The sequence below is a fragment of the Camellia sinensis genome, chromosome 5 (assembly GCF_055761805.1).
Source record: "Camellia sinensis isolate YWXY chromosome 5, ASM5576180v1, whole genome shotgun sequence".
Classification (NCBI taxonomy): Eukaryota; Viridiplantae; Streptophyta; class Magnoliopsida; order Ericales; family Theaceae; genus Camellia; species Camellia sinensis.
Window position 1 is genome coordinate 199156492 of NC_138965.1, and position 72089 is coordinate 199228580.

At 37.5% G+C, this 72089-nt stretch overlaps 3 protein-coding genes across 11 annotated transcripts in view; 1 reads left to right on the plus strand and 2 right to left on the minus strand.

Annotated features, from left to right (window-relative positions):
- The window catches only part of LOC114261718 (chromatin modification-like protein), a 5236-nt gene extending 549 nt beyond the window's left edge, over window positions 1–4687 (minus strand). The window contains exons 1-5 of one of the 5 annotated variants that reach the window (XM_028202021.2): window positions 4282–4687; window positions 4089–4161; window positions 1710–1761; window positions 1535–1604; window positions 572–672 (exon numbers count right to left, since the gene is read on the minus strand). In XM_028202021.2, coding sequence (XP_028057822.2) covers window positions 586–672; window positions 1535–1604; window positions 1710–1761; window positions 4089–4161; window positions 4282–4398 — 399 coding nt within the window. In that variant the 5' untranslated portion in view covers window positions 4399–4687 and the 3' untranslated portion in view covers window positions 572–585. The other 4 variants (XM_028202018.2, XM_028202020.2, XM_082871104.1 and 1 more) reach the window with 4 other exon arrangements.
- An 18910-nt stretch (window positions 4688–23597) lies between these two features.
- Window positions 23598–30101, plus strand: LOC114261717 (triose phosphate/phosphate translocator, chloroplastic). 2 transcript variants are annotated; one of them, XM_028202017.2, is made up of 12 exons: window positions 23598–24363; window positions 24439–24510; window positions 25223–25288; window positions 25412–25490; window positions 25581–25701; window positions 26438–26533; window positions 26850–26962; window positions 28480–28557; window positions 28670–28786; window positions 28969–29068; window positions 29231–29331; window positions 29723–30101. In XM_028202017.2, the coding sequence occupies exons 1-12, from the start codon at window positions 24056–24058 to the stop codon at window positions 29747–29749; spliced, it is 1278 nt and encodes a 425-aa protein (XP_028057818.1). In that variant the 5' UTR covers window positions 23598–24055; the 3' UTR covers window positions 29750–30101. The 2 variants fall into 2 exon arrangements, with proteins under 2 accessions (XP_028057818.1, XP_028057817.1); XM_028202016.2 differs by having other exon boundaries at window positions 23656–24363; window positions 29720–30101.
- Window positions 30102–31165: 1064 nt separating this feature from the next.
- Window positions 31166–43670, minus strand: LOC114261716 (Tetratricopeptide repeat (TPR)-like superfamily protein). 4 transcript variants are annotated; one of them, XM_028202012.2, is made up of 7 exons: window positions 42871–43670; window positions 34140–34362; window positions 33570–34052; window positions 32772–32978; window positions 32473–32610; window positions 32179–32367; window positions 31166–31515 (listed from the first exon to the last, which is right to left on the minus strand). In XM_028202012.2, exons 1-6 carry the CDS (start codon window positions 43491–43493, stop codon window positions 32182–32184), a joined length of 1860 nt encoding a protein of 619 aa, XP_028057813.2. In that variant the 5' UTR covers window positions 43494–43670; the 3' UTR covers window positions 31166–31515; window positions 32179–32181. The 4 variants fall into 4 exon arrangements, with proteins under 4 accessions (XP_028057813.2, XP_028057816.2, XP_028057815.2 ...); XM_028202015.2 differs by having other exon boundaries at window positions 31166–31581; window positions 42871–43637; XM_028202014.2 differs by having other exon boundaries at window positions 31166–31506; window positions 42871–43627.
- Between the last annotated feature and the right edge of the window lie 28419 nt (window positions 43671–72089).

Here is a 72089-nt window from a genome sequence, read left to right on the forward strand (position 1 = left end):
GATTTAAGAAAAAAAAAATTCACAGCGTTATCATACAACGCTTATCTAATGACTATGCAAAGAACAGACTTTGGATATATGATAAAAACATGATCCTAGACAAAACAAACTCTATTTGCATGTATTTGTGATCAGGCTTCATTGAATTAACCATACAAAATATCAGTTGCCTCTATAAGTCTTGGAAACAGAAAACTCGTCTGAAAGAACCCTCGATAAAGAAGCAACAGATGATCTTGATTCGAGAATATGATATTGTCATCATTAAATGTGTTGTAATAATCCCTATCAATTCACTAGATTTTGTTCCTTCATGTTTCTTTCATTCATAAAAAATGAAAAAGAAAAAAAAGAACAAGTCAATTTTCTTTAAAAAGAAAAGTATTATTATGCTCTCAGAAATTTTGAAAGACATGTTGACATCCAACAGTATTTGCATCTTACTTTGTACACACAATTCTTAAATAACCAACATTTTTAAAAACGACAAAAATATCTTACGAACATGATGATCACACCATCAATATAGAACAAACAAAAAACAACTTCAAAGGAAAACATGTATGTATACCCAAATTTTGTCGCTCAAGATTCTTCCTTTACAAAATAGCTTTGCGGCAGGCAAAAATCCTCCTCCTGATTCAGGATTTCCACATCCTCGTCGTCTGATTTCTGAAATTTAGCAAAATAAGAGAATGTTAAGTACACTGCAAGTCTTCACTATCAAAACGAAAAGATGGAGTGCCTTTTAAAACAATCTACAGAGGAAACACATGCACAAAAAGTAAAAATTTGCTGTTTTTTCTTTCTTTTCTGATGATAGTAAACTTTTGACAGCTCTTGAAACACATCCCGAATCACAAACACAAAACATATAGTACATGGCATAGCCAGATAAAATATCGAGATTAAATCTTCCAACATCTCCTACTGTAAGTTGAAACAATTCATTTGTCCTAGCAGTGCGCCATTGGATATCTGACCAGACCAGACCAATCAGCACCCATCTCAATTTATCATTAATTGGAGGCATGGAAAAACCTTTGGGCTTTTTCCAAATTGAGTCTCCTATCCGTCTTAACATCCTAACCTAAATTTTCTTTTGACAAGTATGCCATTATGATACAAACAGTCCATGAACTGAAACATTCATAGTTATGCGAAAACATGTGTCTGTTGTCCTCAAATATTATTCATCAATAATGGGTCCCTCATTAGCTCTCTGAAAATTGAAATCATCCAATGTGGTTTACAAAGCATTTGAAATGAGTTTATTAATAAGTATTGAACAATCATATTATGGGTTTTAAGGGATGAATTCACCAATAGTATTTCGGTGATGATCGATTCATGATGATGTTTCCATGATACACCATCAACGTTTGAGATCATATGCTATGTAGAACAAGGACTTTAACAATCTCCATTTTATAGCACGCAATGGCTTTTCATTATAATCACATCTATATTTGTGAACAAAAAGTCATCATTTAGAAGATAACATGAAATGTCATCAAAATGTCATTATACTTGCCAGCATTTCCAAGTCGTAGAAACGATCCAGTAGCTGCAGAACATCCGTAGGAGAAAAGGGTCGACCAAAGCTGCAAGAATAACTTACCTAAGTGTAAGAATATGCAGGATAATTACCAGATCTTTACTTGAAGATCTAGGAGAAGAAATTAAGAAAAAGAAAAGGTAGAACAAACCTTCTTCGCAGATGTTCCATTAGACCATAAATGACAAAGTGACGATGCATGCCTGCAGAAAAGCATTTAGTCAAATGAGTCATTTGGATATTGATGAAACTGAGAGACAAACTAAAAGCTAGTCTATCATTGAAAGATACCTCCAAATTGTCTTGAAAATTTTATTGCTTTTTTAATTTCCATTCATATGACATTTTTTGTTTTTTTCTTTTTCTTTTTGTTCTTTTTTTTCCAAACCTACATTAGCATGAAACGAATCAATAAATAGTTCATGTAACATTGGGTAGGTTCAGGTATGGAATAACACATGGTAAAATGGGAACCAAAGCCGTGATTTCCTCCGAACTTGGACCTATATTTGAGTTCCTTTAGAATCAAATTACAAATGAAGCGGTCTATGATCACCTATAACAAGCTATAAACATGAACCAGAGTTCTCAAGCCTATTTTTAAATTGAAAGGTCCTCTAAAATAATGTTTCAGGTTATTTTATGCCACTTTCAAAGAATAACCAAACCTACATGCCTTGCTTGCACATTCTGAAACTTCTGCAGAAATGGAAAGTTAAATCAGCGATAAAGTAACATAGATCATGAAAGGTAACTTAGCACCCTCCTAAACCTCTAGAAGTGCCATCCACCAAAGTTGAGGGAGCCCACAAGGACCTTCTTGCCCCTACTTCCTGATTAATACATTCCTTAAACAAAACCCTCCAAATGCCAAATGAATGCAGTTGAATACAAGGCATTATTAAGCCTCCACCACCCAATGCTTATCATTACTGGCTACCATCGCCGATGATCTCCTTCGCCAACCACCTTCTTTGGCCACCACCTCTTGTTCAAAACCACCTTATAGGGCCAACCAACCCCCATCTCCAACCATAAGCAATCACTTTCAGCTATCACTTCATGTGGCCAAGAACCTCCTCCGGCTACTGCTAACCACCTCCCACCAATGAAAACCACCTTTGGCCACCACCTCCCGTGATCGACAACCACCTCCGGCCACCATCTCCAACCGTTTGACAATCACTTCTTTTCACTTGTTTTTAAAATACTTGTGTACCAAACTTGATTTTTGTTTCTATTTTTACCCAAATTAAACATAAATATGTTTTGTGTTTTCTGTAACTAAAAACAATAAACTATAAACATTCCATATTATTATCTTAATAATAACCCATAAATTTCACATGCATGATTAATTGCTTATCAACTTTTAATTAAAACTACCAAAAAAATGCTTACCAATAAAAAAATGAACAGTAATTATTGAATCATATATCCTTAGTTCCTTACAACAATTAAATGCCCATCTCTTTTATTGATTCCATTTACAAAACCATCATCTAAATTTACACAAAAATTGCCCTTAACATTAACACTCATTTTTAGGGATATAAGAAAAACTGAAAAAATCGATCAAATTGAATGAGCCTCCGTCTTTAGGCCAAGTTTGGGAAGACTAAAAAAGTGCACTTTTTGTCTTTTTGGACTAAAAAATTGAGGTTGAAAATATAGATGTTTGGGTTAACTTTTTGACTTTTTATTGAAAAATGTGTAATAAAAAATTGTAAAAATTGATTTGTAGGGAAAAATTTGAATTGGGAGTTGTGCAGCCGTAATTGTTGACTTTTGGTGAATAGTGTTAACTTTTTAACTTTTTGAATAACTTTTTGGCTTTTTGGCTTTTTTGGATCTTCCCAAACAAGAATTGATCTATGCAATTTTTTAATTTGATTTTTTTGGTTTTTAATTCGGTATCGATTTAAGCACACCGAACTAAACCGACACCGACCGTTTCAACATATATTGTATTTATAATATATGTATATATATATATAATTTAATAATATAATAATGTTAGTAAGTATAATAAATTATTAATCTCAATTAATTAACCATATCATCCCTATAACTTGAGTTAGAATACCCTTATTATATATAATCTTAACTTTAACTTACTATATATTTGTTATTATTTTTTTGTTAATTTATAAATTATAAAATATTTATTAAATGGATGGATAATATATGTTTGAAATGGTTGACAAATGGCTAATTCAATGTTTTCACATAAATGAGTGACTATACTAAAAAATGGCTTAAATTTGAAAGATCCTTCACTGATTAAACCGAACCGTGTCAATTGATGAGGTTCAGTGCAGTTTGATAGGAGAAGTAGTCTGATGCTCAAAATAATAAAATTGACATTATCAATTGGGTGAAATTTTTTACCTAAATACTGATCATACCGAATCGATAACATCCCTTCATTTTCATTGTCAAACACAAATCAAGTTTCACAAACATTTCCCAAGCTTTGACGAGAGAGAGAGAGAGAGGCAAAACATCAAAATGAAATTTCTAAACTTGCCTTTCAATTTGGAAGGAGGATAAATTGCAAGAGCTTCTAACAATTTAAGCTCCAATTCGACCTGTGATTGCTCCTATTTACACAAAAATCAAGAAATGAAACAAAAAATTAAAAATTTAAATAATGCAAAATATAAATTCATCCATGTATACACACATATATAGAGAGAGAGACATAGAGAGAGAGGGGTGACCTTGCGGAGAGAAGAAGCAGAGGACGGTGGGGCCTTGCATGGTGAATGTACGGACATGCCATCTTGTTCCTCTTCTCTACTTCCGCCGCCTCCGCCACCACCGCCGCCGCCGGCCATTGGCCGCAGATATATATTATGTACGTATAATTTATGCCTATATATAAAAAAAATAAAGATTTTTTGATCTGGAAATGGTTTCTAATTGTGTATGAGTGTATGAATAGACATCAAACTAGATCGAAATTGAGAACAGTTTAGATGTAGTGGTGGTGAGCTAGGGTTTGAAAGTTTCAAGCGTTTGATCGAAAAGGGAACTGAAACAAAAGTGGTTATGCTGTTGGGCCTGTTGGGCCGTTGAGCTCTACGACTTCGTGGAGGCAAGATTGGGCTCATAGCCTGCTTCCGAGCGGGCCTACTTGATGTACATATCTTCTATACATAAAACTAAGGGTAAATTACATTGACACCCTCGAGATTTATATTTACTACAGTTCTCCCTCACCTTTTGAAAATTACGTACCCCACCCTGAGATTTAAAATTTTATTATAGATTGCTCTCTTAGTTAGTTGACTGTTAAGTCAACTAACAGATTTTACTGATGTCAGCAATTTAATTTTTTTAAATAGCAATTTTTCCCTCACTGGGTAAATTACATTGACACCCCTCACATTTTAAAAATTACAATCCCCTCCCTAAGGTTTAAAGTAGCATTACCAATTGCCCCCTCGATTAGTATTAGTTGTAAAAAAAAATTATTTAAAAAAAATTTGTTAGTCAAATTTTTAAATTTTCGTTTAAAAATCAACATAAACTCAATTTTTGAATTTACGTTTTTTCTCAAATTTACAAACCGAGACAACCATTTATAAACCAAAAATATTATTAAACAAGTTTTTATGACATTTTTTTAAATTTTTGTATATATAAATTGAAAATTGAAAATGAAATAGTTACCAAACAAGCCTCAGATGGTAAAAATGTCGTAAAATTAACAAATAATTAAATAAGTTACCAATGTAAAAAATGACTTATCAAAAAATTCTTAGGCTATCTATGGTTTGATTTTTAGAAAAAAATTTTAAAATTAAAAATTAATTTGGTTAAGAAATAAAAAATAAAAAATAATTATCATTTTTATATAATTTTTCTCTTTCGAGTGGTTAGAAATAAATTTTTACAAATTCAATATATTTCTTCATATTTATTTTTATTAAATTAGTTTTTTTTTTTAATGTCAGGGGAGATCCGTATTAAATTGAAACTTCAGGAGGTGCCAATGTAATTTACCCTTCAAAGTATATATAAAGGTTAAGGATAAATATGTCATTTTAACTTAAAAGTTAACACCGTCAAATAATTACACTGACAAAAGGGGTCAATGTAATTTTTCAAATGTAAAAAGAGAATTGTAATAAATATAAACCTCAGGGAGTGTCAGTATAATTTACCTTAAAACTAATAAATGATAAAGAAATTAATTTTATGTTGTGCGGGCCAGTTAAGAGCATCCTTAGAAATTATTTATATTTTATCCTAAAATATTATTAAAAAATTCATTTCTTATTTTATAAATCACTTTTTCATTTACTTCCCCCGACAGACTCCTTATTATTTCTCTATTCTATTAACAAATTCTATATTTTTTTTCTATTCTATTAAAATATAATTTTTCATTATAAATTTTTAAAAAAATAAAAATCATAAATGTGTACTACAGTACAGTCCCCAAACAAAGCAAAGCAAATATATATATATATATATATATATAATGATGCTATAGTGACTTCCTACAAATAGGGAACACTGCAGCAATTCTTATTTTAGGGGAGTGTTTAAGGGAGCTGCTGGAAGTGTATAAGGGTCATCAAACCCCTTAAAATTGGTAAGGAGAGGATATAAGGGTTCTATTAGAGATGCTCTAAGTGATAAAAGTCTTATTTTATAAATTCAAAGTTATGGGTTAAAGTCTTGTACATATTTTTCTATTTAATTTTTATTTTAAATAGAAAAATAAGAGACACGTGGTATAAAAAGAAGTAAGCAAAAGTACACCAAATCCATCCCTAGAAAATTAGGTAAAGTAATAATCATACAAAAAATTTAATAATCCTTGTCCTATTATAATTTTTTTATCACATTTTATTTATTACAAGAAAAATGTTTGACAGTACTATTTGAGCACCCTCAATGCACCCTTAATGACATTGAATAGGCCGTATAAACCGGTGAATCCACACTTCTCATCCTTCCTCTCTTTATCTCTCTCTGTTCTCTCTCTCCTCAGGGTCAAAATGATAGGGGTGAACATGGTCCGGATTGGACCAGATTAGAGTAAAATCAGGGTCAATCTGTTATCTACGAATCCTGAAAAATTGGAATTAATCCAATCTGTTTAAATCGTGAAACCAATCCGAACCAATCCATTTAAACACGGATTGAATCGGTTTAGGACCACAGATTTACATAATTAAATAATAAAAAAATATATATAACACTTTAATTTCATAAAAATATAAATATAGCATCATATTAGTTTCACAATAGCAACATGTTTTTTCGTAATAGCGACAAACTGCTCTAAAATTTAAACAACCATAAGAAAACTAGTTCCACTATAAGTATTTAGACCATTACAAATTAACACTAACTAGCAAACAAAAGTAATAAAAGAAGATACTATGCAAGTTTAGGTTTGGATTTAAATTTTATATGAAATAAGAGAAGATATTATGTAGGAGGGTGTATAATAAAAATATAGACTATTTGTATACGGTCCAGATCGGTTCCAATCCAGAACCGTGGGATTCAATCCGAAACCAATCCGTGAACTACGGATTTTTAATTTTTCAATCCGGAACCAAACCACGAATTCAAAAAATCAATCCAAATCTACTAGATTGGATTGAACTGGACTGGATCAGATTACGAATTTTACGAATTCCTTACTCAACTCTACAAAATGATAGCCTTATATTGAGGATATAACATAGTTAGTTAGTGCAATGACGTCCACATGAACTAATATTTAATAATTATAGATGTGTCAAATGGTAAAAAATATTTTAGGACTTATTTGATCATTTTTATGTTTATAGTTTTCAATTGATACTTACCTAAATTATAAAAATTATAAATAAAAAATTAGTCTAGTAATTATTTTTATATTCAAATAAGTTATAAAGTTAGGCCTTGTTTGTGATAAATTATAAAAATTAAAAGCCTATACTATTAAAGGATAGTTTGTGGAAGAAGTCGCTAGGACAAAATAACCTTTGAATTCAACTATCTAAAAAGTTAAAAATCAAAGGATAAAATTGTCATTTTAACTTTACTACAATATTTTATTACACATTTTTTTATAAAAAGTTAAAAAATTATTCCAAATATATATATTTTTTTCTCTACTTTTTTCTTTTTTTTTTTATCAAAAAATCAAAAAATACCCTTATATAACCTATGTCAAACAACTACTTAATTTCATTAGTTTAGAGAGAGGAAAAAAAAATCATTTCTCCCACCTTGTGTTGCCACCCAACACTTATTATCGTTCTCTCAGCCAGCCACCACTCACGTTTGGCCGCCATTGTAGATAAGCTCTCCATCAATCATTTCCAACGTCCACCAATCGTGGTTGCCAACCACTTCTCATTGCCAAGAACAATTTTTGACTATCATCTCCAACAATCAATAATATTACCTCTTATAATTAACAATGACCTCTGATTGTTACTAATTACTTCCTATCAAGATCGATAAAAAAACTTCGGCCACCAACTACTTCTCTTATTTATTTTCAAAACAAGTTTAAAAAGGTGCATTCCAATTTTGTTTTATTTTTTTATAATCTTATAAATAAAAATAATAAAATATAAACGTTATAAAATAATATCTTAATATTATTACAAATTTTTTTACATAAAATAATATAACAATAATATTTTTATAATTATAAACCAAATCGATGTGATTGTTGTTTCCAATAAATGAATTTACATATGTTACACATTATTGTAAAGTTTATATATATTTTTTGTTTGCCAAAGCATTATCACTAAATTAATTATTTTGTATTAATACTTTTGCTTACCAGTTGACCACGTAACACATCATGCACCTATATTATAATAATAACAATAATATAAAATAATTAAGCATGCCTCGTGTTTTGTTCATTTGGAGAATGTCTTTCTCAATGTTAGAAAACAACAAAAAGCCTTTATGATGTGTTTAGTTAGGGAATTTGGGGAGGGATTTGGAAAGAGAAAGGGAAAAGGTGCGTGAAATTAGGTGAAATATATGTATATTTTATTCACATTTCACCTAACTTTTCTCTTTTCCTTTCCAAATCCCTTCTCAAATCCTCCAACCAAACACAGCGTTAAAGTTTGGTGATCAAGCCAATGATCCAACTAACTCACATGAGAGAACTCCATTATTGGAATATTTTACTCAAATTCATCATCTTTTATGTATTATTTTTCCATACGATATAGTGAATCTCATTTTTTTTTTTTAATTATAGTAAGTCATAAATATATATATATATATATATATATAAATTTTATGATATAAATGCAAGTAAAAAAAAAATAAATCAAGTGATACATAATATTTCTTGATAAATAACTAAAAAAATTAAAACAACAATAATGTAAGACTGTTTTCAAATAGTGAGCACCTAAGTGCGTACACCATAATTGAATTCGAGTAATATTATAATGACCATTTGTTTTAATTATCTAATGTGTCAATCTATTTGTTAGTGTAACATTAAACATGTATGTGAGTGGTGAGACACATTACACTAATGTTGTGTTAATAAATAAAATGATAAGTATAATATAATATAATATCATATGATATGATAAATATAATGTTATTATATATATGAAAAAAAAGGTGAAGTTCCATCTTTAGTTCTATCAAATAAAATGATAAGTATAAGATAATATAATAATATGATAAATTTTTTGAAAACTGACTTTTTTGGTTTGAGTTTTCTGGATTAAATTTTTTGAAGACTGATTTTTTTGGTTTTCGTGTTTTTTTTGTTTTTAGTGAATATTTTTTAAATTTTAAACATTTTTTTTTACTTTTTTAGATGCACCTTACTTAGATGTATCTAAAAAGTAAAAAATTAGTGAAAAAATATTTTAAAAAATTAATAAATACATAAAAATACAAAAAATGTACTAACTGTGCAGCATGTGAGTTGGCAGAAGGCAGCTGGCAGCATTGGAGACTGAGCAGAGCTGTCGGTTGCTTTCGGCTGATTGATTGAATTTAGTACAAAAAATGTACTAAATTCTTGTATTGGAGACTGAGCAGAGCTGTCGGTTGCTTTCGGCTGATTGATTGAATTTAGTACAAAAAATGTACTAAATTCTTGTATTTTTTTTTTGTATTTTTGGTATTTAGTGAATTTTTAAAAGATTTTTTCTACAATTTTTTTACTTTTTAGGTATATTTATGTTAGGTGTGTCTAAAAGTAAAAAAAAAAAAAAAAACTTAAAATATTAAAAAAATTCAGTAAAAACAAAAAAACACGAAAAATAAGAAAGTAGAATTTTCTGAAAAGTATTTTTTGAAAAGTGAAAACAAGCAAGGTATTATTATACATATGGAAAAAAATAAGGTGAGTGTGCGAGTGATTTTCCGATCACACTGCCAACTTAGTATTCAGCTGGAGGGTACTGGCAGAATAGATGACACCTGGCTGACCTACAACAGAAAGAGAAGATTCCGGCGGTGGTTCGTCCACCCGGGGGCACTCCGACGATCAAGTCAGTATATCTCTCAAAGATAATTAATAGTGCTCAACTCAATGTTCAGAATATAAATTGCGTACTTTAGACCCATCGGGGGTGCCTTTCTTTTATAATTAACTTAATCCTAATCCCCATAGAAGCCTAGCTCCATTGGACTTCTGCTCAGTGCTGATCCTGGACTCTCTAAGAGATAAAAATAAACTCCCTAAGAGTGTTATTCTTATCCATACTAAAGTCCTTCATCATTCTAGGACTCTTGTCCCCTTATCCGCTTATCTCGGATTCCGATATCTTCGGAGATAACCTCAGCCTAATCGAGATAACATCGGCGCCATAATATGGACACGTGGTACCTTGGCTTACACGTCGGCGTCACCTTGGCCACGTATTGGGACTCAGAAAATATATCCCCACAACTGCCCCCTAGGTTCTTTTACCTCGGCATTCTGAGGTGATGGAACCTATATCGGTACTTCCTGCCAGTACATCGGCTTAAGCCGAGATCATCATTATAGGCCGACATGTCTCTTTAAGGTTAAAAGTTTCCAAGATCTCCTTCACGCGTATGAGCTGTCATGCATCACAATTCAACCGTTTCAGCCACGCGTCATTCTCTTACTAGATCGTACTTGGTACGTGCTTCTAAATCGTCTCGCGTATGCGTGCGCCGTCTGACGCACACATTGTTTTAGGCACATTAATTCTGTCTTGCCGCCGTTTCAAGTTTTAACAAAACTTTCTCCCTCTCTTCGTCGCTTCACTTTTTGTTCAATCCTCTAGCTTTTTCTCTCTCTAGCTCTTAGCTTTCCAAACCCTCCATTGTTCACGCTTTCTTAGCTCTGCAACTTGCTCCGTTTACCACTTCCGACGAGATTTTCACCGATCCTCCACCTTTACAACCGTTGTCAGACTTCGGCAATCCCCATTCCAGCTTCCATTTTCCTAGTAAGCCGCTGTTTCTTCTTGTTTTATTTCTTGTTGCTCTCTAAGAAGTTTTACTTCATTATTTGGTCGCCATTGCTGTTTTACTAAGTTTTTGATTTATGAATCATGTATCTGAATGTGTTTATTTCACAACCTTGCTCTTTGCCCATGTCTTGAATACACGCACTATTCACAACTTTTTTGCACCTTTGCCATTGTTCTTGACTTCATACCCTTTGTACTTTCGATGTTCTTGATAGTCCATCTTTGTTCTTGAATCTGAATCGTATTCTTGTTTTTGTTTGCCGTGTTTTTCCAGATTCTCGCCTTCAATCCTTGCTTCCATAGATCTAGGTTTGGGATTTGTCTGTAGAACCCACAAATTTTTAGAAAAAACTGAAGTTAACCCACAAATTTCTAGGTTTGGGATTCCTATACATTCTTACCCCAGTATTTACTTAAGTTTTTGCCGAGGTCCCAATAACCCTCTAGAACACTTTCTTTTGAAATCCATCTTCTTCTAGTTAACCCGACATCATGGGTATGTGGAAACATAGGGTCGACACCCCGACCAAGTTAGATCACTTTAGGCGTGAGTTTGACATCCCTGCCGACGTCCATCTGAGGTTGGCTGGGGAGGAAGACTTTATCATGCCCACAGCTGATTCCATGCCCATTCCTGTTGTACTTTTCATCGAGTGCGGACTTCGGCTCCCACTCAATATCTTTTTTTGTGAGATCATTCACTACTATAAATTGAACCTAATGCAGTTTGCCATCAACTCCTACCGAGTTATTAATGGCATCATAGCCTTAGCCAAATAAGAAAACGCTAGGGTTACCTTAGCCGATATCCAGTTTTGCTATACCATGTGTGGTCTCAAAAAAGATGCAGGCTATATTTACTACCTAAAGCCGAGGTCCACAAAATACAAAATCGTTGCCGACCTCCCTGACTCCAACAAGGGAGTTGAAGACGATTACTTCATTACCTCGGGGAACTGGGAGTTCGCTCCAGATGAGGACCTCCATCTTTACCCTCTTCCTCGAACCGTTTTTGTAGAGGGCAATGGTAAGAGCCCTGTGTTCATACTAACTCTATTTTTTTATTTTTTTTATTTATTTTTAAGTCTTCAATAATTTATTTGTTTCTAACGTCTGTTTTTCTTGCAGCTCTTCCTCAGCTACCAAAGGGCTTCCGTCAGTCTTTCTTTCCCAGCAAAGACTTGAGGAAACTTTTAGATCTACCAGCCCACAAACGAAAGGCCCCTCTTCTGCTTAATTTCATTCCAACATATAAGTCAGCTCTTCCCGACGTCCCCAAGAAGAAGAAGAAGAAGAGTCTATCTCCTCCTTCTGCCACAACTCCTCAGACAACCTCTACATCTCGGCAAGATCAAGGATCGACCTCTGATCCAGCCGAGCAGCCGTCAACCTCGGTTCCTTATCTGATCCCAATATCCCAGCGCCAACGTTGGCGACGAACTGTTTTTCCTGTCGGGATAGGTCGCCAGAAAGCAGTTGCCAAAGATCTCTTGGCCAACATCCCATCAACCATTGACGCTCTACCAGCGCAATCTCAACCCCCTGCGAAACCGAAAATAATAAAGAAGGCTCAACCAAAAGCAAAAGTGACTCAGGTTGACACTGAAAATACTTGGCCAATTTTGAAATTGGCTGAGAGTGAGAAGACCACATCTGCTGCCGAAAAGAGGTCAGTCGAGGCCCAACCATCTGAATCCCCAAAATCAACAAAGTCGAGGTCATCTGCTGCAACCACATCGGGGTCTCGAATGCACAATGCCCCTTGGTCCCCCTAAATCACATTGGAGGATAAGCCAGTTAGGGCTAACGATAGTGCCGATGACATAAACATCGGCGTTGCCCTTAGTACCGCTCTCCTCCTTCCTGGCGATCTTGACCGGAACGCCGAGCTGAGCGAATATGAAAACTATGCCCTGATGTTCCAGCGCTCTATCCAAGTAAGTGTCTTTATTTGGTCATTTTTCTTTCTTTCTTGTACTTAGAAAATTTTATGATAACTTTTGTCTTGTTTGCTTTCAGGCCATCCAGCATGCTTATTCCTTCTCAATACAATCCTTTGAAAACCGAAAAGAACTGGCCGATAAGAAGAGAGAAGTTGCCAGTCTTCAAAAGGCCAACAAAAGCTTACAATAAAAAATGAAGAAGTTGGAAGGCCAGGCCGAGGCTGCCTTCAAGGCCCAAACTAATGCCGAAGAAAAGGAAGAATCTGTTGAGGCCATCAAGAAGGTTCTTGAGGCCGAGAAGAAAGAGGCCGAAGAAAAGACGGCCCAGGCCCAAAAAGAACTGCAAGATGCCCTGGCCACAAAAGAAGCCGAAGTCAAGGCCGCCGATGAGAAGGGCTATAACGAAGGGGTGGCCGATGTCACGGTAGAATATGAAAAGTAAGCGAAGCAGGCATGCAACAAGGGTTTCACCCTTGGTTGGATGTCTCTTCTAAAAAGGCTTGAAGTCCCAGAGGACTCTCCCCTTAGGAACGCCGACGCTATTCCTCTTCCGTTCCGTCAAACTCCAAGTAAATCCGCCGACGAATCTAAGTCCGAGGATGAGACTTTGGTGAGGAAACCAAAGGAGACTGCTGGGATCAAGTCCCCTTCTTTGAATGAGCAGGTCCTGGACTTGACTCAAGATGAGGTGCCCAAGAAAGCTACCCTTGAACAGGCATCATTGGACGTGCCTCTTGCCGACAAGAGCCTTGATCAAACTCTTCAAGAAATTGATGCTAAGCTTGCGGTCGAGAAGGCGGCCGAGATGTCCTCCCAATAGTCTTCCAAGGTCCAGACCCAGCTTGCTAAGGAGCCTGAAGAATTTTAATTTTGGTGACTTTTTCCTTTGTTTTTTGCCTTTTTGTATTTCTTTATTTTTGGGACAATGTAAACTCTTCGTATGGCCGATGTACCTTCTTATGAACACAACTTCCTTCTTTTTTGAATGCTTGTATGTTTATCTTCCCTTTATTGCTCTTGTATGACTTTCATACTTAGAATAATTTGCATATCTTTAGTATATACTTCAATCTTGTGCAACCTTCTCGGGGTGACACACCTCGATTTACCTCGGCAAGTACCCAAGTATCTTTCTTGGCGCGACCTTGGTTTCAACTTGTAAATTTTTCATAAAATTTCAACAAGTGTTTTACCTTAGTCTAATTTCAACTTGTAAACTTGTTAAGTTTCAACAAGTGTTAAGTATAATCTCGGTTTAACTTCAACTTGTAAACTTTTCTCAAGTTTTAACAAGTGTTAAACACCATCTCGGTTTAACTTCAACTTGTAAACTTTTCTCAAGTTTCAACAAGTGTTAAACATCATTTCGATTTAACTTGAACTTGTAAACTTGTTAAGTTTCAACAAGTGTTAAACATCATTTTGGTTTAACTTCAACTTGTAAATTTTTTAAGTTTCAACAAGTGTTAAACATCATCTCGGTTTAACTTCAACTTGTATACTTTTTTTTCAAGTTTCAATAAGTGTTAAACATTATCTCGGTTTAACTTCAACTTGTAAACTTCCTTAAGTTTCAACAAGTGTTAAACATCATTTCGGTTTAACCTCAACTTGTAAACTTTTCTTAAGTTTCAACAAGTGTTAAGCATCATTTCTGTTTAACTTCAACTTGTAAACTTTTTTCAAGTTTCAACAAGTGTTAAACATCATTTCGGTTTAACTTCAACTTGTAAACTTTTCTCAGGTTTCAACAAGTGTTAAACATCATCTCGGTTTAACTTCAACTTGTAAACTTTTCTCAAGTTTTAACAAGTGTTAAACATCATTTCGGTTTAACTTCAACTTGTAAACTTGTTAAATTTCAACAAGTGTTAAATATCATTTCGGTTTAACTTCAACTTGTAAACTTTTCTCAAGTTTCAACAAGTGTTAAACATCATCTCGGTTTAACTTCAATTTGTAAACTTTTCTCAAGTTTCAACAAGTGTTAAACATCATTTCGGTTTAACTTTAACTTGTAAACTTTATGATGTTTCAACAAGTGTTAAACATCATCTCGGTTTAACTTCAACTTGTAAACTTTTCTCAAGTTTCAACAAGTGTTAAAACCATTTTTCTTCTCTCTGCCCCCTAATGTGAACCTAAGTTCCACTTGGGTTCTCATTATATATGTATTCCAGAAACATCGGCGAGAATCTTATCAGTCATAAATGTAGAAGAATTCTGCTAAAATTTTATTCATTACGTCGGCAAAAAACAAGGGAAATCTAATGATAGAAAAATTTCAGCTTACAAGTATTCCAGGGTCTTGGCAACTCTTTGCCCTCATTATCTTCAAGCCGATATGCCCCATTGCCCAATATCGAAGTAATTCTGTAGGGTCCTTCCCAATTTGGGCCAAGCTTGTCCTCCTTGGGATCCTTCTTGTTGCCGACGACTTTTCTCAAGACTAGGTCGCCGACTTGGAACTCCCTGGGGTTAACCCTTTTATTGTAAGCCCTAGCAAGCTGCTGCTGGTATGCTGCTGCTGGTATGCTGCTAGTTGAATTGCAACTTTCTCCTTTCTTTCTTCTAAAAGATCCAGATCTCGGGCTAAGAGTACATCATTAGTCTCATTCTCTACTCCCTGGGTTCTGATCCCTGGAATGCCGACCTCCAGTGGAATGACAACTTCTGCGCCATAAGCCATGGCAAAAGGGGATTCCCCTGTTAATCTTCTCGGCGTAGTCCGATATGCTCAAAGTACACTTGGGAATTCATCCACCCATTTTCCTTTCGCTGCTTGTAGCCTCTTTTTTATCCCATCTATGATAGCTTTGTTGGATGCTTCTGCTTGTCCATTGCTTTGAGGAAAGCTTGGAGTTGAAAAGTGGTTCTTGATCTTGAACTTTGCACAAAAGCTTTTGATTAGTTTACTGTCAAACTATGTTCCGTTGTCAGCAACTATTGCTCTTGGAATCCCAAATCTAGTAATGATATTTCTCCATATGAAGTTCTTCACGTCCACATCTCAAATTTTGGCTAGGGGCTCAGCTTCTATCCATTTGGTGAAGTAATCTGTTGCTACCAGCAAGTACTTCCTTTATCCAGTTGCTTGGTAGTGGCCCAACGAGATCCATGCCCCATTGGGCAAACGGCCAAGGACTGGATACCGGGTTCAGGTCTGTTGCTGGGTGGTGTATCAGGGGTGCAAACCTTTGGTATTTTTCACACTTTTTCACATAGGCTTCTGCATCTCTCTGCATATAGGGCCACTAATACCCCTGTGTAATGGTCCTATGGGTAAGTGATCTGCCTCCAGCATGGCTTCCACAAATTCCTTCATGTATTTCATATAAAAAATCTTCAATTTGTGAAGGATGTACACACCTCAAAAGGGGTCCAGTGAAGGATCTTCTGTAGAGATGTCCTTCTGCTGTCAGACTGAATCTTGCCGACTTCAATCTAATCTTGTTGCGCTTCTTTGTGGTCATCTAGCAGCTTCCATTTCTTTAAGAATGCTACAATTGCATCCATCTAGCTTGGTCCCATATCCACACACATTGCTTCGTGTTCTGCGATCGGTGGTTCAATGCTCGAGCCCGACAAGTATTCGACCATTATCGTCCTTGCTTTTCCTGGTTGTATTGTACTAGCCAGATTGGCCAGTGCATCGATGTAGCTGTTATCATCTCGGCTAAGCTGATGTAGTCGGCAATTCTAAAACAAGGCCACTAACCTGTTGACTTCCTTTGCGTAGGCTGACATCCTTTCATCTCGGGCTGCAAACTCGCCCGTTGTCTGGTTGACTATGAGCTGGGAGTCACAGAAGACTATCACTTCATCTACTTTTGCTGCTACCGCTAGCTTTAGTCCTGCAATCAATGCTTCATATTCTGCTTCATTGTTTGAGGCCTTGAACCCCAATCGAATGGACTGTTCCAATATCTCTCCATCTGGAGATACCAGTACTACTCCTGCCCGCGCTCCTTGCCGGTTTGAGCTCCCATCGACAAACAGTCGAAAGGAGTCGCCGATATAAATGCTACAGGGTCTAAGTTTTTCCTTCTTCCTTTGTTCTGTTGCATTCGATTGGGCTTCTCCTTGCTTGCTTAGACATCGTTCACCTCGGCTCAATGGAGTTCGATGTACGATGGATTCTGGTGTGAACTCGGCCACGAAGTCAGCCAAAACTTGGCCTTTGATTGCTGTTCTAGGTTTGTACTCCAAGTCATATTGTCCTAAGGTCACTGTCCATCTGGCTATTCTTCCTGTCAGGTCTCCTTGTTGCTGCAAGAACTTCAAGGGGTGTTCAGTTAGCACTACAATTTTATGAGCCTGGAAGTAATGGTTCAGTTTCTTTGAAGCCATTACTAAAGCCAGTGTTAATTTTTCTAAGGATAGATACCTTGTTTCTGCATCAGCCAGGGTTTTGCTTACATAGTAGACAGCCCTTTGCTCTCATTTTTCTTCTCGGATTACCACTGCGCTTACTGCGTGTTCTAAAACTGCTAAGTACAAAAACAACTCCTCCCCAGGTTCTGAATTTGAAAGGACTGGAGTTGTGGTCAAATACTTCTTCAAGTCGGCCAGGGCGACCTCGCATTCTTCTGTCCATAAAAAATCTGTGGCTTTCTTCACTAAGTTAAAGAAAGGTTTGCACTTATCTGAGTTTCTACTTATGAACCTATTCAGGGCTGCGGCCCTTCCAGTCAACATTTGTACTTGTTTCGTCGACGTCGGGCTCTTCAATTCCAGGATGGCCTTAATCTGATTTGGGTTGGTCTCAATGCCCCTTCTAGTCACCAGGTATTCAAAAAATTTACCAGATCCCACTCCAAATGCACACTTCGTTGCATTGAGTCGGAGCCGATATGTTTTGAGGATGTCAAAGACTGCTTTCAGGTCGGCCAGATGACCTTTAGGTTCCTTGGTCTTCACGACCATGTCATCAATGTAAACTTCCACCGTTCTGCCAATCAGGTGTTTGAGCATCTTGGTTACCAGTCTTTGGTAAGTTGCTCCTGCGTTTTTCAACCCAAAAGGTATCATTCTGTAGCAGTAAAGACCTTTTGGGGTGATAAACGCAGTCTTCTCCTCATCTGGGAGATACATGGCTATCTGGTGATATCCCCTGTAGGCATCCAGGAAGCTTATCCTTCCATGCCCTGAAGTGGCATCTACCAGCTGGTCAATCTTAGGTAGAGGGAAACTGTCTTTGGGACAAGTTTTGTTTAAGTTGGTAAAGTCCACGCAGACCCTCCATTTGCCATTCTTTTTCTTCACCACCACTGTATTTGATAGCCATGTCGGGTAGTTTACCTCTCGAATGGCTCTGGCCTCCAGAAGTTTGTCTACTTCCTCTTCCACTGCTTCGGTGTGCATCAACGTTGGCCTTCTTGCTTGTTGGATTACAGGTTTGGCCGACCTGTCAACGTTCAGTCTATAGCAAGTGACCTCGGGGTCAATGCCAGGCATCTCGTAAGGCGTCCAAGCAAACACCTCAATATTTGCTCTAAAAAAAGCTTCCAACTCTTTTTCCTCTTCTTTAGCTAAGCTTGTGCCGAGAAGAAAGAAGCGTTCTCCATCTCCTTCCTGGACGAGGATTTTCTTCAGTGCTTCTTCACTCTTCTCGGCTGGCTCCTTACCGACATCCTCTAAAACCTCCACGTCTTCGTCTTCGATCTCTGACTTCGCTGGTTCTCTTATGCTGTAGGTGGATTTCATTGCTTCCATGGAGCAATTCTTTGCCTGCAGCTGATCTCCTTTGACCTCCTCAATCCCATGTTCTGTTGGGAACCGTAATAATTGATGCAGTGTTGAGGGGACAGCCCCCATTGCATGCAACCATGGTCTTCCCATGATGATATTGTAAGGGGAGGGTGTGTCAATTACGGTGAACTCTGTCTTTATCTTCTTGGTGCCAGCCTGCACCTCCAAGCTCGTCATTCCCAGTGGCCATGTTGGCATTCCATTGAACCCAACCATTGAGCTATTGGATTGCTCCATATCGTCTGGGTGAAGGCCAAGCTCCTTGTAACATCTGACGTATATGATGTTGCAAGAGTTGCCTTGGTCGATTAAGATGCGCTTCATTTGGCATTCCCTAACCTGGAGGGATACTACCAAGGCATCGTTATGTGGATGCTACACCATCTTAAGGTCGGCTTCAGTAAAGGACACCACTGGTCCTTGGCACTCTTTTGCCCGATGTCTCTTCTCCCCGACTTGGTAGACATGCTGTAGGTGTTTTACCTTCTGGGTCTTCCCCCAAATCTCGTTTTCGTTGACCTTCGAGTGAATTACATTAATTACCTGAGGTCCTCCTACTTGAGGTTGCTGTGCTGGGGGAGGTGGAGCTGCTGTCGCCTGAGGCAATCTTGTCTGTTCTTCCCTTGTCTTGGCCTCATCGACAAGGTCTCTCAGGTGGCCTTGCCTCACCAGGTCTTCTAAGTGTGTTTTCAAGGCTCTACAACCCTGAGTCATGTGCCCATCTTCATGGTGGTAAGCACAGTGTCTGCCAAGGTTTCTTCCCATAAACTCTCCTAGTGCCCTTACCGGTGCTCTGAAATAGGGTTGGTTCTGAATTCTGTCCAGGACTTTGAGAATTGGGATTCGGAACACAATCGTAACTGCCTATGTAGCCCTTAGTCCTATCTCTTGCTTGCTGGATCCATTGTTTCCTCGGCTTTGCTTCGGCGAGCCGTTTCTTTTTTCTTGCTTTGCCTCCTTAGTCCCCGATGTATCTTCCTCGGCTCTGGCATACTTTTCGATTCTCACCATGAGCTCTTCCATACTTTTTGGCAATGTCTTTTCCAAAGATTTTCGTAGTGGACAGTCGTCTTTTAGGCCGTTCTTGAAAGATACGACCGCCACCTCTTGATTACACTCCGGTATTTGATTGAACACCTTATAGTACCTTTTTGCATAGGCCCTAAGGCCTTCATCCTTACTGATTTTCAGAGCCATCAATGCATCCACTCTTAATGGCTGCAGCTTATTTGTCACGAACCTGGCCACAAACATCTCGGCCAGGCCTTCACAGGTCTTCACACTTCCCTTCGGTAGTTTGTGAAACCAATCTAATGCAATCTTTCTGAACGATGAGGGGAACACTTTGTAGAGTAACAGCTCGTTCCCACTATATAATGCCATTGAGTTCAAGTATAATCCAACGTGAAAGTTGGGGTCTGACTTATCATCGTATATTTGGAACCTCGGCATACTGAATCTCTTCGGAGCCTCAAATTTGTCTAACTCCACTGAGAATGGTGTTCTCAGCTTATTAGGGGAAGTTACCTCAGCATCGGCATTCTGCTGCTTCCTCTTGAGGTAATCTCTCAAGTCTTCTTTGCTCCACCCAGGAGCTCGGCTATCTCCCGACTTCAATCTTTTCGGCATACTACTCTCGACTTCATGGTGGGTTCTTTTCGATCTTTCTCCGTGAGTTGTGTCGAAGTAGAGCGCCTGCCCCTGAACATGTCAATGTTCATTTGCGTCTGCCACCTTGGTGCGATGCGTCCTCCGCGACTTTTCTCTCCTCGACTCTCCTCGTCTGACTTCCCTTGAAGGCCGGTGAGAGTGTTTTTCGCTCTTGGTGTGCTGGGGGACTTCTGGGATTGGTTTCTGCCCTTCCTTCTGGGCATTGGCCGCTGGAATCGACGTGTCCTGCAGCGGGTATGGTGGCTGTATGACATTATTTTGCATCATAAAATTGACGACCGATTGCAGGTCTGCTAATTTATTTGTCATCTCTTTCACCTCTCCGTCCCTCCGCAGGCATCTATCCTTCCATACCTAGAGGTCGTCCTCGTTGTAGTATCCGTTTCGTTCTGGCTTCTTTGGTACGTCGCCATTCTGGCCGACGTCTTTCTTACTGTGATTCTGGTCACGAGTTTCTGTGTTGTGGTTGTCTCCTTCGACATCAAGGTCGATAGGTTTGCCACTCCTAGCACGAGTGTCGTTCCCAATCTTTTCCTTCTGTCCGTCGTTGGCCATCTATTCTCCTTTCATTCCTACAGACGGCGCCAAATTGTGTGAGTGATTTTCCGATCACACTGCTAACTTAGTATTCAGCTGGAGAATATTGGCAGAGTAGATGACACCTGGATGACCTGCAATAGAAAGAGAAGATTCCGGTGGTGGTTCGTCCACCTAGGGGCACTCCGACGATCAAATCAATATATCTCTCAAAGATAATCAATAGTGCTCAACTCACTGTTCAGAATATAAATTGCGTACTTTAGACCCATCGGAGGTGCCTTTCTTTTATAGTTAACTTAATCCTAGTCCCCATAAAAGCCTAGCTCCATTGGACTTCTGCTCAGCGTTTATCCTGAACTCTCCAAGAGATAAAGATAAACTTCCTAAGAGTGTTATCCTTATCCATGCCAAAGTCCTTCATCATTCTAAGACTCTTGTCCCTTATCCGCTTATCTCGGATTCCAATATCTTCGGAGATAACCTCGGCCTAACCGAGATCGCCTCGGCGCCATAATCTGGACACGTGGTACCTCGACTTACACGTCGGCGCCACCTTAGCCACATGTTGAGACTCAGAAAATATATCCCCGCAATGAGATTCCATCTTTAGTTCTTCTATGATATCATTGGCTACAATCCAACCTAAAAAGCTTGGTGGAGTCCTAAAGGAATAAGAAGCATATATAAACAATGTGAATATGCCATAAAGGGGTCAATCATCAAATGTATGTTTTAACTAAAGCCATGAGATATTGGAGACTTTCTTGGAATTGCATTTGTCATTTGGGATTCTGGTTCCATAAACCTCAGGTTGGATCAGCTTTTTTTACTAAAATTTTTCATTTAGATTTTAACTTTTTAAAGGATAAATTATACTTTTAACCCTATAATTTAGTGTATATTTTATTTTGGTTTCTATTGTTTTAAATTGAACAATTTGAGTTTTATACTTTAAATTTAGTTTCAATTTGGTCATTATGTTCAAATTAGAAGTTAAAATTTATAATTTTGGAATGCTTGTCAGGTTCTTAAGGTGTATACGTGATAAAAATTAACGTAAATTTAAACATAACTATCAAATTGAAACTGAACTTAAAGTGTAGAGATTAAATTATTCAAATGAAAATAATTAAAATTAAAGTAAAATTTGGACTAAATTATAGAGGTGAAAAATATAATTTATCCTTTTTTTTTTAGCTAACTTTTAATTTTGAGTTTTGAAGTCAAAAACTCACATTAAAAAATCCTATGAAAAAGTGTAAACATTTTAGGATTAATTAAGAACAAGTCAAATTTGATCTTGAAGGCTTATTAGCCGCCTCCTTCTTCTTCTTTAAATTGCTTTCCACAAAAACATGTTACAAAACAGTTTTCATAGTTTTATTTGAAAAACAGTTGTCATATTAAACATCATATAAAAGTCGCATTGCATCATGGCATCATGGACCATGCTTATATGAAAGAAATTGTACTTTAGCCCTCTGGAGACTTCAAAAACTATTCAGCAAGGAATATTTTTTTAATATAGCCTTTGTTTGACAATGGAAATTCCATAATAAGGTCTGGACTTAAAAATGTCAAAACATCCAATCCAACACTCAATTAACCAAATATTATACAAAATAATAAAGGGTGGATTACATTTTACTCCTTCAACTATTTGGCATGAGATTGGGACTAATTTAACGACAAAAAGATAAAATAAATTAAAAAGTTAATAAAATAAAATATCATATCTAAATCATAATTATTTAACTCTTTTTCTAACAAAAGTTTAAAAAATCAAAAAGTTCAACCTAAACAAACTTTTAGTTCCAGACTAAAATAATCAAAAATTAAAAAATCAATTCATTTTAAGATCATTGTCATTTTATCCTCTCTAACAAAAAATAATTATGTTGTACTCCCTAGTCTTCTAATTTGTCTTGATTTCAACATTCGGTAAACATTTTGCTTCGAAAAATATAACCACAAAGTGGCATGAATTATATATGCCAATTTTATGACATTTATTCAAGTATATAAACTTTTTCAGCTCACTACTTTCCTCCTTTGGATCACTACTACCCCACTCATTCTTCTGTACATAACTGCTACATACCAGTCTACCATACTCCCTCTCCTTTGCCGTCCAACACCATCCGTTCCGTATAAGTGGTTAAATCACTTAAAATAAAAATAAATGCAATAAAAAGGTGTATGAGATTTTTTACATTTGTCATAATTGAAATTATATAAAGGAAAAAAAATCAAAAAATTAAAGAAAAAAATTGAAAAATCAAATTTTAACTATCTTTTCAAAATATTCCAAAATTATCAAGGGAAATTTTATTATACATACCATATGTACTCTTAATTATATCACTTTTTTCTTTATTATTTAATTATGACTCATGAGATGTTCATTTATATCTCATGTGGTATTTGATTATAATTTTTTTAATTACAACTCAAAAAATATAAAATTATTTAATTATGAGATATATATAGTGTTTATTGTGTATCATAGCTTTTCCTAATTATCAAATATAAAAATAAATCATTCGCACATAATTGAAGTGACGGCCCAAGTCACAACTCTTCCAAAGCATCAAAAAACTAAAAACAAAAAAATTTGGAGGCACTTTTTAGAGGGAAAAGCTATAAGACAAACGAATCAAACCACCTCTCTCTCTCTCTCTCTCTCTCTCTCGCTCTCTATAATTGAGCTTCCTCAAAATTCGATCTACTCCTCCAAAAATCAACCTACGAAACTACTAATCATTGTTCTCAGTGTTTTCACTGTGTTCTAATCGAAGCTCTGTTCTCTATATATGTGATTTTCCACTCTTTGAAGTTTCAGTTTCAGTCATATTCAACTTCTTCACACTGATTTTTTTTTTCTCTGGTGTTGTTCTGTGCATAATTATAAACTATTCTCTCTCTCTCTCTCTCTCTCTCTCTCTCTCTCTCTGGTAACTCCGCTTTATCTTTTGATTCCTCGATTTCACCGCAAAAAAACAAACAAACAATGTTTTTGGTTGTTTCTGTGCTTACAATCAATTCCAGTTCAAGTTCTTCCAATTGAATTATTATATACGCATAATACATTGATTGATACACGAGTTGGGTTTTATTTTCTTTCCTTTGTTATGGCTTCAATCGCTAGTTCAACTCAGCTTTTACTCAACCGATCGCCATTTTCGCCTCTACACTCTTCTCCAAGTAAGGTTTTGCCTAATTTGGTTCTACTCAAGAGTCGATCAGTTGTTTTCAGAGCCTCACGCCTCGAATTTTCGCCTTTGCCGGAGAATCGGTTCTCTCCGGTTGAATTTTCCGGGAAGACTTTAAGGTTGCCCGGTTGGAGCCAATTGTTGAGGCGGCACCATTCAGTTGAATTTCCGGTTGCAAAAGCTGCGGCTGCCGATGCAGATGGTGGTGAAATTGAAATTTCAGATGGGTCAGGACTTGTTAATCCTCTAAATTTATTTAAAATTAGTTATTGTTTAGCTGATATTCATATTTGTAATTGTAGGTTATCTAAGCCTTCAAAGAGCTTTGCCGAGAAATTTCCAGCTCTGATTACGGGGTTCTTTTTCTTTATGTGGTAAGCTATGATGTATGTTTGGTTTATTATGTTAGCGACAAATTGATAATTAAAAGATCATGTTAAGATCAACTTCCAACTGGGTTCTAAATTTGAGTTATGATGATGATTTTGGAATCACTTGAACAAATTGGAATTGGTTGTTAAGAACATGTTGCCAATTAATATGCAGCTAATTGAAATTCGTGAAGTATATAATATACAAGAAGGTCTATCGTAAACCAATAAAAAAATATGGACTCTACAAGAAGGTCTATTAGCATTGCAGTAATTATGGGAAATAATATTTAAGACCAAAACAACTTACAAATCAATGGGAATCTTTTTGGGTGCAAGTTCTCCCATTGATTTGTAAATTGTTTTTCCATTAAAAAAGATTCCCACTGATTTGTAGTTCTCTGCCCCATTTGCCACTGATACGTTATTCCCCTGTGTTATTGTTATACATTTTACTGGTGCAATTGCTAGAAGTTCAAATGGACACTGAGGCATGTGTGTGAGTGAATACAGACACTAATCCCCATTAGTATAACGAATTATTTCTGTGTTGTGATTGATTTATAACTCCAGGTGAAGCAAATGCGATACTTCGCCTTCTTACCCCTACTCTCTTTGTTGTGTGGGCTGTAAATTTTTTTAGTAAATAGTTCTTGACACTAATTGCTGCATACGAAATTCATTTGCTGATTATCTAGTTTATTGTTCTACGCAGGTACTTCCTAAATGTCATTTTCAATATTCTGAACAAGAAGGTTTATAATTATTTTCCATATCCATAGTAAGTTACCTTTGCTAAATGAGTTAGGGCCTTATAAATAGTGAAGTTAGATTGTGTTATTAAGCTCTCTTTGCAGCTCTCAAACGTTGTGATAATTAAAAGATCATTTTTCCCCTTTTGCAGCTTTGTCTCAGTTATACATCTCCTAGTTGGTGTGGTCTATTGTCTTGTCAGTTGGGCTGTTGGTCTGCCAAAACGAGCAGTGAGTTTCATCTTCTGCATTTTTTATTAGTTCTTCATATGTTAAATTTTGGCTTGCATTATTTACTTGATTTCTAATCTGTCTACACAGCCAATCGACAAAGAACTCTTGACAGTCCTCACTCCAGTAGCATTCTGTCACGCCCTTGGACATGTCATGTCCAATGTATCATTTGCAGCCGTAGCTGTGTCTTTTACACATACCATTAAAGGTATAGGACCCCTGCAAAGAGAAGCTATGTTAAGCTAGTATCTTGATATTCTAGATTTATGTCACTAATTATATCAAATTTATATACATATCAGACGCACATCAGTCTCTTCTCATGGTCTTATAAAAATCATATTTTAATTTGAAGTTTTTATGATAATAGATGGGTTATAGATGTTCTGGAGTTTGGTCCTTTTGATGACGAGCAACCTATTTACATAAGATCGATCAGACATTAATTTAGGCTGTGAGTTATTGTGCGTATTACCCCCTTCTGTGGCTGTAATAGGTAATGGTAGTTGAAGATGATACTTCTGATCTTTCCTAGTGGATGAATTATCTTTTGTATGGAAGTGTTTTCTGTAAAATAAGGCCTGCCCTTGGATATATATATATATATATAGATATTCTAAACCGATGGGCACTAAAACGCATTACTCTTTTGCATTGAATAATAAACACTATTGAAGAGCTTTGCCTATATTTTATTATGCACGTAATAGCAGTAAGAATGATAGCATCTAGCTATTTCAATTTGTATTTTCAGTTTAAATGTATTTTGTGGCTCCGTAAACCCTGGTGTTTAAGCCTTTTTTTTTTTTTTTCCCTCTTAACATCTGCTTGGAAAATATTTGATGAATAGACTAACTCTTAGTTGTCATAAAACTGAGTTTATGATGTTCCTGTTTTATACTTATTATTGTAAACCTAATTACATTTGTGATGTTCTTCTACAGCACTCGAGCCATTCTTCAATGCTGCTGCTTCTCAATTTATTTTGGGCCACCAGATTCCCTTGCCCTTATGGCTGTCATTAGCCCCTGTTGTTTTTGGTAATTGTTCAACTTTGTTCCTATCTATTAGTTCATTTGTCTTCATGTTGAATCAAAATTACCACTTCTCCAAACCTGATTTGCTGGGTGTATTATTTTTAATAAAAAGTGATACTGTCATAAAAATAATCAAGTAACCTATAGCAGCATAAATTACACACGTATCTGTACATGTAATTAGATTTTTTATCCAGCATTTGAATAAAATTTGTTTACAAACGGTTATATGATTATGTCAAGATCTAAGAGCTTGATCAAATAAATTGAGTCCAACATATTCTTTTGCTGATGATAATCCTCTCAAATTCTATATTAGGTGTATCAATGGCATCACTGACGGAACTTTCTTTCAACTGGACTGGTTTCATTAGTGCGATGATTTCAAATATTGCATTCACTTACAGGAGTATCTATTCAAAGAAAGCAATGGTAATGTCTTTCACATGTAATTATTCTTAGTATTCTAAATTGTGGTTTGAATTTTATGGGATGGAATGATGTGGAAGAACACAATTAAGGTCCCCTGCTCGACCTTTAATGATGCTTGATTATCTCTTATGTTGCTTTCGACTTTTCTACATGCATGAAGTAATGGTGTTGAACACGTTGACACTTGTGTAAGACTTAAAAGAGTACAGGATTTGTGTCCAATGTGCCTAGTTGGACATGCACTCAGTATCTCTGCAATTCATGTTTACCATACATGAGATGAAAATCTATTGTTGCATTACTTTTCTGAAAAGATTGCTTCATCATGAGTTAAGTGCCCATATTAGGTCATATAAAAGACACTGTTTACCCTAGGAAATAAAAAATATTAAAATTAGTTGAATCTACACTTAGAAAGGTCTTGCACCCAACACATATACTTGAGTCCATGAAACAACTCTTAGCCATCATCTGCCATGTATTTAAATCTGATGGATCAACATTATTTCTTTTGGTAATCAAAATCAGACCTAGGAGGAGTTTGGCTGCAAGTCAAACCATGTACTGGAGTTCTCATTTTGAAAACAAGATTCATAAGAATGAAATATTTGGACATGCCTCGGGAATTATACCAGTCAACTGAATTTTATAATGATACGAGCATATGCATTATGATTTTGTTTGTTTGTAGTTGATTCTGAAAGTCTTGTATATTACTTTAAACAAGTTTTTATGAGGATTCAATTAACAACCCCCCACCGCTCTTTTTCTTTTCTTTATTTTAATTTTTTTTTGGCAGCCATTGATAAGGCTTTTTTGAAGGGAATTAGTTGATAACAATGATGCCCCCTTGTGAACACATGGCGGAATGCTATACCTATTAAACAAGTTATCACTTAAACTTAAGTTATCACTTAAACTTTATGATTTGATGCCCTTTAATTGATTCTGCTGTTTGTCTTCTAAATTGATTTAATGCCATAAAAGGATTCCAATAAATGAGAGAATCTCTTTTCTATAGGGTGACGAGGCTTTATTACCTGATATGCAAACAATAGCTACATCACTCTCAATTTCTATCTAGAAAATGCACTAATTCGATACCCCGGAATGTCTAAATACCCCTTTTGGAGTTTACCTAAAAATTGTGTGCTGTCATGTGTGGTTAATTAGTTATCAAGTAAACTATATTATAACCTTGCTGCATTATTTGACCTAATTTTATGTAATTAAACAATTTGATATAAGTTTTTCTAGTTACTGGTTGAGACAGTCCTAGTTGACAGTGATCGATGCCGATACAATATTGTGCTGTATTTTTGCTCTATGGCCTCTCATATATGAAAACACTTGCATCAATTTTATTCTCATGCAGATAATTTACGCACACCTCTCTCTCTCTCTCCTGCATTTTGCTAAATATTATCTACATAATCTTTACTCGCAACAGACTCTTTCTCTCTCTCTCTCTCCTGCATTTTGCTTAATATTATCTACATAATCTTTACTCCCAACAGACAGGAATGGACAGTACGAATGTGTATGCTTATATCTCAATAATAGCTCTCCTGGTTTGCATCCCACCAGCACTAATTGTAAGTTTGCTTGATCACAGATGTTATTTGAATTTTTGGCACTGGGGTTTGTTTGAATTTCTTGAAAATCAACCCATTCGATGGTTTAGTGTCTGTGCACATGTGCTTTCAGATTGAGGGGCCCCAGCTGATGCAACATGGATTTGCGGATGCAATTGCGAAAGTGGGTCTTCCAAAATTCTTGTCAGATCTGTTTTGGATAGGAATGTTTTATCATCTTTACAACCAGGTATGTCGCTTTCGTATATTCGTCAATATGAGACATGCCTCAATGTTGAGTTGTCATGTTTCTGAGTGCATTCAACCTATGTTTTCACAACATGTACAAGAGGATCAAATACACATATATTGAGCTTTTTATATAAAGGATTGTAGTGTAACATCTTTTAACTTTGGACCTTACATTGACAGGTTGCTACTAACACACTGGAACGAGTTGCACCGCTTACACATGCAGTCGGGAATGTGTTGAAGCGAGTGTTTGTGATTGGGTTCTCTATCGTGGTATTCGGTAATTACTTAATACTTGTCCTCGTAAGCTTTAACTACAACATGTGTTAAAACAAAAACACACAAACAAAATCAGTGGAGAAAAGGCTTTCTACGACATATTCAGGTTCTATTTACATTTTCAAACTTTATGTTCTTGATTCTGAATTGTTGTGTCTGGCAGGTAATAGGATCTCCACACAGACTGGGATCGGTACTGTAATCGCTATCGTAGGCGTTGCCATCTACTCCCTAATTAAGGCAAACATGGAAGAGAAGAAACGGGTAAAATTTTATTATCTGTTGTCAGTTAAACCTCATCACTTGTCAGTTAAACGGTAGTTTCGTGTTTAATCAAAGTCATTATTCATGCGATACTTTTTTTTGTTTGTTTTTTTTTGCGAAAAGAACTTTTTTCGTTTAGCAAAGGATAGTACGAGGAGGATACCTATGTCTTTTACTCATGCATTACTTGTGTTTGTAGAAGCTACTCTGTTATGCATCATTATACAACTGCGATTAAAAACCAAGTTCAAATTAGTCAATTACTTTATATATTCAAAAAAGCAAGTTCAAATCAACTAGTAACCCCCTCCCTTATTTTATTATTTTTATTCGTATATTTATTCAGCTCCATTTTGGCAAATGGACTTACAAATTTTCTCCATTTCAGAAGGCTGCTGCTCAATCTCCTCCTGCATGATAGAGGTCTACCGTTGAAAATCAACTGACAATGCAGAACCCCTGCATTTATTGATGGGGATAATAAATATTTTTGAAAAATGTTGAATACAGATCCGAGGATTGGATTTCTTCAGAGTTAGTGCCTCCTTCGAAGTACATGGTCTAACTTCATCAAGTTCAGAGAATGTTTCAGTACTAAAAAGATTGCCCGATCAAGTTTATGGAAGTTATTCCAAATTTTGGGGAAAAAAAATTTGGGAGTCTTGTACTAGTGGAAACTGTAAAAAATCCCACAGTTGCCTAATGAGTTTGCACCATTGAACAACCAAAATTATTAACACAATGCATTAGACATATTATGTTTGCCAACATTTTGGAGAAAGGGTATTTTGGCAATCCGTATGCTGACTAGGGACCAAGATAAAGTCAAACTAATTACACTTAGCTTAAAGACACGGAAACAACTGCATGAACAAAATTTTATATTGGTTCTCATCTATAGATGCAAACCTTGCTATGCATGTACCAAGCATATTTTAATCCAATGAGCTAAAACGAATGAGTACCAGTATCAGATTTGCCGGACCCTATGGTCTTCAAAAATTGCTGCTATATAATGTAAAGATCTGGCTTCTCTCTAGTTGAAGAGGATTTTCGTGTGATCGTGTTGGATTTGTGGTATCCTGTCCTACTTCAGTGAAAACATTAAATCAAATTGATTTAGTTATTGTGACAACATAATTCCACATATTTGTTTTCAAAAACTTTCAAAGTATATTGCAAAATCATATACATAACAAATTTGATAAAATTGTGACTACTATTTCACAAGTTAAATTGATTTTTTTTTCATAAGTGATTTATACACATGTACTACAAGATGAATTACTCAAATCACCAATCTGAGATTCGTTGTGAGTTTTACTACATGATGAATTACTCAAATCACCAAATTGAGATCCGTAGTGAGTTTTACAGGCCCAACACGACTGAACTGAAGAGAAGCCAGTTCCATAATGCAATGGCTATCTTCATATTCTTGGCAACTCATAAAAACTATCTATACATGGCTTGGTCAACATAAGCTTAAACTCAGTAAGCAACAAAGACACCAAGCTAATATGCAGCATAAAAATGCAAAAGACAATCAATTTCATGTTGTTAGTGCCATTCTCAAATACTAAAATCCAACATATTACATCACAGTAGGATCTTCTGATACAGATGTTCTTCAAATACTTCAATCTAAGGACTATACAAAACTTGCTATTGCTTTTCATAAATAAGTCTAGTAAAACATTAATCTTCTTGAAGCTGGAGTACCTTTCCTTTCCTTTTAGGTATTGTTTTCATATATTTTTCCAGCCATCAATCAGCATTTATGAACTCATAAACATAAAATCCACAATATATAGCAAAATAAAACATCCACCCAAACAAAAACAATACTAATATTAACAATGGTGATAGCTCAGTGAACATCTTCGATTATCTAGATGATCCAACAATTATTTAACGACATTCAAAAATCTAGCCTCGATTTTGACTGCCTCACGATAAAGAACCCCAAAAAAGAAGATAAAAAAAACAACTATTTGGCCACAGAAGTGGCATGCGATCCTAATGTTCGTCGTGCCAGTGCTCAAAATTGGGCAGTCTGATAATTTACAAACAGGGGTGAATGTCCACCAAATGACTAGATAGGAAGAAAGAATTAGAGAAATTGGCAAACCAGATTTCACCAGTGCTGAGATGCCCCAGTGCAAGTCACCTGAGCTGCAACGACTAGCAAAAAGGCCTCATCAGAACCGTCTAAACTTCGACATCAAGATGGAATCATTCAAATGAGACCTACTGACAAAATTAAAAGGTTTATGTATCCACTATTTAGTAATGCATCTTTTGAACAGAACACTGTTTCGACAGAAAACATTTTCTGATGTTTGGTTCCCACTTTGAAATGTGCTAGTGGAGGTGGTGGTTGGGTGGCGGCGGTGGTGACAAGGTGGGGGCGGGGGGGTGTGTAGGTCGTCATGGTGGTGATCATGGCAGGGTGGAGGTTGGGGTGGTTATGGCGGTGCAAGTGCTAAGACTTCAGTCCGGAAAACATTTTCCACCACTCAAAACTGGATAACATTTTCCGTCAAAATAAGCTTACTTTCCGTTGACTTTTGTTTTACATCATACCAAGTGCCAAAAAATGTGGAAAAAGTTTTTTGCCCAAGCAAATGGAGTGTAAATGTAATTAAATGATGGTTGATAATCAAATTCCTTTGCTATGTTTCCAGACAGACACCAAAATCAAGCTAAACAAATGGAGCGTAAATGAAGAAAATGATGGTTGATAATAAAATTCCTTCGCTATGGTTTCCAAACAGACCAAATAAAGCTTGAATTTGAAACCATTTTAAATGACGCATGTATTTCCTCCTGTGTATCAGAAGTTACCTATCATGTGTAAGCAGTGCTGTACTCGAGATTAAACAGCAAGTCCCGGCGATTCTCCAAACCCATTCCGATTTTGTACTTTCTAGCCAGGGACTCGACCTGGTCATCACTCTCGTAGTCCATCTCTCGTATACATCGCCTTCTGACCTTTTTCAGCATTTCCCTTGATGGTTCAAATCCTGAATTTACCTGCCCATAAGGTTGTCACACAATATATTAGCTTGGTTGCATAAACCAGTTGACTATGCAGAAACTAAAGCCAGCTATCTAAAAACACGGGAAGAACACAGTTACCATCTCATTGATAACAGAGAGAGCAGCTTTTTGGTCTCGCTTAATGAGGTGAGCGTTGACAAGCAGAGAGTACGTTGTCGAGTTTGGTTTCACGCCCTTACTTATTAAGTGGTCAAACACACTCGAAGCTTCAGATGTCTGCCACAGAAAAAAGACCATCACTAGTGCTAAAAAAGGTCATCATATCAAACACCTAGTTTATAAGGCATGTTTGGAAGAGGGTTTTCTTCCATTGTTTTCTGTGTGAGTGCGTGTGTGCGTGTGTGCATGTGTGTGGGCAGGGGGGAATAGGTGTCCACCTTGTTGAGCTTTACAAACGCACACATCAGAGCATTGTATGAATGGATGTTGGGGATCAACCCAAATGCGCCACCAATTGCTTCAAAAGTCTGGTAGGCCCGATCAACATCCCATGTATTTGCACAACCTAAAATTATACAATTTAGTGCAGCAACAGATTTGTAAGGAGGATCAGCTTGGCTCAAATTCTCCAGTTGATAGTAGACCTGAGTAACATTTCAACAGTGCAATCCATGACAAGCTAAAAAAAATTTTAAATAATAGTAAAGTTGCATAACCAAGCAACAACACAAGAAAACAACAGAAACACTATCATTCCCAAGGTCTGAAACAGTCATCTCATCTCGTTGAATAACACAATACAAAATGCGTGCACACAAAAAGAAAAGCAAAGAAAAGAAATTAAAATTAAAATGGTATATGATTTATACATACCAGTGCTCATGTATACGGTAGGCAATTTTTCGACTATTTCTTAGCAACATGTGTTGTATCCATTCTTCAAAAAACTAGTAAATATTGTTTGGTTCTTGTTTTCCACATGCAAAAGAAGAATAAAAAGAAGGCAGGAAAGGGCATAGAGAGGCTTTGTGCATTTCAAAATCTCTTTAGATTAATCAAAAGAACAAATAAAATGAACACTGATCAATTTACTTTTAGCATCACTTTGAAACAAATTCAAGAGGTAATACGAGAAATGCTGAATCAACAAAACAGGACATTGCAACAATATAGAAACTCAAAAGATGAGTCAGTATACACGAAGTTATATGGTGTTTGAGGAATAAAAGACGTACTGAATCTAAAGTCACAAAGCCATCCTTGGAGCATGCCATAACCAGTGGATACAAAGAGGTAAATGGAGACAGTAGATCCTCTTCAGCTTCCTTAGTAGAATTTCCACAAGCAGTCTCAAACTCATGCAGAGTACTAAAGGCCTTCTGTAGATTCCCCAAGGAAGCATGGGCATATATCTTAGCGAGGTAAGATTCCGGGTTTGGAACCTTTTTTTGGCGCAACGAACGCTTAAGGATTGCCCATGATCCATCAAGGAGTTTAGCATTGTACGTCCTGCCAGCAGTTCCTAGTGCAGACACGACTAGTCCTTCATCTACAGAGAGCAGAACAGGTGGCCTTGCATTCTCACCTCGTGCAATCCATTTGGCCATGAATTCCAGGGCATAATAAGCTAACTCACTACTATCCTCTTCCATTGCAACATCTGCAATATAGTTGCACAGGTTCCAGGGTGGACAGAGGGCTTTGTTCTGATCCATTTTCTGATAATGCCCAAAATGTCATGTATTTAGAAAATGCACCAACTACGATAGAAGATTTAACAATTAACTAAAAGAAGATGTGTATACCTTGCACCTCTCAATAATCGAAACCAATGTATCCAGCCTCCCCTTGTTAACACAGCTTCGCACACATTCGGTAAACACATTCACTGATAGGATATACCCAGATTTTAAAGTCAAATCTATATATTTTAGGGCAGCGTCAATCTGGTCTGTCAATAACAGCATGCCAATAACCAAGTCATATGACTCATCATCAGGCAGAGATTCTTTACCAGTCTGCAGCATCCTGATGACAACAAAGTAAACATACATCCATCAGATAGTAAATGTATGAACGGAAAAGGATATTGGTTCCCAGCATAGGAGTAGGAGAAAACCTTCAGTACTAATATAGACAGCCATCGGAGGTTTATACAAATCAAGAAAATGCCAAATGGGGAACAAACTGCCTCTTCCATACTCACCCTCCTAAGAGGAAATATGTAACATAGCGCCTAGGTGTTCAAAGAAAAATTGGATGCATTGATAGCTCAACTACAATAACTTCTGAAATTTAAGGATGAGGAAAGGCAAATTTAACAAGTAGACAAATCATGTGCCCAAAACTTGTATCTAAGTTCACAACATAAATGATAGTTACCTACTTCCGTGGCTGTAACATTGCTGTAATACTCCAAACAATATGAGAACTCCCCATTAGCTATCTGCCCCTAGCCCCCCAAAAGCATAGGGCAGAGAGCCTATTAGGGAGTGAGTGATGGAAGGCAATAGTTGAAGGGTTTCAATTTCTGTGATTTGCACCAAGTTCAGTTTAGTTTTGCAAACATCTGATCACATGGACTTAATCTGAGCTTCAAGTCCTGATTTTGTAGACAAAAGTATCCACACTTAAAAAGAGGTTTATACTGCTGTGACCAGAATAACAGCATAGATATTGAATAGACACAGTTGAAGTGTAAAAGTTAGCAAAAATTTGATTAGGGCTAGAGAGAAAGAGATAAGGAACATAGAGAAGACTGTATATCTTATTCAACGTATGTTTCTTGGTTCCTTTTATAAACCTAAAACATCAGGAAATGTATAGAATACAATATGACCATAGTACCCTCACTTAACACAAAAAATAACATATACTATATATTCTAACACTCCCTCTCAAGTTGGAGCATAGAGATCGAGCATGCCCAACTTGGCAGAGAGAAGCTAAAACGAAGAACGATCAAGTGGTTTGGTGAAGATATCACCCAATTGATCATCAGAGCAAACATATAGTGTCACAAGTTGCTAACACAATAACAAATCCCGTATAAAATGACAGTCAACTTCAATATGCTTTGTACACTCATGAAACACGGGGTTATTGGCAATGAAAATAGCAACTTGATTATCACCGTTCATGCTCATAGGAGTAGGAACACAAATACCAAAATAATGCAGAACATAATAAACCCATAACATCTCAGAGCAGTATGCGCCATAGCACGATACTCAACCTTAGCACTTGAACCAGCAACAACTGGCTATTTCTTGCTACACCAAGTAACAATGTTACCTCCAACAAAGGTGCAACATCCAGATGTTGAATGACGGTCAATCCGATTGCCGCCCAATCAGTATCACTAAAGCCAATGACAGTCAAGGAAAAAGGACAATAAAGTAAACCGCGACCTGGAGCACGTTTGAAATAACGCAAGATTCCACACAGCATCAAAATGGGGTTCACAAGGAACATGTATAAATTGGCTAACAACACTCCGGGCATAATTGACATCCGGACAAGCAACGGTAAGATAAATAAACTTCCCAACTAAACGATGATACTGACCAATTTAAGAAAATAGCTCTCCAGTCTCACCATCAAGTTTAACCGAGGAGTCCATAGGAATATCATTGGGATGAGTGCCCAGAAAGACCAGTTTCAGCAAGAAGATCAAGAACATACTTACGTTGAGAAAGAAACAAACCCCAAGAGGAGCGAGTAATCTCAATCTCAAGCTTAATAAAATACCGCATATTACCCAAGTCCTTTGTGTGAAATTGCTTACCCAAATAAAGCTTTAGATCAACAATACCGGCAGAGTCACTGCCAGAGATGATGATGTCATCCACATAAACAATGAGAAAAATAACCCCAGTAGATAAGTGGCGAACAAAAACAGAGTGATCAGAAGTGGAACGGCAGAACCCATTTGCAAGCACAACGGTATTGAAACGATCAAACCAAGCATGATGAGATTGTTTGAGACCATACAAAGCCTTCCATAACCGACAAACCATATGCTCATGACCAGGAACAACATAGCCAAGGGCTAATCCATATAGACCTCCTCGTTGAGATCGCTATGAAGAAAGGCATTCTTTATGTTAAGCTAATATAAAGGCCAAGACTGACTAACGACAACAGAGAGGAGAATCCAAACAAAATTCAGGCGAGCTATAGGGGAAAAGGTCTCTAGATAATCAACGCCATAGGTTTGAGTATAACCTTTGGCCACGATACGGGCTTTAAGCCGCTCAACAATACCATCAGGAAGATACTTAACAGTAGAAATCCAACGATAGCTAACAACAGGTTTCCCCGAAGGAAGAGGTGCAAGTTCCCAAGCCTAATTCTGATGAAGAGCACTCATCTTTTCATCCATAGCATGTTTCCAACCAGACATCGACATAGCTTGCTGATAAGAAGATGGAATAGAAAGACAAGACATGCTATATGCAAAGAAGTGAAAACTAGGGAAAGACAAGCAAAAGAAACAAAATTAGAAATAAGATGCTGAGTGCAAGTATGTTTATCTCGGTGCAATGCAATAGGTAAATCATCACCAGATGGCATAGTTAGAGAAGGGGCAGGAACCTTAAACACAGAAGATGAAATAGCCAGGCCATAACAAACCACGCGACGGGCTTGGGAACACTGATAAACCTGTAAAGGAGATGACGGAGAAGAATCCAAACCAAAGAAAGATGACGGGGGAACAAAGGGCATCGAAAGAGTAAAAGTTGGAACGGATGTCTTTCCCTCACGATAAGAGATAAGATCCGCTAACAACTGCTGACCAAATGAGGAGAAAAAAGATGTGGACTCAAAAAAGGTAACATCGGCACTAATAAAGAACCGACAAGACTCGGGATGATAACACCAATAACCTTTTTGTGTATGGAAATAGCCGACAAATATACATTTGTGAGCACGGGGAGATAATTTATCCAACCTCGGATCAATGACATGGACAAAGGCCACAACCAAAAACACGAGGAAGAAGAGGAAACGGAGAACAATTGGGGTATAATTAAGAGAAAGGAGACTGATTACGTAAAACAACGGAGGGCATACGGTTTAAAAAGGAAACATGTAGTCAACACAGCATCACCCCAAAATTGTTTAGGAACATGCATGTTAAACATTAAGGTCCAAGCAACATCTAGCAAATGTCAGTGTTTCCGCTCAGCAAAACCATTTTGCTGCGATGAATGAGCACAACTAGCTTGATGGATAATACCAGAAGCATCACAAAAATCATTCATAATAGATTGCACATATTCTAAGGCATTATCAGACCGAAATATCCTAATGTGTTTTCCAAACTAAGTAAAAATTTCATTATAAAGCTTAGAAATTATTTGGAGCAAGTCAGAACGCTGCCGTAATAAAAACAACCAAGTCATCCGAGAATAATCATCCACAAAAATAACAAAAAAAAAAGCCATTAATAGTAGGAGTGCGAGAGGGACCCCATATGTTGGCATGGACTAAATCAAAAGACAATGACACACGACTAATACTACAACTAGAGAAAGAACTACGGTGATGCTTGCTAAGTTGACATGCTTCACATTCAAGTTGAGACAAATGGCTTAAACCCGCAATAGCTAACTTAAGCTTGGCTAAGGATAAATGACCCAGACGGAAATGCCATTGCAAGGGAGACACGGTAGCACTCAAAACAGCAGAACCAGAAGAAGGAGAACCAGCAGTGTCAAAAAAATATAAGTCATCCTTCTCATGCCCCAAACCAATCATCTTCTTGGTCTGGAGGTCCTGTAAAACACAAGAAGAGAGAGAAAGGGTTACAGAACATTGTAGAACTTTAGTTAATTGACAAACATAAAGCAAATTAAAAGGAAAGGACGGGACATAGAGACTAGAGGGTAAGGAGAGAGATGGAGTGGGCTGAAGAGTGCCCTGGCCACGGACAGGTCAAGAGGATCCATTAGCGAGTAAAATATTACGGGTAATAGGACGAAAAGTATGAAAAATAGAGGAATTACCAAAAATATTAGAATTAGCGCCGAAATCTAAAAACCAACGTTGAGGGGATTAAGCCATACATGCAATTTTACCTGAGCTAGTTAATGTAGCAGTAAAAGATGAAGGAAAAGTACTACAAAGAGAATATACTATCTCAGTAAGCTCGCTAATCTGGGTGGTGAGTGCATCATGAGAATCAACTGGGGAAGCACCTGGTCCAAAGGGAACTGAAGTCGACTGAGAGGATGGAACATCCATAACCTAATACACATAATCAGGTTTACCATACTTCTGCCAACACCAAGGTTCAAAATGACCCAAGACACAACAATGAGCACATTTCTGATCACCACGAGATAAAGCACCAATACCACGTCCACAACCACCACGAAAACCATGAGAATAACAACCACCACGAGAACCACGGGAACCAGTATGGGATCCACGAGAACTAATGCTGCCAGGAAAATTACCTCGATGAGGCCCTCAATCACTACTGCTAGAGATCAAGGCAGAAAAGGACAAGGGCTGAGAGGAACCAGATGTGAAAGAAACCTATCCCAAAGAAGAACACAACAATCAAGAATAGGCATTAGCAGTAGAAGGTAAAGTCTTACTGGCGAGAATCTGATCTTTGGAACCCCGTAGATCAGAATCTATGCCCATAAGTAAGGATACAATCATAAACTCCTCCCAATACTTCTTTTGTTGAGCCAAATCAGTAGTAAAAGGTCGGAGCTACAATAATTGATCCCGCAAAGTCTTCAGGCCACTATAATAGTCAGGAAGAGAACGACCAAACTGGCAGGTAGCAAAAATCCGTTCATATAACTCATAAACTCAATAGACATTACTCTTATTAGAAAATGACTCAGCAAAGGAGTCCCAAATGGCCTTAGAGGTGTCACAAAATTCAACGGTAGTAGCAACATTAGGCTCCAAACTATGCCAAAGCCATTCTATAACACAAGAATCTTCACTCAACCAATCATCATAACCTTTATCATCCTCAGCAGGTGGAAGGTTAGTAAGAAAACACGACTTCTTCTTCCCACGCAAGAAATCTTAACAGCATAAGCCTAAGCTAGATAATTCAGACCATTCAATTTCTTAGTGGTAATAGACTTGGGAACTCATCATCCTTAGTTATGGAAGATTTAACATCATGTTTTGGCTCAACCATGAGAAGGAGAACCACCAGCAGATGCAAAAGGAAAAAAACAAAACACAAGGACAATCAACCAACAAGAACAGAGTGGAGTAAGGAAATTACCAACCAACAGTAACCAGCAAGCAGCCAACCAGCCCAAAGGAAGAGCCAAAATGATTAACCAAGGCCAAAACAAAGGTGCCGAACAACGCAAATCCACCAGATATCGTCAAAAATTGACCCAGCAACAACACGAAGCAAAAACAATCTCAAAGATGTCCTAGGGCTATTTCGGCTCCCAAGGAAGAGGTTTCAACAAGCAAATAACTCTGAGTAAGGAGCTTTATCGCAAATCAGAAATATGACACCATTAGTTCGAAAATCTTGCTAAAATAGAAAACTCACATCAGATGGTTTCAAAAAAAATCCACAAAAATCACCATTGAGATCAGAAGAGGAAGACAACCAAGAATGGATCACTTCGTCTGTACAGTGTGTGACGTCATGCTGACGTCATCATATGGAAGATGACGTCAGCACATCGTTGTCAACTTAAAGGAATAGTGAGTGACTGAAGAACACTTTGATAAGGTTGAATCAAAACTTTGATACCAAGTTGAAGTGTAAAAGTATGCAAAACTTGATTAGGGCTAGAGAGAAAGAGAGAAGGAACAAAGAAAAGACGGTACATCTTATTAAACGTATGTTTCTTGGTTCTTTTTATAAACCTAAAACATCAGCAAATATATAGAATACAATATGACCATAGTACCCTCACTCAACACAAAAAATAACATTTACTATATATTCTAACAAACATAATGGTCTGTGGTAACTTAAGGGGTTCAACAAGGAAAGGGGCCAATTTGTGAAAGAAGAGCATGATAGACATGATGACCACTCCAGCTAAAGTCACAACTAGGAATTCAAAAAAGAAAAAGGCAAGGATGTAGCTTAAAATCGAAGCACTAGGTAACTTCTCATGAAACTACACATTTCTAACTTTATACTTTCGAATGTCAGGTCTTGTCAATTATCGTTGTATTCTCTCCATATGGCTCCCATTTGGTAGCCATTTCTTGACTGCCTTAACAGAATACAGTTCGATGCATCTCCATCTTCAGATATATCATATATCTATTTAGACTATTTTTATTTGACAAGTTGCAGATGTCGAATAACCTAAAAGAAGTTCCATTCTTCATTTTGCCTTTCCCTCCAACATCCCCCTCATAGATCATCAGTTGAATACACAGTGTGCTTACTCCAGGATTCCACTATAGTCTTGACCACTGATCTTTGACATAGTTTCATTATTTCATTTTCACCTAAAATTATATTCCTGACCAAGCCAGTCAAAACAATACAACCCTAGGCAAAAGCCTATTCTAGTTGAAAAATTCACTAAAGTTTCACCGCTCAGTAGTAAATTTTTTTTTTTTTTTTTTTTTTTTTTTTTTTGATCTGGCTCACTAGTAAGTTAGAATCCTGTCATACAAATAATATCCTGTTCTTACTAAAACATGTACAACTACAAGATTATAGCGTGTAAAAAACTCATAAGTGTCATCCCAAGCACCACTACCCCACAAAACCAAAAAAATAATAATAATGGCAAATAAATAAAAACAAAAATCCATTCTTTTCTAATCCTTTTCGTCAATCACCTCAATACTCAAATTGCTTCAATAATTATTCTACCAATAGTGAAACCAAATTGATTTTCAAATATCCTAGCACCATAGTTTAGAGTTTAGACTTATTTAACATATATATGTATTTTTGAAAATGATTATCAGATGTAGCTTGTATTATTATGATTTGTTTGTTTTCTTCTATCTAATTTTACTTATTTTGCACAACTGGGTATTTTTATTCTATTCTCTATTGTTGCACTTAGTGTAGGGGTGTTTATATACTGAGTTGCACAAACAAAAGCAGAAGCAGGGGTGGGGTGGGAGCACAAGAGCGAGGATACATAGAAGAATCTAAGGTTGGGAGTACTTATAGAAGTATTCATATATTACATATATATATAATATATTGTCAGGATATTTTCTTTGGTTTTAGTTGTAATATATACATTAAAATATGAATAAGTACTAGAGATTGGTGTCAACTGCAAACTTTTTTTTCTCTGCAAATATAAATAACTATTATGTGACTACTACGAAGTACTAGAACAAATTTCAGTTAATTTTCCTATAATCTGATGGATGCAAAGATTTTCTCTTGATTGATGTCTTCTATTTATTTGGGATTCACATATTCAAGAGGTTCCATCCCAATTGGGAACATTGTTCCAACTCAATTTTTACTCTGAACCACGGGGTCACAGTTCTGGAGCAGATTTGTGAACCCCAGTAAGAGAGGCTGTTGCCAAGCTATACTTAAGGTCCATGTCCACTCTCACTTTAGTGGTCCCATGCTACACATGACTGGATATGATATTAGACATATGGGTTCATGCAAATATGCAAGGACTAAGTGTCATACGTTTTTCATTAGTAAATACCTATGTATGATATACACAGAAGGCGTTTCTTTTAGGTTGATTGATAAACCATATGGTGGTTGCTCTCTCTCTTCCATGGTTCCACTGTCATGGCTGCTTCTCCTTCTTCTCATCTCAAGTTCTCTTCTTTTCTTTTTCAATTTGTTCCTTTATTCTTGTGGTGATTGGAGTTTTGACACTTCTTGATGAGGCTTGTTGCGACTTTCAAGATACATTATTTGTGAGATCAGACGGTCCTTATTCAGCATCTCTTCATGTCACCCAACTCAACCCAATCCCTAACTCTCCATACTTCTTCTTCTCTTTTTGTCAATCCTTTTTAGACCAAAAGCACCAAACTATAAAAATACTAAATACATTCACATTTTCTTTTCTTTTCTTTTTAAAATTTACCCACCTAATTAAATCCTGAGATCTTAAAGTCCAAACCATGCTTCCTTCCTTCTTTCTTACAGTCATTGTTCAATTTTAATAGCAACATTTTATCACTTTGGTGACACTTTTTGCACACTAAACTTGAATTGACCTCTGTAATATTTTCTTATTACCTTTGCTTGAATGGACTAAGCCTAATCTTTTAATTTGAGGTACTTGCATTTTTTTGATGAGTTCTTCTAATTATCTCACTTGAGGTTCTCCATGGTTGGGGTAACCTTACATTATTATCCTGCAAATGCAAGGCAATTGGAAACCATTTCTCTAGGAGCAAATTCAAGGTTTCACACCACTGCAAGTCAAAGTACATAAAGGCCAAGCTTAATTTTTAAAAACCCTATTTTTCATTGAAAAATCAAATTCAGGAAGCTCATAAAGCTCACCAAACTAACTAAAGTATCGAATACATTACCATCCAAAATCGACTATGATCATTGAAGCTTACCGTTCAAGCAACTTCTCGGCGGCCTCGGTCTCTCTTGCCTGATACATCGCCTTCAACACTAAATTAAACGAAGCAGTATTGGGCGTAATCGAATAGTCCTCCATTTGGGCCACCAGATCCAACAACTCCCCAGCCGAAGCTCCCATCATAACATTAGCCCTAAGATATTGATTATACAAATTCACATCAGGCTTGTTAGGCTTCCCATTCTTATCAAGCGATCTGATCCAGAACTCGAACAGCTGCTTCATATCAGCCCACCGCTGCGAAGTCATCCAATCCGCGAACACATTCAAGAGCGACGGAACATCTAGGGTTTGCGAGAGGGCTTGGATGCGAGTCGATTGCGTCTGGTTCAAGAACCCTAGCGGTATAAGGGACTGAGCCAGACCAGTCGAGCTCGCGATTGGATTCCGCCAGTTCTCGTTGTAGAGTGGACTGCCTGAGGCCGGGTTCGGAGGCAGTGGTGTCGCCGCCGCAGACGGCGGTGCTGGTGCTGGTGGTGCTTCGGCAAGTTGGGGCTCCTGAGAGAGAAATGCGAAGGTTGTTATCGATTTGAATGAGTCGTGGTTTATGGATTTGAGGAACGTTCGTGATCTTGTTAGTATCGCCATTGACGCCATTGATTATTGGTCTGTCTAGCACAGAGATTTCATGGGGAGGGAGAGAGAGAGAGAGAGAGAGTAGGGGGTTTCAGTGAAGTGAGCAACTAGGGTTTTGGAGGTTCAACTGTTTTGCTTTGAAACTAGGTTGGGTTGGGTTGGGTTGAGGGGTAATGTGGTAATTTTGATGGTTTAGAGGGTACAACTGAAATTATCTGGACATAGAAGTAGTATCATGGGGAGCCGCTATTTGCACACACCATTTACTCTTTTTACATACATTTAATGAATTTTTTTTTATTACATTTCAATCCTAAAATGAAACTACCAAAATAACCTTCCTCTTCTCTCCCAACCCGTCTCTTTCAGTCCAAAAACCTAACCCTAACCCTAACCCTAACCATCAGTCACCACCATCCTCCATTGCCGCCGCCTCTCTTTTCCTCCATCACTGCCGTTACCTCTTCTTCCACCACTGCAACTCCCTTTCATCTGCGAACCCATTGCCTTCCCGCTTCTCTTCCCCACCACGTCGGGCATCGTGGAATCGCCTCATTTTCTTACCATTCGGACTACCAGTGTCGAAGGAATCGCCTCCGTTCGGAAATCAACCATCGAACCAATGAATTTGGTTCGACTATCACCATCCGAACAAAACACATTGGTTCGACCATCAACATCCGAACCCCCTTTCGTCTGCGAGTCGTCGTCACCTTCCTTTTCGCGACTGAGAAGAGAGAGAGAGGGGGGGTCGCGGTACGTCGCCGGTGCTGCGTCGCCGCCGGCAAGGTGGTTGCTGTCTAGGGTTAGGGTTAGGGTTAGGATTTGGGTTTGATCGTTGCTTGGGTGTGGAAGAAGGTGTGTGAATTGGGAGTGTGTGTATTGTGTGTATTGAGTAAATTTTTTTTTTTTTTTTTTGATGTGGGAATTAAGAAAGATGTGTAAAAAGAGGAAGTGGTGTATGTAAATAGAACCACCAATCATGGAGAGTCAGAGAAAATGAATTGGGTCTTTTCCATTTCGGTTCGGGTTATAACTGAAATGAGCACATTTAGCCTCCGTTTGGGAAGTGGGTTGGCTTTTTGGCTTTTTGGCTTTTTTGGCTATTTTAGCCTGGGCTAAAAAGCTTGGTTTGGGAAGGGTTTTTTGGCTTTTTGGCTTTTTTGGCTTTTTTTGTGAGAGAAGAATGTAATGATTATGGGTTGGATGTGATGTTTTGTTTGTTATGGCTAAAATAGCCTATTTTGTTTTTTGTGGCTAAAATAGCCAAAAAAGCCTGAAAACCATCTTGCCAAACAGAGGCTTATTAATTTATTTTAGTTTTGCAATTTTAATTTATTTTTTACTTTACGTAAACCATATTCAGCAAACATACTTTCAAACACGTTTTTAAGTATTTTTATCAAAATAAAATAATAACCATGTTTTGCTTTAAGTATTTTTATCAAAATAAAATAATAATATCCCCATAATAAAACATAGTTTAAACATATTTTTTTATTAATTTAAAAGGGTATAATTTCAAACACGTTTTTATTACCTATTGGAAGAACTTTATAATTTTCATAGTAGTAATTATACGTGTCGTTTGGGAACCACTCAACGGCGTAACTTTAAAATATTTCACACATCTCAACGTAAAAATTTTATTAAACTTCTTATTAGTAATAATAGGATTGTGTAAAATATAATCTAATCTGTTAAAATCGTACTGATTCGCATCAATCCACACCACTCTATTCTCTTACTGCGATTTAAACTTTAAAATTTATAATTTGCCTTTAAAACTACTCTGCTCCACTATAATTAATATATATACATTTTAACCTATAATAAAATATTAAAGTAAAAATTAGTGTGAGAGATATTTAAGATGTGAAATTATTACAAATTAATAGTTATATATATGAAAAATATTATATAAAATTAGTTTGTGTTATACATATGAAAAATATTATGTAAATTAGTGTTATATATTGTGCAACGACTTGATAATTGGTTAGAAATTCATTCAAAACTACTCAAATCATAATTTGTCAATCCGTTAAACCACAATTTAATTTATAATTTTACTCTCAAACTGCTTGAACCATACTATGTACATCCTTATAACAAGTTATAACAAAATTTCATTTATTTATATTGTCTAAGGTACAACCAAACACAATATAATATCATATTTGAATATCATTTCATGTGACATTACAATAAATATATTAATTGATGGCTTCACCTTTTATTTATTTGCACCAATACTAATATATTGTAGAATTTTTAAAGTAATAATCAGTGTGTTTGATTTGAATTTTTTGAATTAAATTTTTTGAAAATTGAGTATTTTGGTTTTCATATTTTTTTGTTTTTAGTGAATATTTTTAAAATTTTAAATATTTTTTTTACTTTTTTAGATGCACCTTACTTAGATGTATCTAAAAAGTAAAAAATTTGTGAAAAAAATATTTTAAAAAATTAATAAATACATAAAAATATAAAAATGTACTGAATTCTTGTATTTTCGATATTTAGTGAATTTTTTAAAGATTTTTTTTACAATTTTTTTACTTTTTAGGTTTATTTATGTTAGGTGTGTCTAAAAAGTAAAAAAAATTACTTAAAATATTTAAAAAATTCAATAAAAGCAAAAAAACACGAAAAAAAAAGTAAAATTTTTTGAAAAATAGTTTTAAAAAAATGAAATCAAACAAACTGAATTTGTTTTAAAAAAATGAAATCAAAAATAGTGTTTTGTAATATGAAATATCATCTGTAGTAGTGTCTAAATTCAAATGTAGTCACGTAGCATTGGGAATTTGTTTCCACAAACTTCATCGCATTGATCTAGAATATGTGGATCCTAGTAGTTTTTTTATTTTTTTAATTATTTTTTATTTGATTATTTTTGTTCAATTTTTATTTTATTTTACCTTTTTTGGCATATTACTAACAAGTTTTTCACTTTGAAAACACATGTAACTTTAATATGGAAGGATTAATTACCGTATGACTTTTTAACCGTCGTCAACAAATTCATATATGTAGATTTATTTAATTATGAAAATCATACAAATATATCTATTTTAGGGATGGTATATTAGAATAATTTTTTGTGTAAAATAAATAAGTTGAAACAAATCAAATAAATTGCTTACAGAATTTATTTTACCAAACCGAATAAATATTTAAAAGACCAAGTCGAATGTGTAACACTATGTCCTTAAGACAGATTCATCCCGTTACGATGCTTACGGAAAAATGGTATCTATCTCTTAGGATACAGTGATCTTCACAAATTGTAGTAGCACTCCAAATAATTTGTACGGCTGTTGGCTACATATTTTGTACAGGCCAATTACAGTTCAACACGTGACAGGATGAGGGCAATACGGGAAGACAATTCAAATCTTCAATCGTAATCACACACGTGGTAGTCAGTATTGGTTATTGTGAATCTGCATAACATTGGATCAGTAAAGAGATACAAGATGACGTGGTTTTAACAGTTACTCATATATTTAAATTCAAAATCAGGAGGGAAGCCTAACTGCAGACATGGCGTAGTGGAGCTAACTGTGAGAAAACATGATCAACGATCATGGAGGGATGATTCGACGGTTAGAAACTTATTTCGACGGTTATTATTGAGAAGTATAAATAGCAGAGAAGGCCCCAGAAAGAAGCCTTCAGACTTAGATTCAGAAACCAGTTTTTATCTACTTTATTTTCCTTCTAGTTTTTACATTTCTTTACATTTTTGTACTTTAAATTCCTGCACTGCACTTCGTTCATAGGAGTAGTTTCAAGTAGTTTGTTACTATAAACTTCTACGAGGCTGAATCGGATTATTGTAAGTCTTTTAGTTTTACTTAATGAAATGTTACAATTGTTCTTCATTTAAATCGTTGTTTGCTTAATTCTTCTAAACAAAGCCACCAGTAAAAGTCCTCTTCGTTGAGGCTAAAAGAACTGAAACACAATCGTCTGATAATTGGTTGGCAATTAATCTTCTGTAAGGGCTGATTGATCCTTGCTGGCACGCTTAAAATTACAATAATAACCTTCGAAAGCCAAAGAAGCCAACATATATTTTTGGCACGTCCAGTGGGACTAATTGAAATGGTTAGACGTATGGGACAAGGAGAAAATGAACGCTTTGAAAAAGGCGTAAAAGGAGAGGTAGAAATACCTAATCTAGAGGATAATATAATAACACATCCTGTGGAAGCACCTGTTTTATCAGAACATATGGTCGAACAGACCAGCACTTCGGAGCAAGTACCATATGTTCAAAATATTGAACAAGGCCGTGAAATTGGACCATCCACTGTTCTATCTACTCAGCCAATGAATCTATGGGGAGGCCTAGTAGATGCCACGGGACAGCAGTTAATGAAAACAATGGAAAGATGGGCAATATCATTTATGGATCGAATGAATACCTATCAACCAACTAACGCAAGGCACACAGAGGAAATTTCAAATGTCCCTTAGTAAAGATTGGCTAGAGATAAACAGCCTATGCCGAGTAATGGACATACTAATGGTCAAACTAGTAATCAAAACTATGGAAGACCATCACCTCAGTCCTGGTATAAGCCTCTTTCGAGGCCTGTGACAAATCAAAATGCTTCATTACTTAAAAATGAAACCATGTAAATTGGTAGATCTGGGCCAATATAAGAAAATGACATAAGGATACTTCCAAATCCCACATTCGAAGTCATACCTGACACAAGGGGGTTCACTAATCTTTTGTTCGAATTTGTACCCGGAGGGTTGGAAGGGTTTCCTGCAACTGGAAGAGACACAACACCTATTCCAACACCTTTCGCAGGACAAGCTCAGAGGGTCACCCATACCCTCAACAGCAGCCAGCACCACAGGAACAACTAGTCCCAAATATGCCTCCATATGGACCAAGAGGACCTCAGACACAGGGTTGTCCATCAAATCCTGTGTTTGTTCCTCCAGTAGTGGTTCAATAAGCATAAAATATGGTTCATAGGGATCAAATTGCTGACATTGTTAGAGAAATGTGTAAACCGATGGCTCGAGGGGTTCAAACTCTCGTGTACAGAAAACCATACCCATAATGGGTAGATAGAGTACATGAATACCCAAGAGGGTTTAGAATACCAGACTTTGCTCTTTTTTATGGGAATGGAAACCAGTCAACGGTAGAGCATATTGCTAAGTTCGCTGCCTAATGTGGTGAATTTACCAATAATGATTACATGAAGTTAAGATTGTTCCCAAATTCTCTAATTGGGGCAGCTTTTGTATGGTATATTAACCTTATACTTGGCTCTATCCAAACTTAGCAACAAATGGAGGAGGCGTTTCATGCCCAATTCTTCCAAACGGAGCCAGAAATTTCCATGGCAGACTTGGCAAGGTTGAGTCAAAGACCTGACGAGAAGGCTGCTCAATTTATTGCCAGATTCAAAAGAGCACGAAACAAATGTAGGATCATTCTACCAGAGCCTGAATTCATGAGATTGGCTCAAAATGGTTTAGAGTTTAAGCTTCGAAAGAAGTTTGACTCAACTGAGTTTAGAGACTTAGTAGAACTAACCTTACAAGGTGTCTAGGTATGAAGCATTACTAGAGGAAGAACAAGATCAAAGTAATGCATCGTACAAGACGTATTATAGAGATCCTAATTATGAGATTGATGTAGCAGAGATCGTAGGGAAAGAGCTTGTGATCTGTGAGGCATTAATTCATAATGACACAACAATAGACTAGCAGTTTAAAAAGAAAGACCTTCATAGAAAATATTCTTTCGATTTAACAAAGACATATGACATTTTTTATCATTTGCTTGCGGCAAACTTCCTAAAGTTACCAAAATGAGTCAAAATTCTGTCTCCAAAAGAACTTAAAGGAAAAGTGTATTGTAAATGGCATAATTTTTTGTCTCACTCAACTAAAAATTGTATTATTTTTCGGGACAGGATCCAAGAACAGATTCGAAAGGGGAGTTTAAAATTCCCAGCTAAAGCAGAAAATGCTATAGGGATTGACACTAATCCATTCCCAGAAATTAGAGAAGTTGCAGGCAATGTTATTGTGCTAGACTTTCATAATTTATCCTTGAAGGAATTGAAAGAGGTTAATGTGCAAAGGCATGTTGCCAGCTAGACTACTGTCAAGAAAGATGCTAGAAGTTCACCAGCTGATGGACAGGGCTTTACAGACTAAAGGGAAGACTCTAATGAGGAGGCATTGGATGATGACTCTTTAGAGGCAGCTGTCATGCAAAGAATGTGTCACAGGTGCAGATTAAGCTACAAGTGGTTGAAAAGGCTTCTGATTGATGGGAAGCAGTATTACAAGGATATGCAGAGGCGTCCTAAACCAACCAGTGCTTATAACAAAAGGCTATATCCAACTGGTCCTACGCAGCAGTCATTCATGGCTGGGCCAACAACCACTAGAGTGCACTCCAAGGGCAAAAGACCTCTACATGAGTTCAGACCACCCAACTATTACATAATGGAAGGCAATCATCCTTAAAGAAGACTTGAAATGGGCTCAAGTTATGGGATCAAAGACAGAGATTGGCCTCCTAGACCAGCCTCACACAAGGTAGAAAGTGGCCACCTTCATGGAAGGCCTGAAGTAGCCCAAAACAGGGAGTCAAGGCCAAGCAGTGGCCTTCACAGGCAGCTTCGAAACTGGCTTCGAAAGAAGAAAGAGACAGTTCGACAATTAAGCTAGTGGGTTCATAGGTACCTAGAATTCCAGATTAGTTTGTCATGCAGAACAAACCTAGGGAAATACCTACCAAAGAAATGTTGTTGGAGACCAGGGTAGGATGGTTAAATCTCCTTTGGTGGCTCCAAATAATTGGGTGGTACTAAAGCATCCAAAAATCAAGGAACCAAATATGGTCCCAGTGATTCTAGATCCCAAAGGAGAAAAATCCAGCAAAAGTACACTCAGTACCAGAAAGATCTGAAAGAAATTGGGGAAAGCTCTTCATTGGTCTCGCCAAAGGGCTAGATAGAAGGGAGAAAAAGTCTAAAGTTAGATCATAGTCCAAAATTGACTCCTCAAGACAAAATGAGGGGCAACAGAGAGCAGTTGGCCAAAGTTCACTCCGAACTAAAAGCCAAAGAAAGATACAATTTAGCAGGATTGGAAAGGGCTTTGATGGAAAGCGATAGTGAGATAGAGGGAGAAGTTGGCCTAGGCCAAAGGAAGGAGATGGTTGAGGAGGAAATGTTCAAAGCTTTCATGGCTGAACAGGCATTTTTGGTTGAAAAACCAGCAGAAACAGATCATTCGAAGGAAGTCACTAGTACTGAAGTGCTAGAATATAGCATGGAGGATGTTTTTGAAGTGATTGTACAAGTTGGCCAGGAAAAGAAGCAGGTACAGCCAGTGGTCCAATTTGGATCGTTTTCTCCAATGTCAGTGAATATGGTGCATATACTACCACAGGGGTTCCAGGTTGAGGATGAAAACTAAGAAGGTCAGGAGATTGACCCAATTCTAGTGTCTAGTGAAGATTCACAGGTTAGTATAGTGCAAGATGAATCTGAAGTAGCCACACCAATGGAAATTGGAGACGAAAGTGAGGAAGAGGTGAGTATTAACCTCTCATACCCTTTTGAGTATCCTACGACATCCATGACTCAACATGTCAAACCCTTGTATATCAAGGCCTTCTTCGATGGGATACAGATGAACCGTGTATTGGTGGATAATGGGGCAGCTGTAAACTTGCTTATGAAATCTTCTTTAAAGAAACTAGGAAAAAGGAACCCTAGATTAATCTCAACCAGCACAACCATTGCTGGTTTCGCTGGAGACAAACAGATGACTTAAGGTATTTTGCCCATCAACCTGAGTGTGGGAACCAGGGATTGCATGACGGTATTCTTCGTTATCGATAGCAATGCTAAGTATAATGCTCTACTTGGTAGGGATTGGATACACACTAACAAATGTGCGTCTTCCTCTCTACATCAGAAGATAATGATAGCCTTATGCAATGGAGAGACAGAGGAGATCAATGCATACCCTCAACCCTTCATAGCTTGTGCAGACTTTGCAGAGGCCAAATTGTATACAGAAAGAGTGGCACCACTCAGTATACTGAGAAAACCTGATGGATCAGCCGAAGTGATGGTTGATGAGGAATTAGCACACCTGAAGCACTTAGTCTAGGAAAGTGCTGATGAAGAATTTATCGCCAAGAATGACAATAATGCCTGGTTGTAGGCAAAAAGATGGAACCCAGGAGGCTAGATCTTTGGCTTTAATTAAGTTCTCAGTATTGGACATAAAATTAATAATCTAGAAAATGCAAAAGCAAGAGAAAGAAGCCATGGTAGTTGGCTGTAAGCAGGAGCAGCAACAGGATAGGTTTTTGGCCTTTGATAAATACTGTGCTTTAGACATCGAAACAAAAGTCCAGGAAATACAGAAAAATGAAGCGTTATGGACAGACTTTGTCTATGAGGAGGAGGGCAAAGATGTTGAATCAAAAGAACTGGGAGTAGAACAAAGCTAAGAAATTGCTTCGAAGACAGAAGAAATTAAAAAAGAAGCTTTAGTGAGTTCTTAGGTACAAGACCCTTTGGAAGAAGTTAACTCAAGGGAAGGTTCCATACAATAGTCCACCTATATAAGTGCTCGGTTAAATGCTCTTAACAGGGACCAGTTTGTGGTGGTTTTAAAGAGATATAAAGATTGTTTTGCATGGTCTTATAATGAACTACCAGGATTTGATAGGTCATAGTAGAACATAGGCTCCCTATGAGGCCTAATTTCAAGCCATACAAGCAAAAATCAAGAAGGATGAGTCATGAAGTGATTCAGAAGGTCAATGAGGAACTTCTTAGGCTCCTTAAGGCAGGCTTTATTAGGACAGCCAGGTATGTTGAATGGCTATCCAATATTGTGCCTGTAGTCAAGAATAATGGTAAAATGAGGGTATGCATCGATTTCAGAAACCTGAATTTAGCGACTCCAAAAAATGAATACCCCATACCCATAGTAGATTTATTGGTGGATAGTTCAGCAGGGCACCATATTTTATCAATGATGGATAGGCATTTTGGTTGTAACCAAATCTGCATTGCAGAAGAGGATATCCACAAGACAACATTCAGATGCCCTGGGAACATTGGCACCTTCGAAGGGGTTAAAATGTCATTTGGCCTGAAGAATGCTGGACCTACATATCAAAGGGCTATGAACACTATCTTTCATGATCTCATTGGGGGATATTTAGAGTGTTACATTGATGACATTGTAGTGAAGTCTCAATCCATGGAGGAACATTTCTTTCACTTGGAAGCAGCTTTTGAAAGAATGAGAAAGTTCAAATTGAAACTTAATCCTCTCAAATGTGTTTTTGGCGTATCAGCTGAAAACTTCTTAGACTATGTAGTACACAAGAAAAGAATACAGATTGATCAGAATAAAACCAAACCTATCATTGAAGCCATACCTCTATCAAATAAGAAAGAAGTATAAAAATTCCTTGGATAGGTTAATTTTCTTCAAAGATTTATTTCTAACATTGCAGGAAAGACTAAAGTATTTTCTTCCTTATTAAGGTTAAAAGATGAAGAGGAGTTTGTGTGGACAGTAGAGCATCAAACTGCTTTCGAAGGAATCAAAACCTACTTGGCCAAGCCTCCAGTGTTAATGCCACCAAAGGGTGAAAAGCCCTTGAAGTTGTATATTGTTGTAGCAGAAGATTCACTAGGAGTTTTCTAAGCCCAGGACAATGAAGAAGGCAAAGTGCAAGCAGTTTATTACCTTAGTAGGTTTCTAAATTCTTGTGAATGTAAATATTCAGTTGTAGAAAATCTGTACTTTACATTGTATTTTGCTGCAATGAAACTAAGATACTATCTTTTGCCTACAACTGTCTTGGTAATTGCAACCACAGATTTGGTTAAATATATGCTGTCTAGACCTATGTTGAGAGGAAGAATTGGCAAATGGATACTAGCTTTATCAGAATTTCATCTAGAATATGTCCCCAAAAGGCAGTAAAAGGACAAGTTTTAGCTAATTTCTTGGCAGATCATCCATGTCAGACAGAAAGCCAAGAGATAATGGAGCTTGGTATGGTTAGTGTTGAACCATGGCAAATATGGTTCGATGGATCAAAAGCTAACGGTCTAACTAGAATTGGTGTGGTGATTAAGTCACCATAAGGGATAGAAACCACACATGGTTTCAGAGTGGATGACATTACTTGTTTCAATAATCAAGCTGAATATGAAACTTTGATAATGGTACTGGAAATACTTATTGGATTACAAGCTCAAACAGTTAATATATTTAGAGATTCTCAATTGGTGGTTAACCAGGTGAAAGGAATTTTCAAATTTCAAAGTGCAAGCATGTTGACATACTATGTTGTTTCATTGCATTTGCTTTCTGAATTTCAGATAGCAAATGTGACTTATGTCCCAAGATTCTTGAATAACAAAGCTAATGATGTGGCTTAGAAAGTTTCAAATTTCAAGAGAAGGGATAACACTCAAATGAACATAAGCCAAACAACATATCAAAAGGTAATACCATCCTTAAATAAAAAGAATGTATCTTAGAAGTCAGCCATAATGACTTACAAGAACAAGATTAGAGGCATCCAATAATGCGGTATTTAGCTGGCCCATCTTCGAAAGCCAGCAGAAAAATCAAATTTCAATCTATGCAATACATAATGTATGGTAATGCTCTCTACAAAAAGGGGGCAGACGGGTTATTATTGGAATGTTTAGGCCCAAATGAAGCATTAACAGCCATGATTGAGGTTCATGAAAGCATCTGCGGTGCTCATCAGCCTGGTGTGAAGATAAGATGGCTGCTTCGAAGACATTTTTACTATTGGCCAACCATCCTTGAAGATTGTATAGAATATGCTAGAGGTTGCCAGACATGCAAAAAGCATGGCACAATAAGACATGTACCCATAATTAATCTGCATACGGTTGTGAAGCCTTTGCCATTTAGAGGATGGGCTATGGATATGATAGGGAAAATACATCCACCCTCTTCAAAACATCATTGTTTCATCTTAGTGGCCACAGATTACTTTGCGAAGTGGGTCGAAGCCAAACCATATAAGGCTGTAGACCAGACCGAAGTTATTGGATTCATTAAAGATCTGATCCACAGATTTGGCATCCCATAAACTATAACTGTTGATAATGGGACTATATTTGATGGAAAGATAGTAAAGTCTTTTGTGGCAGAGTTTGAAATTAGCCTTGTTAATTTTACCCCCTATTATGCACAAGCCAATGGTCAGGCAGAATCATCCAATAAATTTTTGAAAAAAGGAATACAGAAAGTTGTGGAAGACAATCCCAGGGATTGGCATAACTTACTGTTGGATGTATTATGGGCTTATAGGACTTCTCCAAGATCAAGTACAAGAGTCACTCCTTATGCCATAGTACTACCTATAGAAATTAACATCAAGTCCTTGAGGGTGAGATGCCAGGATCAGTTAGTTCTTGAGCAGTACCATCAGAGTATGTGCTTGGAATTTAAGAACATGGATGAAGCTAGAATTCTGGCATTAAATAACATTTTTTTCCAAAAGAAGAAAGCAACAAAAAATTAAAATAAGAAGGTCAAGCACATTAGCTTTGGTGAATGTGATTTGGTATGAAAAACAATACTCTCAATAGGGATTAAAAGCTACAAGTTTGGAAAATAGTCACTTAATTGGGAAGGACCATGTCAAGTTTATAAAGTCTTGCCTTGGGAAACATATCATTTGAGAAATTTAAATGGATATGTACATCCCAAGAAAATTAATGGCAAATATTTGAAGCCTTATTATCTAACCGTATGGGAAACACGAGGAATATAATAAGTGCTAAACAAAAGGAGCATGAAAACACTCAAGTAATAAATAAAGATCTTATTTCATAATGAGTTGAATACATGCAACCATAGATTGGCCCAAAAGTCAGTACAATGTTTCAGTTGTTCCTTTACAATAGACTCTCTGCTCTTAAGAGATAAGAACAAGTGAATGGCTGTAGCCATCTCCTGTTTTTGATCAGCAAGTCCTTGGTTAATAATCTGTAGCTTGGTGGCAGTTTGATCTAAAGCTTGGTTGACTGTTGATAATTCTTCTTCAAGCTAAGCTTTCTTCTCCAATAGTTGAGCTCGAAATTTGGAGACAGAGGAATGTTGTTCTTTCAATTCTGACACTTCAGCATGTATTTGGGAAATAAATCTCTAGTCTCTCAGCAATTTCTCTTCTACAGCTTTGGCAACATGGCAGATGTTGATGTAAAAGTCAATGGTGGCTGCCGCCTGAGATAAATGACTTGAAATAGTCATGCTGGATTGCTTAACAACTTTGCAGCATTGAAGGAAGTCATTCTTGATAATAGGCCTTTGCAAGGCTTCGAAGGGGATCCTCGAGAAGGATGTCAACAACTCCAAACAACTGTCCAAGTCTAATGAAGGCAAGGAAGTCCTACTGGTGGAAGAAGAGCTCTCAAAGATTTCTAAGTGAGAATCAGCTAAGACTAATGGCTCAGTTTCATTGCTAGTTGTTGGAGTGGTGGACGACATGTCAAAAAAGCTAGCTAGTCTAGCTTAAAAAATGTCCACTTCTTCTGTTGACATGGTTGATGCAGAAAGGGCTTTGATAGGTGGAAGAGATGGCTACATAGGAATAGGAGAGAAAGATAAAGTATCCCTAGCAGTTTCTATAGTCTTAGCTACCAGTAAGTCAAGAGAAGAAGGACTGGAGCTAGATAGGGATAGTGGACAAGGAACTGGTGAGCTACCAGTGTCTTCTCTACGAGAATCAATTATCATTGGAGATGAAGTAATAGCTGAAATTTTTTCAGGAGGGGAAGGAGCAGCAAGACTTGAAGGAAGAATAAATTGGGTAGAGTTGAAGGATAGAAAATGAAAGTATGGAGTTAAGCCGAAAGATAGGGATGCAGGAATGTTGTGCCTCAGGAAAGGTATGAAAAATGTAGGACCAGGAAGTAGGAGTATTGCTTGAACTGGCTCCACAGTTCAAGGAATTTCAACTTCAGATGAAATTGAAGAAGTCCTTATTGAGAGAGAAGGCAGAGTAGTTGTTGCTGCAAAAGAAGAAATACAAAGTAATGTTAAGTCTCAGTATCAAGAATTTGAGAAAAGAAAATAGAGGCACAAAGGAAATTACTGGTTTCAGAAGTGGTGGCAATGATTGGAGAGCTGCGAAGGTATAATGTTCAACAATTTGTTGTTTTCTGGCAGCTTCCCTTTGGAGTGCATTAGCAGCAGTAGCTTCATCCCTAAGCATTTGTTGTTGCCTCATGTTCTCAGCCCTCTGAAATACAATAAGCTCTTTGGAATGTTCTGTCTCTACTGCTTTAGCAAATGCTTCATGAATAGGGTCTCCGATGATATCAGAAAGAGAGACAGTCATTTTCCTCCTTCTTTTTAAGGGTATTTCTTACTATTTTTTCGTCTCTTCTTTTTCTGCTTCTACATGAACCTTAGGTACCTCCTCTTCTGGGTCAAGTAAGAGCTTTCTTTTCCTTTGTTGTTGCTATTTGTTCTTAAGAAGATTTAAAGCTTGAACCTTTTGGGGAGAATCTCCCTGTGAGGCACCCGCACCACTTACACCAAAGAAAGAGCTATAAGTAAGGACAAGAGCATCATAAAGGAAGAGAAGAGAAAAGAAACATGAGTACATACTTTTCTTCGAGCTAGCTCGAGTAACTCTAGAAGGAGTTGAGGTAGTAGGAACAGACTTTGTAATGGCAAGCGCAAGAGCTGAAATAGCATGAGCAGTGGAGAAGGTAGCAATTTCAGTCCCTTTGGCCTTGGCTTGAGGTACATCCAGTACCATCAACAGATCTTGAGGAGGAATAGCCAAGTGTACCTCCATATTGGCCATTCACCAGTTCTGGCACCTTTTCAGTATGTTGCTTTGAAGTATGAAGGGTAAGTACTCAAAGTCAATTAGATCTTGAATGAATTTGGAAATTGTTTCTTACAATCTAGATCTTCAAATCTTCAGATCCCTGCTGGTAGTATTGGTCTGACTGTAGAGAGGTATAAGGACCCCTTGTGAGAATCCAAATTGCCTAGCGAATTGGACAGGACAATAGGGCTCAAAGATGCACTTGTAAGCTCTGGGGTTCATAGTCCCAATGAATAATTCCCTGGGAATCAGAATAGAGGCCTACATGTTTTTGTGCTGGGGTGTAGAATAGGACCTATCACTTAAAAAGGTCCTCAACCAGGATGGGCCAATATTAGTAGTTTCAAAGAGACGGAAGCTGTGAGAAGAACGGGAAGCTGAGAGTTGGTGGAAGAAAGAAAAGTAAAAAGCAAAATTAGAAGAATAGAGTAAAACATTGGCTCCAAAAACCTTAGGCATTTAGACTGTAAATCAGTGAAGTATGCAAACAGCCAAAGTTAAAGTATCTAAAATGGGCCTCCCTGATTGGCATCCAAAGGTTTTTCACAGAAAATGGAACAACTTTATAAACATGACCTAGAACATATGGAGCTAAGGCCACCTTTCTTTGTAAAACAAGGGCTTTGGCAAGAAGAACAAACTCAGGCATGATCCTCTGAGAAGAGGTGCAGGAGAAGAACTTACAAAGCCAATATAATATAAAGGAGAAAAATTCCTTATCAGTCACATGGCCCTTTCTTTTGTTCTCAACCTTGACAAAGTCACTATAGGATGAGTTTAGAAAGGGGAGGGAAAAAGGGGTTTTAAGGTCAGGATAGTCTGGCTCAATGGGGGTACCAGTAGGGAATAATCCTAACAGATGACAGATGTCAAGAACAGTAGGAGTCATCATTCCACATTTGAATTGAAAGAAATTGAAAGCAGGATTCCAAAAACAAAGGGCAACAGGTATTAAAAAAGGGTCCTCTAAAATGGTGAACCTGGATAATTAAAAGGCGTCGAAGAGGCAGAGCTCCTGAAGATCCAGTGTCCTATCAGGGATGACCCAATCATACCATTCCTTCCACTCTGGTCTCACTGTGGGCCAGCAATGATAGGGTTGGTTCATCCTCCAACTTCCCCAATCAAGACCACCTTCATAAAGGAGGAAATGATCTTCCAAGCGAGGATACAGAGCTGAGAGCTGAGTGGGAATCTCCTTAAAAATGGGCCCAAGCACGTATTCTTGTTGCTCATGGCGGTGGGAAATGAAGATGCGTCCGTCAATGGCACTTTTCTCACCAGCCTTGTATTTCTCACACTCTTCATCAATGATCCTTTTCAAGATTACGGATGGACTTACACGTTCCATAACTGGTATTTTCAAGGAAGAAGAAGCCGTTGATAGAAGTTTTTTTATTCAGAAGACGAAGTTGGGAAAGAGAGAAGAGGGAAAGAGAAAGCCAACAGAAGATGAAGGGTTTGTGTGTTAGGCGACCAAATGAATTGGGAGCACAAAATAAAAGGGTTTTTAAACTTTTCTGCCTGAAAAACACTCAGTCGTTTTATGTGGGTGAAATTCATAAAGAAGTACTAAAGGTACGGGTGCGAAAAGTTTCCCTCAATGTTGATAGTTATAGAGGGAAACGTATCTCAAATACTAATATTAGCTTTGAAATAAAATGTGTGGCTTCGAAGTCAAGTTTTGGCGCCAAAATCGAGTGACAAACAACTTTGAAAGTAGGAAGTCGACTTCGAAGCACATTTCACACCTAAGGGTGCAGGAATGCCCAAGCATTTGTTTACTTCAAAAGGATTAAAGATCTGTTTTTAGGTTTCTTGATGTGAGTAAAATCCTTCGAAGCAAAATTTGAAATACCTTATGGTTAAAGTTTGTTTGTTCTAGGTTTCAAACCAATAGTTGGTTTAGTAGTATACAGAAGGAATTACTTTTTTAGAATAAAAAAATAGTGTAGTGTGGTTTCTATATTTTGGAAAATATAGACTGTTTGTTCGAAGCAAAATTAATTGATTTGAAACTGCTGTATTAAACCATATGTTGGGGAATTGGACATGATCAAATCAAGTTTCGATGGACAAAATTGATGAATTCGAAACTTTGATTCTGAAAGGAGACCTAAGGCAAAAGTTGTCAATTATACTCCATATGTTGGAAAAGTTCAGATTGGGTTTCCAGTATTTCATTAGGTATAATCGAATCTAGTTTTCGAAGGACAAAATTGGTGAATTTGAAGCCTTAATTTTGTTTGCTTTTGACAAATGGGGTAAAATCAGACCATGCCAAATAAAGAGAAAACATCTTAGCTTTGTTAAAACAAAAACAATTACATCATAAGCCTTTTTTAGCTACATATTCAAGTTCATAAAAATAAGGAATGGAGTAAATGATAAGGTCATGGAATTTGTTCCAACTATAGTCAATGAACTTATGTTCCTTTTTTATTCTATCTTCTATCTTTTTCAGGCTAGGCTGCTGAAGTTGATATGCTCTTACTTGATAAAAAAGTTTTTCGGCCTTTATTTTAAACTCTGTTTCTTTCAACCCTTGTTCTATCTCATCCATGTCCAAGTCATCCCAGTATGCAAAGTCTTTATTCTTGAAATCATCATATTCGTCGATGAGGTTTTCTACTTCATACCGAGTATGAACTCGATGGGCTGAAATTTGGTCCAAAGATCGAGTGGTGGCCACAGAAATTGGATGCCAATGAAAAAGCAGTAGGAGTTGGTCTAAAAACATCTGGAGTTCTGCATGGGCAATGAGATTGAGGACATGACCCCGGATCGTAACATCACAAGCCCATCAAAAGTTCTTAAGAGGAACATCATCCACGAGAACATTAAAGGGCAAGTGAGAAAAGGCCGCAAGCAGAAGTTGGGCTTGATATCTCTGAAATTTAGTAAGCGGAGATAGAGGGCTATAGGAGGGGAGAAACTGGTCCTCAAAAAGAGTAAGTCTCGGTTCCTTCATCTAGTGAGGGTTTTGCGGAAGAGGAGGTGCATGAGTTTCCTTCTCGAAAGAATGAGGGAATTAGGGGTTGCTGACAATATCAAGCTAGTCAGAAGAGCAAAGTTTTGCCTTCTAGGCTAAGAATGATGGGCTATACCTTTGAGTCTCTTCTAGACGACGAGTGGCTTGTACTATCTTCGTAGGCATGGAAGATGTGTACAATGCTATAAGTAAGTTGTCTTCCAAACGGCGTCGGCGGTCGATGGGTACATATGGGTAAACCACCGAACTCCGAGCAAAGGGAGGAAAAGTTAGAAGATCAACAAATTCGACAAAATGATGATTGATTCGCTCTCTTAACTTGGACTCCTCAGGTTCTAGCCAGCTTCTCCAACTAAAAGCCCCAGAAGAAGAAGAAGCTGCAGCCTCATCCCACACAGAATGTTTTGGGTCAGAAAAAGAGCTTCCAATATCCATGTTTTCAAAATTTTAGGTTAAAGAATTATGGACAATAGGTTCATAATCCGAAGGTTGATAGTTTGCAAAAGCTTCTATGACTTGAATATAGGAAGGTGGATAAATGTGGCTAATCAATGCATGAAGGTTCTTTCGAGGACGAACAACATTATCAAACAACTCTTCATATGCTTGATCGAGGTAAGAAAAGGTTTGCTTGGCTATGAAAGTTGTACCAGTCTTTTTGAATACTGAGATAGTGAGAATGTTCAAAGGATAGAAGAGAATTTAATGCAAATGTTTCATTGATGAATGACGATTGTATTTCTGAAAAATGCAAAGCCCATGCCCGTTCTAAGGCATGGATAAAATACCTTAATCCACTAATATCACCAAGTATTAGGTATATTGTGGGGGGTAATGTTGGCTACATATTTTGTGTAAGCTAATCACAGTTCAACACGTGGCAAGATGAGGGCAATATGGGAAGACAATTCAAATCTTCAATTGTAATCACACACGTGGTAGTCAGTATTGGTTATTGTGGATCTGCATAGCACTAGATCAGCAAAGAGATGCAAGATGACGTGACTTTAACAGTTATTCGCATATTTAAATTCAAAATCAGGAGGGAAGCCTAACTACAGATATGGCATAGTAGGGCTAACTGTGAAGAAACATGATCAACGATCATGGATGGATGATTCGATGGTTAGAAACTCATTTCGACGGTTATCATTGAGAAGTATAAATAGCAGAGAAGGCCCCAGAAAGAAGTCCTAGACTCAAATTCAGAAACCAGTTTTTATCTACTTTATTTTCCTTCCAGTTTTTACATTTCTTTATATTTCTGTACTTCAAATTCCTGCACTGCACTTCGTTCATAGGAAGAGTTTTAAGTAGTTTGTTGCTTTATACCTCTACGAGGCTAAATTGGATTATTGTAAATCTTTCAGTTTTACTTAATGAAATGCTACAATTGTTCTTCATTTAAATCGTTGTTTGCTTAATTCTCCTAAACAAAGCCACCAGTAAAAGTCCTCTTCGTTAAGGTTGAAAGAATTGAAACACAATCGTCTGATAATTAGTTGGCAATTAATCTTCTGTAAGGACTGATTAATCCTTGCTGGCATACTTAAAATTACAATAATAACCTTCAAAAGCCAAAAAATCCAACAACGATGAACCCAACCTGTGTTTTATACTTTCAAAGTATTCCCTAAAAATTAATATGAAGAATTATGCAAAGAAAGAGCAAAATGGGAAGAGAACAGATTTTTTCTAGATATTTTCAGATGCAAAAGACTACTGGAAATGACTGGTATTTATAGACAAACTGTGGCTGTCCAAATAGGTATTATTTGAATTAAACAGATCTTATTTCAAATTGAACAGGTACAAAACTAGTTTGTAATAGATCTGTTAACTGCAGCAGTTATAAAACTGTCTAGAACTACTGAGCAATTTTCCAATCTGTTTGAACATTTTGAACCTGTTGAACTTGCTGGAAAATGGACTGAAACAAGGTACTGTTTGGACAGAAAAAATTGATGCAAAATTCAAGTAAATTTTGTCCAAAAAATTAATATAAGAACCGACTCGATCCACACCCGCACCCGGCACGGCCAAACGGACGGACGGCGGCGCGTGTGTGTGGTAGTTTAAGCCAAGGTTCACTTTGTCGATAACTCTTCCCTTCTACAAACTTGGGGTGTCCCTTGGGCCCAATTCAAGTGTTGTCACCTAGAGCTTATATACATTCATAAGCTTTCTTAAAGTTTCAATGTAGGACAATCCATTTCAAGAAAATCCATATTTACTTCTTTAATTGTCCATTCCTTGAACCCGAAAACGACGTCAACTTTTCATTCACTCATAAATGGTTTTAATGAACCGTCTTCACCGTGTGACTTACCATGCAGCAAGAAACACGTCACCTCTTTGGACTCTCCCCAAAATACGTTTGGGACCCATTCAAATTTGGACTCAAAGTTAGCCCAAAATAAGCCTATAAAAACCAAAGTTTCCAATTCTCAAGTGTGATTTTGCAGGATAGATTCAACTTTGCTATTTACAGCCTCTTTCCATAAAGGAGCTTCAGGACTGGATATAGCCTCTTTAAAAGTTAAAGGCTCATTTTCTAACAAAAATGTTAGAAAATTTGGATCAAAAGATTTTGAGGTTCTAGCACGTTTACTATGTCTAGGTTTCTCTTCCTCATTTTAATCTATCTCTTACTCTTATTCTTGATCTTGACTAACAATAACATCATGAGATCTTTTGTTAGTACTAGTCTCTTGTCCAATTTTATTTGGAAACACATGTTCAAAGAAAGATATATTCTGAGATTCAATAATAGTATTTACACGCATTTCGGAATGTTCTGGCTTATAAATCAAAAATCGATATGCACTACTATTCATGGCATAACCAATGAAAGTGCAATCAATAGTTTTAGGACCTATCTTAGTATTTTTATGACTAGATATAGCCACTTTAGCCAAACACCCCCATACTTTTAAGTATTTGTAGGATGATACTCTCACATGCCACATTTCATAAAATGTTTGATTCACTTTCTTTCGGGGTACTTTATTAAGTATATAATTAGTAGAAAGCATTGCTTCCTCCCACAAGTTTTGAGGTAATCCAGAAATGATTAACATGGCATTCATCATTTCTTTTAAAGTTCTATTTTTCCTTTCAGCAATTCCATTTTGCTGAAGTGAGTAAAGAGCGGTGGTTTGGTGAATTATTCCGTGTTTTTTACAAAACTCACCAAAAGGTGAATCATATTCACCACCTCTATCACTTCTAAGTTTTTAATTTTCTTACCAAGTTTATTTTCAACTTCATTCTTGTATTGAATGAAAGTTTCAAAATTTTCATTCTTGGTTCGAATTAAATAAACATAACTATATCTAGTATAGTCATCTATAATAGTGATAAAATACTTTTTCTCACCTCTAATTTGAATTGATTTAAAATGTCACTATGAATTAATTCTAGTGGTTCCGTACTTCTTTTAATTGTACGAAAAGGAGACTTGGATAATTTTGCCTCAACACAAATTTCACATTTATGATTTAAATCACTATCAAATTTAGGTAAACATTCCATATTAATTAATCTATGCAAAGATCCATAATTAACATGTCCAAGTCTACCGTGCCATAAATTTGAAAACTCAAACAAGTAAGAAGAAGATGTATTTTTATTAATAATCGAGGGTACAACAGTCATTACATTCATTTTGAAAAGGCCATCAAACATGTAACATTTTCCTACATACATCCCGTTTTTTATAAGTACAAACTTTTCAATTTCAAAAACTAGCATAAATCCATTTTTACTCAACAAAGATCCGAAAACAAGATTCTTGCGAATGTCTGATACATGCAACACACTGTTGAGAGTGAGTTCCTTTCAAGATGTCATCTTCAGAATAATCTTTCCTTGTCCTTCAACTTTGGAAGTTGAGGAGCTGCCCATAAAAAGTTGTTCACCGTTGTCCACTACTGAATAAGATGTGAACCTCTTTTTGTCAGAAGAGATGTGGCGAGTAGCACTAATGTCCACCCACCATTCTTTAGGATTTTCGACAAGGTTTACCTCAGAAACAACTTGACACAACCCAAACCCGCCCCTATGGGTTTAGCGTCATGACCGGCCAGTAATCATAGGTTACCTACGGCCTCCATTGGAACAAATCCAATTAATATAAAATTATGGGGCTTAGCGAAAGCAAATTAGATATAAAAGAGGTCTATCGAGCTGTGCATAAATGAAAAGTTCACATTAGCAATGTACAACCATCCCAAAGGTGAGTGCATATATTCATACATAAGATTTTTCAAAGAAAAAGGTTCAACCACAATCCAAACTTACCAACATGTACAAAAACCCCTATTACCAAAATTTAACCAAAGTTCAAAACAAAAAAGGGGGTTTAAACTTTGCGTGGCTCTTCGCGAGACCAAGTTGGCCCCTTCACGGGAGCTCCACAAAATGCTGACCACAGGGTGACTCTGAGGCGATCTTTATCCTTGATGTTCAACATGCTCATCTACATATATATATATATATATATATAAACATAAATAGTGAGCTAACACCCAATGAGTAATACCAGGATAAAGAGGTTATATGAATGAAGTTCATTATTATTACAAATACCAATCTTAGCATCAATAATCATTTCGTTCATACATGTGGCATACCCATTAGAGTAACAATATTTCAATAACAATGGACCATGATGGGTCTAACACTAGAGATCTCTGTGTTTCAATTAATTCAATAGCCTTGGTATTAATCTCCCCCAGGCAAGGGTCAATGGCCTTGGTATTAATCTCCCCCAAGCAATGGTCAATAGCCTTGGTATTAATCTCCTCCAAGCAGGGGTCAACGTTCAATGGGTGCACGAAATTATTTCGAGACGAAACTTTATTCATTTTAAGAAAATAACGTTTCAATGAGCCGTGTTATCTATCATCATATCGTTTAAAAATTCCGTTCAATCAATCACAGATCCATTTCAATAGTAATAACATTTTCAAAAGTAAAGTTAATTTAAACATATCTTTATAAAGTTATTACTCACAGTGGTCTGTATTGTCACTACACCTCGGACGTCCACCTAACAAAAAACATAACAGAAATACAACTGAGGCACCAACTCATTTTAATTCATTGCTCTTTATGTGTTACTAGCTTATTCCATGATTATATGAGTCCAATGGTGCCTAAGAACACTAGGAATGGCATGAGGATGCAAATATGCACTTAAAAGAGTTTCTCAAATTTTATTGAAAACTAGAGTCCACGCTCGAGCGCAACTTCCCACGCTCGAGCGTAACTTCTTTCGCTCGAGCGGTCTGCAAAAGTACTGGTTACAAGAAATTCTCGCTCGAGCAGGTACTGAGTAGAAAAGGTTCCTCGCTCAAGTGCCACTTTGGTTGCTCGAGCGACCTATAAAATTTCAGAAAACTTCTGGAAGCTCGATTTTCACGCTCGAGCGGACAGCACGAATTCTGGAATTTCCATAATTGTGTTTGAGCTTCAAAGTTGTTGTTCAAAGGTTCCAAACTCATATTTTAAGCACAAGAACATGGAAAACTTTATAAAACATGGAAATATAGTTAATTTGGAACCAATTACTCAAAATTATGAACCAAATTCCCAAAATCCATCTTGAACTATGAAGTTGAAACCATGCATGAGACCAACTTTTTAATCTCTTTGCAAAACTTGACCAAATGGTATGAAAAGTGTAAGAACATGAAAATCTCTTCAAATGAATGTGTGAGGGTTCCATGCATGTAAAGAATTTCATGGAATTCAAACTCAAATTGGAGATTCATGTATGCATGTATGTAATCATGCTCAATGCTTCCATAACCAAGATGATCCTAGCATGTACTTTCTAAATTCATGCAATTGGTCTCATAGCTAGGTGAATTCATTTCTCATATGGATTATCTACAAGAATTGAGTGTGGTTTTCGTACCTAGAGTTAAATTCAAGTGCAGTTCCATCTCAAATCTTCAAGTCTTCCACAATTCTCTACAAATCTCCTTGTCCTCTCTCTAAAGTTGAGCTCTCCTCCCTTCTCTCTCAAATTCTCAGCTCAAAGATGCATTTTAGTCTATTTGGGCTTATGTAGCTCATATATATATGTATGTAATTAGCTTAAGTTAATTAAGCTTAGTTAGGACAAATTAATCCCATTTCATTCTAATAAACTCAAATCTACCATTCTAATTATTTTGATTCGAATCAAATTTTAATTAAAGTTTCCATAAAATTCTAAATATTTTAATTAGCCTATCGGGCTAGTCAATTTCAGTTTCTGAGGCTATCTAGGCTTTCAATTTCTGACTCTAAGTTGTCAATTTGAACAGATAATCCATGTAACAACAAATAATCACAAATTTAACGTGTAATCACACAATTAAACACACAATCATGCAATCAAACTTATTAAAATATTATAATATACTAGTTTGGAGGTTGGGGTCATCACACAACTACAGAAAGATTTATGTCATTTACACCATGGGAAATTTTGTTCACTTCGATCATATTAGCTTAAACAGGCTTCTTGTTTGTTTTTTTTTTGCTTTTGCCTTTGCTACGACAATCTTTGGCCTGATGTCCCTCTTTATCATAGATGTAACATTTGCCATTAAAGTTGTACTTCTTAGTTTCTCCTTCTTTAAAGCCTTGTGAGAAACTTTCTCCAGAAAACTTCCATTTCTTGACTTTGGAGCATGTTCTACCACATTTGTCTTTGACTCCATTGGATGCTTACCAGCCCGTTTCTCTGAATTGCGGTTGTCCTCCTTAATCCTCAGACGCACAATTAATTCCTCCAAAGACATTTCTTTATACTTGTGTTTGAGGTGGTTTTTGAATTCTTTCCAGCCTTATGGTAATTTCTCAATTAATGTTGTAACTTGGAAGGATTCACTGAGAGACATGCCTTTTGCGTGAATGTCAAGCAGAATGAGTTAGAAATCTTGAACTTGGCTGATTGCAGTCTTAGAATCAACCATCATAAAGTCTAAGAATTTGCCAACCACAAATTTCTTTGAGCCAGCATTTTCTGTTCTGTACTTTTTCTCTAAAGACTCCCAAAGTTCCTTTTCCGTTTTGATAGGACTGTAGATGTTGTATAATGTGTTGTCAAGTCCATTCAAGATGTAATTCCGGCAAAGGAAATCAACATGTTTCTAGGCATCAACCACAGCAACCACTTGTCGGTTGGTCTCATCCTCTTTCAGAGTAGGAGCATCTTCACAGAGAAAACGTACCAGGTTGAGAGTAGTAGGATAGAACATCATTTTCTGCTGCCATATTTTAAAATCAGTTCCGGAGAACTTCTCTGGCTTCTCACCGTGATTGGCAGGCATAGTCACAACAGAAGGAGGGCTTGACGTAATTGCAACCACCATACTAGTACTTATTTGAGCATTAGTTTGACCGGTTTCAGTAGTCATGAATTCTAAATTATAAAACAAAATTATAATTAGAATTTTATACTACACAAAAAATTTGAACCAAAATCATAGAATTAAATTCTATAAAAATAAAAGAAACAAGAATTGTAACTTTTATTTCCAACTAATTTTAAAATAAAATAAATTTTTTTTAAACAAATTAATTCCACACAGAAATTAAATTTCTGTTACACTTCAAAAATTAAAATACTGAAACAGAATTTTAATTAATAAAAATATAGAAATTATTTCTAAAAATCAAAAATTAGTTTCTGACTAACTTCACAAATAAACATTCTTAATTGTTAATGACACCAGTATATTACTACCATTCGTCAAACAGTGTATTACTACTATTTATTTTTCCAACCAGAATATTATTTTGTAAAACCACAGAAAATAATTTTTGTAAGAAGAAGAAAAGAAGAAAGGAAACAAACAAAAATTTCTATATAAACAGAATAATTCAAATCTGTCTTAAGATTGTTGGAACAATCTTCTATGTAAAATAAATAAGTTGAAACAAATCAAACAAATAAAAATAAATTACTTACAGAATTTATTTTACCGAACCGAATAAATATTTAAAAGATCAAGTCGAGTGTGCGACACTCTGTTCTTAAAATAGATTCGCCACGCTACAGTGCTTACAGAAAAATGGCGTCTATCTCCCAGGATACAGTGATCTTCACAAATTGTAGTAGCATTCCAAACAATTTATACGGCGAACCCAACTTGTGTTTTACACTCTCAAAGTATTCCCTAAAAATTAATATGAAGAATTATGCAAAGTAAGAGCAAAATAGGAAGAGAACGGATTTTTTCTGGATATTTTCAGATGCAAAAGACTGCTGGAAATAGCTGGTATTTATAAGCAAATTGTGGTTGTCCGAACAAGTATTATTTGAATTAAACAGATCTTATTTCAAATTGAACAGGTGCAGAACCAGTTTGCAACAAATCTGTTAACTACAACAGTTGTAAAACTGTCCAGAACTGTTGGGCAGTTTTTCGATCTATTTGAACATTTTGAACTTGCTAGAAAATGGACTAAAACCTAGTACTGTTTAGACATAAAAAATTGGCGCAAAATTTAAATTAAATTTTGTCAACAAAATTAATATAAGAACCGACCCGACCCACAACTGCGTCTGGCTCGGCTCGGCTCGGTCGGGCGACGGTGTGTGCGCGTGTGGTAGTTTGAGCTAAGGTTCACTTTGTCCATAACTCCTTCCTTCTACAAATTTGGGGTGCCCCTTAGGGCTCAACCTAAGTGTTGCCACTTATAGCTCACATACATACATAAGCTTTCTTAAAGTTTCAATGTGGGACAATCCATTTCAAGGAAATCTACATTTACTTCTTTAATTGTCCATTCCACGAACTCGAAAACAACGTCAACTTTTCATTCACTTATAAATGGTTTTGACGAACTGAGAGGGTGATTTATGATCAGGAGTTGGGCCGAGGTAACGGCCGAGCAGATTGAGAGCCCAACGGTGCATGGGGCCGAGATGATTGACCATCCGCCAAGAAGTGGGCTATCAGAACTTGAGTCGGGCAGAACTTGGGCCAAATGTGAGCCGCCCCGGCCCAAGAAGGAGCTCGGCTAGGTTGCGCTTGGTTGGACCGAGCTGCCTGATCAGGGGATGGCTGAAGCCAGACAAGCTGAGTGACCGGCGCCCGGAAAGGCATGGTCAACCGAGGAGACTGTTTGACCGACAGGAAGGCCGACCAAAGGAGGTACCCGGGCTAGGCTCTGCCGGGATGCCGCCTAGCCCGGTCCTCCATGTGTTTATCCGGTTAGGCGCTTGGGTATGAAGCATGGCATGGCCGTGGTAGAGCAGCTCGGCTGCCGAGCTCCAGCTGTGAAGTCAGGCAGTTGAGATTAGGTGATGATCGGCAAGGTTTACGCTGACAGATGGGATAGCAGAGCCACGTGTCAGGAGATGACTGGGAGTGGATATGGGGCTCAGAAGGTATATAAGCATGTCTGCGCCCCCCATACGCGACACACGAACATCTCTGTAAGGAATTCTTACACTCAAACACTCTCTCCCTTCTCTCTATCCATCCTAAGGTGTGTGCTAACTTAACCGTCGGAGGGTTTTTCCGGCCACACACCGCCGGGTAGCTCACCGTTACTTGCTCGCAGGTGATCGGACATCGACGGAGCTCGGAAGAAAGGAGTACGGGCTTGCCGGAATATTTGCTCCCCGTACAATTGGCGCCGTCTGTGGGAAGTTTGACAGACAAAACCTTGTCTTCCAAGTTCATCTGATCGCCGTCCATGGCAAACAACGACGATTTTCCGTTGTCCGCCATCGACGGAGCCACCCCGGAGTATACCCGAAGGAGAGAGGGACCTCCTACTGTCCACCCAATGGCTGACTTGGGAACGCCCACTAGCGGACAGTCAGGAGACGCGCGGGACAAGCGCGGACGAAGTCATGGACATTCACGGAGTCCAGACGGTCACCGGCGGAGGAGAGACTCGCACGCCAGGCGACTGGAAAGCAAGTTGAGGGATCAAGATGCAGTCATCCGGCGAATGGCGGCGGAGATGGAAGATCTCAAGCGACATGTCAAAGGGAAGGGTGTAGTTGGAGTGGGAGACCACAGTGAGCGCACCCCATCCCGCCTTTCAGGCGGTCAGAGTCAACGACATACTCAGTCCATATCCATTACCAGAAGTTTCCAGGTTGGTGATTCCGACGTGCATGCAGAAAAGTCTAGCGCGCAAGACAGCACCTACAAACCCTCACGTCCGGCGACGACATCAAGGTACTCTTACTCCGCTCAGTCAGAGGATTTACGGGCGGTCTTAAAGGAGCGGGCCCGCCGGCGCGAAGCTCATAGAATACCTGCTTTCCAGCGGCTATCCTACGGGGTTCACGCCAGCGAGGAGGTCAGAATGCCTCCACCCCGCCAAGCAGTGCCACTCGTTGAAGATATGGTCTTGGCCAGGCTGAGTGCCACTCATTTTTCCCTGGAAATTGAAACAACACCACTTCTGGCAGGCTTCCACCAGCCTAAGTTCACACTTTACGACGGAATGACCGATCCGTACATGCATGTGAGCCATTTCCGACAGGTCATGGCGGGACATAGGCGCAATGATGGACTTATGTGCCTAATCTTCCCGTCCAGTTTAGGCGAGCTGGGCTTAAAGTGGTTCGAGAGGTTGCCGGAAGGGTGCGTACAACGGTGGCATCAGTTGGCCGAGGCGTTTGTTACGCGCTTCAAAACCAACACAAAGACACCAAAGGAAGTTGATCATTTGCTAAGTGTTAAGATGGAACCGAGCGACACACTGAAGGTATACAACTCAAGGTACTGGGAAACCTTCAACGAGATCTTGGATTGCCCGATCAACCTTGCAATCACGCAGTATAAGCGCGGTCTCCCGGTCGGATATAGACTGCGGGACTCGCTTACCATGCACCAGCCGACCTCCATGGGCCAGCTCATGCAGCGCATCAATGAGCACATCCGTGTTGAGGATGACGCGTCAGCTTCTACCGTGAGGGTCAGTCCGGTAGTAATAGACAAGAAGACAGCAGGCAAAGTGCACGCAGTTGGGCAAGAGTCCAGCCGCTCAAGTGACCGAGCAGAGGAATCAGACCGTGGTTCAAATCGTAAAAACTGGGGTAGAGGACGTCGGCATGACCGGGATAACTACCTCCGAGATGACGTTGAGGACGCAAACAGAAGGATGAAGGCGAGGACTGGCATAACCACGGTCTTCAAGATTCCAATCTATCGCATACTTAGTGAAATCCGAGACGAGGAGTATGTCCGGTTTCCTGCTAAGTTGGGCGATAGACAAAAGGGCTATAATCCGCGGTATCGTTGTACGTTCCACCGAGAGAGAGGCCACCGGACTGAGGACTGTTTGCTTTTGAGGCAACACTTAGAAGAGCTGGTCGCTGCCGGGCATCTAGACCTTTACATTGATGGCGGCGTGAAGCCGAATCAGGCTCCGGTCGATCCCCGGGGACAGGATGACCGAGACGCACCACCGCAAGGAGTTATTAATGTCATCCACGGTATCGTGGAACCGGAGCGTGTCTGCGAACTCCAGGGCATGATAAAAAAGGCAGAGCATATGCGGGAAGTTTTGTCAGTACAGCCTGCCATCAAAAGGGGGAAGACAGAAGAAAAAGACGTGATTAGTTTCACCTCAAGGGATCTAGAACGTATTCAGACGCCGCACAACGATGCCCTAGTAGTAACACTACGCGTCAAGGACTTCGATGTTAAGCGAATCTTGATCGATCAGGGAA

What these genes read in the sequence shown, in the direction of transcription:
- LOC114261717 (XM_028202016.2), top strand. Translation starts at nt 24,056, where the DNA reads ATGGCTTCAATCGCTAGTTCAACTCAGCTTTTACTCAACCGATCGCCA. An exon ending in GGGTTCTTTTTCTTTATGTG is followed by an intron (nt 24,511 to 25,222) that starts GTAAGCTATGAT and finishes TGTTCTACGCAG; the next exon opens with GTACTTCCTAAATGTCATTT. An exon ending in TTGGTCTGCCAAAACGAGCA is followed by an intron (nt 25,491 to 25,580) that starts GTGAGTTTCATC and finishes CTGTCTACACAG; the next exon opens with CCAATCGACAAAGAACTCTT.
- LOC114261716 (XM_028202012.2), bottom strand. Translation starts at nt 43,493, where the DNA reads ATGGCGTCAATGGCGATACTAACAAGATCACGAACGTTCCTCAAATCC. An exon ending in GCCGAGAAGTTGCTTGAACG is followed by an intron (nt 34,363 to 42,870) that starts GTAAGCTTCAAT and finishes TGTTGTCATCAG; the next exon opens with GATGCTGCAGACTGGTAAAG. An exon ending in CGTTTGTAAAGCTCAACAAG is followed by an intron (nt 32,611 to 32,771) that starts GTGGACACCTAT and finishes TTTCTGTGGCAG; the next exon opens with ACATCTGAAGCTTCGAGTGT.